Source organism: Argentina silus (genome assembly GCF_951799395.1).
Source record: "Argentina silus genome assembly, chromosome: 2".
Classification (NCBI taxonomy): Eukaryota; Metazoa; Chordata; class Actinopteri; order Argentiniformes; family Argentinidae; genus Argentina; species Argentina silus.
In genome coordinates this window covers 19,546,298-19,618,386 of record NC_139656.1, presented here as the reverse complement: position 1 = coordinate 19,618,386, position 72,089 = coordinate 19,546,298, and the positions used below count along the sequence as shown (strand labels likewise).

Here is a 72,089-nt window from a genome sequence, read left to right as displayed (position 1 = left end):
CCAGTAGAGTGCCCCAACTAACACACTAAGTAACACATCTGTTTTCTGTTTGTGCTTATCGTTTAACTCTCCAGTTTCCTGTGTGATACTGTATACGCTGATGACCCCATGAAGCCAAGAGATGGTAATAGAGTAGGAGAGTGTGTGGGGCTCCTGACAAGAAAATACCAACATGTTGTCTTCACTTGTGTGCTCCTGTGATGTTAGAAAACTGTGTCTATACAATTTGTCTTGGCCTGGGTGAGGGCTTGTGCTTTTTACTCAGTTCAAATGATGTGTGTCTTCCCATGTCTAAGAAACGTAATAAGTCACACACATTTGTAAACTGTGCGTCTTTGAACTTGCTTGAGAGGTTGATATCCATTTAATGTATTAAATTGTACAACCTGACGATATATTCCCACTTAAATTCAAATCCAAATCCAAACGTATTAATATTCAGGCACAATGAACATCTATTGTACAAAAATATGTATTTATTATTTTTAAACAAACAAAATTCATACAAATATGTATACAGCTATACATATCCTTGCAAGGCAACCAAATAATTAATGTACAACGTTGCTTTAAAAATTCAAGTATTCTTCGCAGCATCCAATAGCTATGACTTTTCCTTTTTTTCTTATTGTCAAACAACTACTTCATATATCAAATATATGATGTAAGAAGGAAGTAATTGGATACAGTGTCTATTGTGGTTATCTGTGAGCCTGAAATGTCAGAGACCTAAAAAAAAATACATTAGTGTTGTACTGATTTCACAGTTCAGTGTCACAAGAGGTGGTCCCCCTCCAGTGCTTTTTTAATGAATAGCAGTCTGATATGAATTTAACCAGACCAGGACAAGGTACAGAGTAGGTTGGAGAGGGAGAGGCTGAACAGATGCAGGCTGGGCAGGGAGAGGCTTGATAGGTGCAGGCTGGGCAGGGAGAGGCTTGATAGGTGCAGGCTGGGCATGGAGAGGCTGGAGATGCAGGCTGGACAGTGAAAGGCTGGATAGATGCAGGCTGGGCAAAGAGAGGCTGGATAGAGGCAGGCTTGTTTGGGAGAGGCTGGATAGGGATGCTGGATACAGGCATTCTACCAGGCCAGCCAGAAAAAGGATGGGCTCCCTCTCAGAGCCTGGATCCTCTCAAGGTTTCTTCCTTGCCATTTCTATACTTGCCCTTTGGGTGTTTAGGCTAGGGTCAATGTTAAGCACTTTGGCAACGTTTTTTTGACGAAAAGCCCTATACAAATAAAGATTGACTGACTGCTTGATGGCAGGCAGGACAGGGTGGGGCCGGCAGGAATCAGGACAGCGGGCAGCAGCCAGCCTCCTCATGCTTTGACAGCAGGGATATCCTGGAGAAGGTTTTGGAGCAGCTCCTGCACTGGTACTTCTTGATGTCTGAGTGGGTCTGCAGGTGCGCTCGCAGGTTGGAGCGGTCAGCAAACGCTCGGCTGCAGTGCGGGCAGGAGAAGGGTTTCTCACCTGCAAACAAGGCTCATTAGTACACAGAGGGAAATATGGTCTCAACAGAGAGGAATTCCTCTATTCTGTTCTGTTCTATTCTATGAGAATCTCTGAGCCTGAATAGTTGACTAAATATGTATTTTAAGGTTATTAAACAAAGTGTGTTTCAAGAAAAAATAAGTGTGCCCAGCTATGCAGCACATGTGCAGGGTGTGTGCCTACCGGTATGCGCAAATGCATGCCTGTACTCTATGTGACTGCATACCTGTATGTGTGCGAATGTGCCCCTGGAGCAGCCATGGCCTGGAGAAGGCCTTCCCGCAGAGCTTGCAGACGCAGGGCAGCGTGTGTGTGCGGATGTGCATCTTCAGGGCACCCAGGCTCACATACTCCTTGTCGCAGTACTTGCAGCTGAAGTACTTGTGATACTGCCACTCGCAGTGCAGCTGCCTGTGCTTTGCCAGGCCCGAGAAGGTGAAGTAGGCCTTGTGGCAGTCAAAACATTCAAAGCGCTCCTGGCTGAAACCAGGGACAAAGCCCAGTAGGTTGTTGTTGCCTCTTTCCCCCAGGTGGTGGAAGTCCTGTGAGGGCAGGAAGGGCTGGGGTTGTGTGGCACCCAGAGGCTCAGGGCCAGAGTGAGAGTTGATTAGGGAATGGTGAGACACTGGCAGGGGGAAAATGTTGTCCGGGACTGGGCTATCCAGGCCCAGGAGTATGTTGGTGTGCCTTGGAATCTGCCGGTCAATTGGCGAGTGGATGGAAGGTGATGAGGTGACGAGACTGGGTCCCGGCAACCAGCCATCAGAGGGCTGGAGAGGGAAGGGGATTGGACAGGGTAACTCCTCATGGTGGGTTAGGCTTGTGTGGATCTCTGCAATGACAGGTGCAATGCAATGATTTACACCACCATATTATGTTGAAACTGTCATAAGTACCAATCAAGCCCTCATTGTTTGTCTCAAACAGTATTCCCTTGTTTCTTTAGCTGTGTTCTTATTTTGTCCAGCTCATGTACCACATTTGGATATGTGCGTAAATACTATTTTTTCATTAATATCCTCACTCACAGGTATTAGTCACAGACTGGGGTTAAATAGGGATAAAGCAAGGGACTTAACATCAGATAGATATAAAATATACAACAAGCCTATTGACCATGACATTACCGTTGGTAGTTGAATGGGGTAACCCCATAATGTAAAGTGCTCCCCTTTACGCAATTAGAAAAGCAATATACACAGTGAATCCTATTGATTAGTATCATTAAACATTTACAGTAATCTACATAATGTAGATTATTGTGGCATATTGATTTGCATTAACACAAATCACAATGGTCTTCTCAGCCTAAATCTGGGCCTATTCTATCCAAGTTCCAATGCACTCAATTCTTTTTATTCCTTAAAAAAACGAATCTGATTTTAGTCACATACATTTTCTTTTTCACCTTTATAATGGTAATCTTGACAGTTCATCAATACAGGAGGGGTGGGAGGCTGGCTAAAGGGTTGAATTGGAACAAAAACACAGATTGAAGGCGGATTTCGGGGTAAAAGGGACCTCGGAGGGCACTACATTAGCCTCTTGAACGCGCTTAATAGGACCCTTCACATCCCAGAAGGAGGGACTAACAATAAATTCCTCTTTTGTGCGAGAGATTTTACACCTGCTAAACTCGAACCGCGTTTGGTGTATGCATAGCAAAGTATCATTGCACTTCATAATTATTTTATTTAATGCAACCAAGACAGCAAATATGGTATGGTTTGCTACGGTTTTTAGACGTAATCACCTAAGGGAAAAATACTTTTAGTTTACTGAAATAGGCTACTGGAGGAAAAATATAAAAAAAATACTCACTTCACTGAAATTCTACACTGCCAAGATAGTATATGTATGAACTTGAAAAACTTTTTTTAACACGATTATTACAAATAGTTGTACTTGAAACAGCAATCATGTGGTTATGGAACCACATGACCGAATATCAATATGTATGAATTATGAATAAGGTGAGATAAAAAGTACCAACCTTCTGCTTTAGAATCCAGTATACCATAGTTTGGCTTCTTGTTACTGAGATGTTTCTTAACCAAAAAGGACCGTGGCATCTTATATATCTATAAATGATTGATGAGTCCGCAAATCAGAATTGTTGCGACGCAATACTGTCGCAGTGAGTGCTCGTTGAGTATGATGACCTATTGAATAAATAGCTGTTACTTGGAGGCTGTCTTATGGCTCCCATTCTTCTGTGGACTGGAGAGAGTCAGGTGCAGGGGGTCGCTGAAAATTAGCATACACACCCTGTTGGACCAATTAGAATGAAAGGACAAGTGCACGGGGCGGAACCTGAGCGTCGATCAACATACCCCAACAAAACAGGTGCATTGTGATATACTGTATAGACAGTACAAGTACAGTAGGCTTTACTTCTTGTCCTATGGTGTCTATTTCTTTTACACAAAAAAGGCTTTCAAAATAAGTTGTTTGGCTTGATTGAAATGCCGTTTAGCTATAATGCAAATCATTATTTCGAAATACTTCAAAAAAGCTGGTCGCAGTGTTTTTGTATGTAACAACAAATATTTCATGACTTTAATGAAGATTACTTATTGCGTTCAAAAACATTTTATTTGAATTGTATTACAATACAGACTTGATTGTTTCAGGGGACTTTCCACGACCAGTATCCTCCGTCTCTTTAAAACAATATACATTATCAGCCAGTTTCTTCAGAACAGAGGAGGAGCAGATGGAAATGATCTGTAGTGTGTTGGTTTCAATGGGTGGTCTAAGCCAGTTTTTTTTTTAGTTTTTTTTAATCATTTTCATCATGGTCAGTTTTTCATAATTTCAACATTTTATCAAAAACAATAATTATTGTTTTTATATATATATATTATTGCAAATTATTGCAGTTATTATTGCACATACATATATTATACATATATATATATATTTTTTTGTGTTATTATTGCAACTAAATGTCGTGGAGTAATAATAATAAAAAATGTATTGGTTATAGAATATGTATGGTGTAAATACATATATTTGATACAGTTGTGTCTTGATTTCATCTAGCAAGTAGGGACAAAATCGGAAGAGGGGGAGCAGAAGGGGGAGCAGAAGTCAACACTGTCATTTTTTAACCGTAATAAATGTCCTGTGCAATCAGATCATACCAACTTTCAAAGTGGAAAACAATGTTATGTCTGTATTTGTTTCCCCTTTCAAATGAACACACACCAAACATCGAAAATGTCTTTTTTGTAAAATTGCACCCAGGACAGCTTTTCAGATCGAGGGTGTGTTGTATCTTCTAATAAATATGTATACATCGACGTCGTCGGAAACGCGTATTGAGAGCACACACTACCCTCCGTAATGACATCCGCGCTGCTTTTCATTACGCCATGTGCACATAGACTGCGTTTGATGATCGTCTTCCCCCTGCTAGCATGGTACATGAGTGGGAGCTCGAGTTGGGTGGTTTGGGGTGCACTGCACTTCGTCATTCAACAATTGACTGGCTGCATCTATTTTAATAAAAGCTAACATTGTTGTTAGGCTGACAAGTGCTGCTGTGGTGTTGACAGTTAGTTTATAATAAACTAAGTAGTTTTTAAACTGACTTCCGCCTAGTGCCGCAGCGCATTTTAACGCACATTTTTCTACATGTGTGGAATGCGGAACGCAACGCAGACTCTTGCAGCTGCGCACCGCACTATTGCGGAAACCAATGGAATATGCCGGACTTCAACCGCATTGCGCAGTCTATGTGAAAAACCCGCCTTGTAGTGACTCGCGGCGTCAGTTGTGTCAGCTCTAATGTTTGATTGGTTGACAAAATGAACTCTGCTTGTTGATCAACCGTGCGCGGCTTGTAAATCCGCTTGCGTTTTTCCACCCGCTCCCATTGAATGGCTATGAGAACTTTGTGGCTGCTGCTTCCCGTGTGTAAGCAAAAACCAGAGTGGTCTAATATACCACTCTGGCCAAAACACTGTTAAACCGTGCAGAGATTTTCAATGCAGACAGTTTTTGTGGGAGATGTGCGGATCTCCGTGCGGACCCGTCCGCAATATCTTCGGCACGGACCAATGCGGAAGGTATAAATCAGCCTCTAACATACTTACACACGAGTCGCAGTAAGCGACAATTGAACCTCGAGAAAAGTCTGCCTACCGCGTGTATGTCAAATCAGTTTGATTGGTTCACAAAATGAACTCTGCTCATTGGTCAACCATGTGCGGCGGCCGCTCAAGAGTTCAGCAAATGTAATCTTTTGGCGACTCGAGCCACGAGCCAGAGTGGACTGGAAGCAGTGCCGTTCACGGGAGCGAGCACCACGAGTCGTGCAATTTGCCAATCCACCTGTTTTGCCGCCTTACTCCCACTGAGAGTCTATGAGACCTATCACGGCCCGTGTGCATGCACCTTTACGGTTTTCAGTTAACCGGTCAGATGCGTTCACATATCCCATGAAACGAAACAGTACGTGCTTACCCACAGCTGAGCAAACGTGTGTGCTAATGCTTCTAACGTGACTCCAAAACACAGTAACAAACAATTTATACTACATTCGCATGCTTTTGTAGCAGCAGTGCCAGACCATGCCCACTGAAATAGAGATTGAATGCTGAAGCAGCAGAGGGCGTGTAGTGGTGGAGTTATAGTCATTGGTTTTACGTAGGCTACATTTATTAGGTAGGTATGCAATTTGAGTCTAAAATGATATCAAACCCTCCACTAGTGGCCGGTAAGATTATGCATTCAGAACCAAACTGAACATCTAATCTGTAAAAATAGCATTAAATAGTAGTTTGTGTCATTAGTGACTTTGGATATAAATCAATCAGTGTCAATGTTGATTCTGATTGCACAGGTCTTTTAAACACTGGAAAATCTAGCCAATCAAGACCAAATGACAATCCACTGTGTTCTTGGGGTGGGTCCCGATAGTCAGTCTTCCCCACATCCTCTTTCTTCATCTCCTTTCTCAAAATGCATTGGAGAAGACCTAAGGTTCCTCCCCTAAGATATTGTCCTCCACTGCTTTTTGAGGAGGTTTAAGGTGAGAGGATGTGAGAAATAGAGGAAAGAATTAGAACACAACCTTGTTCTTTAACATATTCTTTGGGGCAAGGAACTTATCCTAAACGGTGAGGGTCTTGATGCCTTTCACATTCAATCACGCCATCTAGTGTCTGAGCAGTGGCCTTGAATTATTCACCTCAAATAACAAGGACCTTCCAATAATCATCAAAATTGACAAATAAAAAAATTCAAGTCATTTATTCAATGAAACTATTTACTATGTACCAAATGGACATTCATTATAGGCTATATAAAAACTAAATTAACAGAAGTGTGCTTCTTCAGAAGCAAGACAAAATGCATGTTTCACTGTTTTTAAATGTTGTATTTAAACAAAAGGTAAAAAACTTACAGGTGCTTATCAAACATTAAAAAGCATTTATTGAACTGATGATAAACTTAAGTTGACAGAAATCTTTTGGCTGATTTGGCTTTCAGTAAAAATTTCATGCTCACATCTTTATACAAAAAAAGATCTTTATGATATGCATCAAACATAGAAAAGAAATACAAATCAAAAAAAGGTAGCATCGGGATAACTCGCACGAACGGGAGTGGTTGAGTCCATTAGAAAGCACAGCTTGCAGAACAGTGTGAAATCCATCCTAGTGCTGAACCAGTGTGCTTCCCTCCCCATGCTAAACTGAAGACCAAGCATTGGACATTTTCAAAACCAGTGTCCCATGTTCGCAAAATCACATTTCCAAGCTGTAGATGTGCCTCCTCAAACACATAAGAGGAAATAAAGTTTTCCGTCTAAAAACAGAGTGTGGACAACCAGATGCAAGGTTTAGAGACTGACTCAATCCCAAATCACCCCCCAGCCTCTACCCCATGCCTGTATGGAGATCTGAGAGGAATCGCTAAGTGTCAGTAATATGGTAATAGCTCAATCATGACGACCCTTCTTTCACTTTTCTCATGGCTAATGGTCCTTTATGGTTTTGATTCTTTTAATAATAATACACCATCAAATCTCTCAGATCAAGTGCATAGGGGGGTAGGGGATGAGGGTTGATTTTGGGACTGATTAGTCCTCTCCCCCGCCGTACATGTCTGCAAGCTTCTTGAAGCGCGGGCCCCACTCATTGAAGCAGTCGTAATCCTGGTCGGCTCCTGAGCTGGAGGAGTTGAGGGAGCTGAGGGAGCCCGCCTCCGAGCCACCACCTTCATAGTCAAACACCAGAAGGGAGTCATATGGCGGAGCCGTGGGGTCGTTGTCAGCCGCCTTCAGATTCTAGTCAGCAAAAAAGCAAGTTTAGATATTAACACCCTGTTTTTTTATATTACCCTTAATTTATACAGGCATATATAATTTATACAGGCATATACAATGAAATAGAAATCGATTTCAGGATTTAAAATAAAAAAGTCAAACCTTGAAACCTTTACATTAGCTGTAAATTGTCACTTCAGTTTTCCCCATGAAAAATCAGGTCCATCACATAGTAACTTGTATATAAACTAATATCTGTGCTTACATCATCAATGAAGTTGCCAATATCTGCAGGGTTGGCAGGTCGTGGCTTATACTGCGGCGCGGCCAAGAAGGTTGGAGCAACGTCGTTACGGAAGACTTCAGGGCGGTTGTCTAGGCCTCGGTGCAGAACGCTCAAGTCGTAATCCTGAAGTAGCAGTCGAGAAATATTAGTACCATTTATCATATTGATCATATTAAACTAAAAAAAACAGGTGTAACCCATAGCGACTATAGTTCTTTAGAATAGAGGGAGACAATGTCTGACGCTGTAACACTACTTCCATTCATGCTATTCCAATGTCTTTACAATGAGGATACTACAAGGTGTACACCATTGTACACCACTGCCATCAAGATTTGGCTTCGTGGGCCTCACCTGGTCATCCTCTCCACCTCCCTCCTCATCGTAGTAGTAGATGTTGTCCCTGACATCATCCTCCGGGAGCAGAGGCTCCTTCTTCTCACCACCTCTTCTCCTCAGGAACAAGAGCAGGAGAAGAACTAACACTGTGGAGCACAAACATCACAGTCTGAACACACCAACACCTCAATATCATGCAAGTTTATTGTCCATTGTAAATGGAAAAGGTTGGAGGGTCAGCTGAGTCATGCCCCCAGAAATGTGTCCAAGTGCAATTGTCCATACACAGTTACCACTTGAAAAACAATACAAAACAACTTACATAGGAGGAGTAAGACGGCTCCTAAAATTCCCAGAATCCCAGACAGGCCTACAGCGGCAACAGCTTTATCCTGACAGTTGACATCGCTCCCTTTGCAGTCACACACAGAGGCCTGGATGGTACTATCCTGGGGCAAGCCAAGGTTGTCAGTGACTCTCAGGACCACAGTGTAAACACCACTGTCCAGTGGAGTGTTCAGCATGAGAATAATGCCAGTCTCTGATGACACAGGAAACATTACAAGTCAATAGGAGGGCTGGGGAAACAAATGAAGACTGACTGGGTTCAAACCCAAGTCGTCATGTCACAAGACTGTTAACCTGCTGAGCAACACCAAGCCTTTACGTCTCAGGTAAGGTTACTCATATGAGGATGGTTCAACAAACTCACGTGTGTCATTCATTCTGGCAGTCCAGTTGCTCTTGGACGATCCCTGTAAGGCCACATTGTAGGGAGAGGCAAAGCCGGGCCCATCTTTGTCTGTGACAGAGAGCAGCTGAGGAGAGGACTCCCTGTTGCAGACTGTGATCACCCTCTCGTCGATGGTCGGAGCGTTGTCATTCACATCTTCCAGCTGAATCACCAGGGTCCCAGTGCCTGTCGCTGGGATTTCATCTGCAAAGCCAAAGGAAAGGACTCACTCAAGAGGTCAGGATTACTGTAAGTTCCCCTCTATACTTAGAAGGGATTGTCTGATGACCCAAACCACCCAAAAATCCAAAGGATAATCAGTCATTCATCCAACAGTAGTCATCTTCTTAATTTTCACGTAGCCCTTACACAAGTGTAATCACAGATGAGGAGCCCACTCAGGGTTTCTCACCTCACAATGCCTTGTAGTATTCCATATTGCCTTTTCAAAAACTACTTATTGCGTGCAAATAAATAAGAGAACATAACAGAATAATGTAACTACCATTGTCAATAGCCAGGATGAGAGCTGTGTATTTGCCGTCCATTACAAAATGAGACTCTCTGTCCATGTTGCTCTTGACTTTGATTTGTCCCGTCTCTTTGTTGATATTAAGCCAACCAGCGAGATCTTTCTGGACTTTGTACCTGAGGAGCAAATGCAAATTCAATGCCGAAACATCCATTGGAGAATTCACAGAATTTTCATGAAGGAAAAACATCCCCCTTTTCAAATCAAAACAAATGATTACATCTACTTAAGTTAGTATCTTACGTGATTTTCTGGCTCCTAGCAATGTCTGGATCGGTGGCTGTGTAGAGAACCAGATCACTGCCTACGGCCAGGTCCTCCTTTTTGACGATCATCTTCTCCTTCGGGTCAAAGACGGGAGCTTCATTCACATCTATTACGTTCACTACAACCGTGGCTGTCGAGGTGAGCAGGCCGGGAATGAACGGCTCCTCGTTCTTCACAGCCACCAGCAGAGTGTACTTATTGTTCGCCTCAAAGTCAAGGGCCTGGGGTGGGAATAAGAGTAGCACATACAATTTAGCTACAAATAGTATCTTTTCTTGCAGTTAATTTCAAACTGTTTCATGCATACTAAACATGACGTGCTCAGAAGAAGATAAAGGGATATGTTTTGGAACAGAGGGTACTACCAGAAACGTTAAAAAAACAATACAGATTTTCATTTAGCATTGCAATATTTGGGACGTTGCGCCCTACTGAACACCACCCTGCATTTAACAGTGGCAGTTAATGTACAAGAATGAGGTGTTCCACTAAACCAGGCTGGCCCAGCCCAGTTAGTAGAGCATAAAAGTAGCAACACTTCTCGCTGGGACCATATTTACAAAAACATGTATGAACCAACTGTACTACAAGTCACTTTGGAATAAAAACTGTCAAGGGCATATATTTATATCATATAAGAACATGGCACCATACCTTGGTTGTGGTTATGATTCCTTCCAGCTTGTTGGCGCCTGTGCTCACACTGAACATCCCATCGGGATCTCCATTCACAATCTTGTAGGTGGTGGCCCAGGCAGGGGAGTGAGGCTCGTCTCCATCTGTCACAGACATCTTCACCACCGTGGCACCTATTTTGTTCTCAGGCACAGACGCAGTGTACTACGAAGGAGAGGAGCATTGGCATAAGAAAAAAAGAAAGGATTTTGCTAACACCAAATTTAGCCAACTCGTATGACATCAAGACTTTATGAATGTATGAGGCATCACTGAAAATGGCTGGTAATAACCATCATTATGAGAGGAATACAAAGTCATTATCATGGAGTCAGGGGTGGGGTTCAGGAGAATTTGTTAAGTCCTTTTAAGAAGTTAAGTTCCATCCACCAGCAGCAAGAGGTTGATTAACTCAATCATCTTTTGTTTACTAAGATAAATGAGATGCCTGCAGTGGTATATACCCCCAAACTACACTGCGCCCGTCACGGAAGCGAAGTGGTTCTGTCATCAGGGTTGCGTGTGGCAGACCAGAGAGAAGCTTTGGAAAAATAAAACAAGTTGTGTCTTCCCATCTCGACGGCTCTGATACATGCCGTGGACAGAGGGAAATAGACTTGAATGCTTCAGCCCTGCGAGGCCAGGCTGCTCACGCTGCCTGTGTAGCATGTCATATAGGCAACAGTGGGAGCTATTCAGCCTTGGCTGACGGACGCTTCGAGAACTGAGCCGAGATGGGAGCAGTGTAGTTTGGGGATAAAGATTGAATGACAAGTGAATGAGGTCACAGCTCAGGTGGTCAAGGAATTCTCCTGGCCCTGATAATAATGCATTATGCCTGCTGGCTCCAGGTAAAGTGTTACCAGTGATTTTATATGGTATTTGACCACGAGGCTATGATGTTGGGTATATTGGCTTGTTTATTTCCTTCTTCTGGGGCTTACTTACAGAACTCTGCTCAAACTGTGGTGCGTTGTCATTGCTGTCTGTGACAGTAATGATGACTTTGCCTCGGCTTACGAGGCCATTTCCCACATCATCTGCCGCTTGGATCTCCAATGTGTACTTGGGAAATCTCTGAAACAATAACATTTAAAAAGAGGAAAGATCAGAGACATGAAATGCATCAGGGATGCATTTAAAGGCTTCATGAAAGACTACTTACTTTGAAAACAATAAAAATGGACCTCTGCACTGTCTAGAACTTTATTGATACTGTACAAGATTTTCATAACAGACCTTCACCAATCAATAAATGTTTAATTAGCAAGGGGACACTGTGCATGCATCCCTTCCACTTCTAAACATTTTTTTACAATGATTTATTTTCTTCTATGCATCCGTTACCAAAGACTTTGCTTCAGATAAGCAAAAGCCATTTTATTTAGGACAACTAACCTCTCTATCCAAACCAACGGCGTTGACCCGTATCACCCCCGTCACAGGGTTGATATCAAACATTTTGGGACTGGGTAGAACAGGCTCCTGACTCAGAATGGTGTAACGGATATCAGCATTGGCTGATCCAGCCTCATCGGCATCAGTCGCAACAACAGTCATGAACTCATAACCTTAAAAAAAGAAAAGAAAAAAAAAGGTCCCCAGCTAAAAATGTTAGGATGAAGATTCGGCAAAATTATCATGACCTTTCCTTGTCTAAACAGACACACACCTACTTATTCATTGCCACGTTCAATCTATTCAAAATGTTATGATTAGTTTGAGTGCTAGTTGTGGTTTATGGTCTTATATGGCAAGAAAAACAAACAATGGAGACTAAGTAATAGGTCATATATATAGGATGGAAGTAATTCTCTCAAATACATAAACACACCAACATAAGGGGTATTATTCTTGCAACTACAGCATTGTAAATAGTTGAGTAAATGTGTCAACAAACCTATTGCCGCTGACTCAGCAACATTGCCCGAAAATGGATGACTGGCAAATACGGGCTTGTTGTCATTCATATCAATGACTTTCACAATGATATCCATGGGCTCTTCTGCTATACCAGAGCCAACTGCAACTGCATGGGCTTGGATCTAAAAACAAAATAACCAATCACTGTAGCAAAAATCACATACAAATACACTTTCAGGTTCAGTGAAGAAACACTACATACCATGTAATTGTCTTGTTTCTCCCTGTCCAAGGGCTGGGTAACGTAGAGCCAACCAGAGTTTTTGTCAACAGTAAATAGTCCAGCGGGGGGTTGGTCTGCTCCGTTGCCAGTGATGCTGTACTGGATCTTTACTTCCTTATCACTATCAGACCTTATCTGGTTTTCAAACACACATTCAAATGTCAATCACAGCGACACTTCATGCATAGAGTGTCATGAAGAAGTCAAGCTGTTTCATAATGAAAGTCATGTTATCCAATCCAAGTGAATAACAATGACACACAAAGAAAGGTAGTATAATATAAACACTTCACCACTTTACCTGCACCATCATTTTAGGGAATGGCCCTCGGTCGTTCTCTGGGAAGTTGATGGGAGGAATGACCCACGCCCTCTTCCTTCTCTTCAACCCTCCTGAGGACTTTGGGAACACCAACACCGGTAGGGCTGCTGTTGGAGAAGGCTGTGGAAAAGACAAAATAAACATCTCAAAGCTCAAGTGAATGTAATTGAAGCATGGAATAGTCCACTTGCTGCCGTAACATTTGAGATATCAAAAAATAAAATAATTTTATTTAAAAGCATTTTGTCATCAGTAGACATGCAAATAAGTGTTTAAAACCTCTAAATCCACCAATTTTCTAAACAGGTCCACAGTGAGAGAACTCCAGGAAACAGTTCTTTCCAATTCCTCACCAAGAAAGTTGCAATTGCACCCACTAGAGGGCAGTACAGTTTAATAACTGTAGGTATCACAGTAAGTATCATACCTGTGTCTGGGTGGCTGGATCCACTTCACTGGGATGGTGATTGTGATGGTGGCTGTGTCTGGGCTCATCCAGCACTCGGACCAGGGCCGTGTGCTTATTGCCATTGCTGTCCCAGGTGTGGACAGAGAAATCCTTGTGGCCATTATGGAGACCCACCCCTCGATTCAACCTCAGCATCCCATCAGTGTCCACTTTGAAGCGGCTGTCTTCGGTGAAAAATACAAACCTTGTGTGTCTGGTGCAGTCATCAAATACCACTGCAATGTAAAAACAAAATTAGATATGGGTCTGAGGTTTTACTTTTGAGGAAACATTACTTTTGTAGGCCCAAATTAATCTTCATTAAATAAATGATTTGTGCACAAAGCCAAATGCAACACTTGCCTCATTTTGGTTAAGAGATAACATGCCTAATGTTTCAGAATTATATCTAAGTCAAAGGAAAACATATGTTTGACTTGGTCCAAGATAACTTCATTCTATGCATGCATTACACCAGAATAACTGTCTCTAACAATGTCAAAGCACTATAGGGCCCTATTCCATTAGTGCTTCCGTGAAAGAACTGATGAGCCACCACAGACTAAGTTAATGAATAAATGGACTATTGGAGAATAACAAAGCAGCAAACAGCCATTGAAAAGCTCTGGAACAAGGTAATGAAGAGGCCAGGCATTATGCATACTATAAAAAACAGCCTGCAGAGGGCCAGTGTGAGAGGACATGGAGAATGAGAAACAGTGTTACACTGTTGTTATATTTATATTATTTTAACAGTTATATTTGCTTTTAATAACATTATATAAATAGGCCTTAATAAAGCAATACACATTTTAAACAGGTCTAATATTTGTTCAAGTACCACAGTTCACAAGCTTGAGAATCCAAGCATGACTCGAATTCTGTTGGTGTCTTCACAATTATTTTTTATTTATTGTTACATTATCTTATGTTTCATATAACTGTTCTGTCTACAGCTATTCTGTACTGTCAGGAAGAATGACAGCTGCATGTGAAGCAGATAATAGGGAACCTGATTTACAAATAAACATTGGCTAACCTAATCTACCATACTCATAGCAGAGGATCAGCCCAGTGTAGACAAGACACACCTGAGGGGCCCAGTAATCCTGAAGGACCAAGACTGACCAGCCCTGGGTTAAGACTTGCAAGGCCAGGTGGGCAACAGACTCTGGTATCAAATTACACCTGACATCCTGGAGCATACCTTCACACAGAGGAAGTCTGAACCATTCAGATGAGAGTCTCATTATGCCACTATGATTATGTTTCCAAAATAAGCCCATTCAGTTCAAACTAAGGTTTATTTTTCTATCGATAATTGACTTCATGCTGCTTTGTATACCATGGATTGCTTTTAGACAACCCTAAATCAAATGTAGCCTACACTCAGTGCTCAGTTCTGACTATAAACCCCTTTTGTAGATATTCTGTCCTCCATGCCAATTTCATAAAATCACAATAGTTAACATGACTTTAATGTTATAACTAATAATGTGAACATACAACCTATCGGCATATCATTTCCCAAAAATGACCAGAGACATTTCCTGGAGTGAGAAATGAAACTAGAACAACATGTGAAGGAAAGTACCAAACGTAATATTGAGTCATCCTGGAACATGCTCTTGTGCAATATCAAGCCTATGCAATAGGTTTATGGAAGCATTAAATAAGTGTTTGTCTCATTGGTGTGCATTTAGGCCTACCATTCATGCTAGTTTTAAATGTAACCCTTGTTTTATACCTAGACGATGTGGGTAAACCAGTGTGTCGGTTAATGGCCATTTTCAAGGCAATTTTGAGGTAGTGGTGATACAAATACAGAAATTAGAAAGCAGGCCGACGCTCAAGGGAAGTGTTAACTCTACTAGTCAGATCCCAAGGCTTGCGCCTACACGCCCAGTGAAACTAACATAGAATCAGCATGTCTCATGGATGACATCACTCACATCACTACAAGCATATTCAACTACATATTTATGAAATACTTTTTTATATCCTTCATTCAAGATGTGATCATCCTGATACAAAAGAAAACACTAGTAAGAGACTATTAGATTGTGACAAACATTCTAACTGAAGGTGTGGCAAGAAGACCATGATCCTCCAGTTCTAGAAACAAAACTCTCTTCCCCAAACAAAGACTGAAGGAAAAGGGGGATGGATGGAGCCATGTTTGCCAAGTAGTGCTAAAGGCCTCCTTGCCAGCTGCACTTCAACAAACAGTTACTGAGCTTATCAAAAGGAGTTACTTACTGGAGGTCAGGAGTCAATACTTTACCTGGGAACAATGCAACACTTCAGTGTTACAACAAACCAGCTGTGTGTTTCACTGTCTGTTTTACCATTGGTCAGTTAACAATGAACACACACCAATAAACTGCTGTCAGTAAGCAAGTTCCTTCAACAAAACAATAAATCCCCTAAGTCTAATTAAAAGAAACATAGTTCCACCAGAAGTTAAACAAGGGCACACAATCATGACAGAAGATAAAAGAAGGGCGTAAACTCAATGTTGTGACTTAATCTGCACAAGGAGCACAGTTTGATCAAGAACCATGAAGGCTGTCTGGTGAGACGAGACAAATCTCAAAACACAAAGAACCCCCCATGAAGCAAAATGTATAACAAAACCCCAAATGGTATCAAAGCATTATCAAATTGCAGGATGAAATCCAAGGCAGAAGATACATAGCCTGCACATAGTGGGCCTATGTACAAATAAATTAGAACAAATCTAAGGTAAGGATGGCACTTACTTTAAAGTATGTCTAGGATCTTATGCCTTAGCTTAAGACATGGTAATATGTATGACAGAGAGAAGCAGATTACCATCAGTTCTTACCTTTTCCTAGTACTCTGCCCCTGTGTAGATGCATTCTGTTCACTTTGAAAACCAGTAACTCTGAAGCGAAACCTGGTCGGCATGTTGGCGCCTCAGATGACCCTGGAGCAAAAGCCTTATGTGCAGAAAACAAAGATACAACAAAAATTTAATTTTATGTCAGTTGATCGAAATGTTTCAATACGATACTGTTAAGAGTAATATTGGCAAATCATAACATCAATCATTCGTACACCTATTTACGTTGGTTTTCCAGAAATGCCACGGCACCCTATATTGCTTGCCTTGTGTAACATCAATTAATTACATAGTCTAAACAAACAAAACGAATTTGATACCACACCGCCTGGTGTATTGATCTTGCAATTAAGCATATGTTTTCGACGAAAGTTGATTAATATCGATAAAAAGCTAGGTTTCTTAAAATAAATGTTAGCTCCATCTGTTACATTTGACCGTAGTTTCATGCATTCCATCGGCGTAGAGGTATATTCACAGGTAAGCTAAATGGCGTTCGTGGCGCGGTGTACTGAAAGTCATAGAAATCTTACCTGGAGAAAGATTATGAATGCGCCTAACTCCACAAACCAAAAGGCCCCCATCTGATAGAAATCCTCTCTGAATGTTCGTTTAAGTAAAGCTTTTAAATAAAAGTATTCCTTTTGTCTCTGGGAAGTCTTCCTTGTTCAAAAATGTACTTTCGATACTGCGTTCAAATTAACGAAATACGCTTCAGCAGGTAGTTTCTGGCGTGACGTATGCAGCCAGGTGACCTCGCCCATCCGCTGGCTCCAAGTATGGGCATATGGGATCCTTATAACCGCACCTATGAAACAGGTCAATTGTCATACTCAAAGAAACCACCGAGTCCTAATACCAACTCAACTGAATACTTGATGTGAAAGCCTAATTCCCATCGACAGTGAGCCACTGATGAGTAGGTCTAGATAGCTCATGAACAAACAACTGACAAATAATAATAAAATAAAAAATAAAAACATTACAGTAAAACGCATTTACAGTCCTATGGAGGACACAATGCAGCAACACTGAAATTGTAGGCAACATTTTGACAAATTATTATAACTGTCAAGAAGTTAGAAAAACAGAAATTCTTGTTACTCTATGTTATAGGCTACATATTTACCATAGATCCGGTTTAGTTTAAATCCAGCAGATATTCTTCAAAAATACATTTCCTGAGCTTGTAGTGAAATGTAAGAGACCCTGTACTCACACACCACTGCTCTCAAAAGAACTATTCAGTTTGCTCCTGTGGGCTACTATGACCACAGACTGCATGATCCTAAAGCCTATCCAGTTGGAAAAGGAGTCTGTTAACTGGGCCTGACTTTATTAAAAAAAAAAAAGAAAACTGTCTGATTTTATAAAAACACAGTATGTAGGGCTACTTGAACAATATTCATAAAAAAGCCTAGTTTTTTTTAATATATACAGTATCCCATACTGATCTCACTGTTACTCCTGGTCTCATAATTGATATCCCTCCTCTAAAGAGAAATATCCAGTCACTATCATTTATGGTTACTGCCGTAATACAACTTTTTTCCTTTATAGCCTATTTAATATCAGTACTAGTGTGGATGATTGATAACATACATGGTTAAAGTCAGTGGTTTCAGAGGCCCTGGTTGTGGTTAGGCTAAAGATATTAATAATGTAGTAGGAAGAGAGAGAGAGAGAGAGAGAGAGAGAGAGAGTTATCCTTCCTCTTTCGCATTGTCACCCTCAGACATAGTGACATGAAAACCTGCCTCCAATACCAACAACCTTGTGTGAAGCACTGTGAAGCTATTGTGTGGAAGAAGTGCCTCAAGGGTTACAAGACTGATGAAGAAAGTTATGACATCAAACCCAAATTTTCCCCACTGTGAATGCACTGAATATTGTGGATCATGAGATTCAAACGTGGTCAATTCATGACCCACATCCAAACAACACTTCACAGTCCTTGGGCTGCTACTCTGCAACCTTTGTTAGTAGTGTAGCATATTTCATAGAGGGAAAATTAAGTGTTTCCACAAACATCTAGTCAAAAAGTGAAATCCAAATAAGATGACCGTCTGTCTCTAGTCTTTGTTAAAACAGTTTTGGAGCTGTGTCTGGCACATACTCAGGTGAAGGAGACAAGTGGCCATTGGGAGAGAAAAAATAATAATCCTAATCTTTGGCAAGCACACAAATCACTGCTCTGTATACAACATTTTCACTGCTCAGCTCTTCAACAACATTTAATGAGCTAGCCACAGCTACCAACTGGCTAAAAATGCTAGTGTTACTATTAAACCATGATTATTGTATTTAGTCATCCCACTCAAATGGCAACGCTGGAGGTAGGATAGCCCTAGAGATACGCTAGTGACTAAACTAATTTGGAAGAAATTAGTGACAGCTTCCATATTAGTCACTTATGTAGCTATGGTCAGGCTAGGGTAGGATAACTAGCTAACACATTCTTTGACGAACAATAGCTAGCTACCTAATGGCTTAGCACATCTAGGTTGCTAGCTAGCCATCTGAACATGTAAAAATGGGACAACTAAAATGGTGAACATCTTCCGGCACTGGATTTGCTTACCAGTGGCTCTTGAATAACTTGAATTTGCAGGTTTGTTAAGGCTTGGAAAACTGCTAAACTTTCCAGCTAGCTAACCTATCTTTGTAAACAATAATTGAAACTGGCCAAGGAGGATCGGGAGTGGTCTGGCTGAGGGGATGCGCGCGCCCAGAAATACTTCTTGAGTAGTCTACCGCGAGTCTCTGCTGAGAGACAAACCCATGTACACCTATCATTAACATGCGTCCTGTGATCGGATCATGTATGGTCTGACGACGATTAGGCCATCTTGCATTTACAGATTGAATTAAAATCCGCAATGTATCTGACCTCCAAGTCTGCGTGTGATCGGATTTCCCTTCTTGCGGCTCGCGTTAATTGAAACAAATTGAAACAAAGTTGAACAAAATGTGGTTAACGACTTCTCTGTCCGGATTGCATTTACACTTGTCCGCACAATGCGGAGGTGGTTTCACATGTGTGGTGAAAAGGTGTAAATGGAGAAAAAGACACGTGGACACAATCAGGTTGCGGACAGAATCTGGATACAAGATGCATTTTAATGCAATGTCACAAACCGACTTGTTAACTGCTCAACGGAGGTGTTAGAGGTTCAGTAGTTTTCTCAAACTGCCCAACCGACTTGTTAGAAAAATGCTTATTTTCTAACAAGTCGGTTGAGCAGTTTGTGACATGTATAGATAGAACAATTTAAGTGGTAATGATATGAAAAAGAGGAAATGGCACATGAAATATAATCCTCCTCATACAAATTGACAGCTATCAGACCCCACTTCTATTAATCTAATGCATTACAGCTCCACAGGAAATTGTGAGGAAACCAATTTTCAGATTTTATCCTTTCTTTTCCAACCAGCCATCTAGATGTCTCTGATGGGACAGACTGTTTCTGAACTCACAATCTGACTGCACAGCAGCTGCTATTGTATGATTAGTCACATCACATCTCTGTGTTGAGCAGTGTTATATTTATGAACAGTGAAGACCAGTAATGACATGGTATGGCCACATCTAACAACTGACTTAATCACATGCTTATGACCCAGTACATAGACAGCTTATTGTTCTTGGCATACATTAGCACTTTTGTAATGTCAATACAATGTCATTTTATTTATTTATAAAGAATGTATTCATAAACAGGCTATATTTCCCTGTTTTTCTTTGGCTGTTCTAAAATTATATTATACCCTTTTTATAATTTTTTGTAATGTCAATAAAATTTTATTTTATATATTTATTTATAATGAATGGATTCATAAACAGGCTATATTTCCCTGTTTCTCTATCATACCCGTTTTATCCATGTGAGACTCATGTCTCTTCAGATATATCCTTGTAAAATAAATGTTACCATGTTTCAGCCTCCACTGAAGGACAGAGTTTACTTGAGTTTTCCTTATCAGTGCTGGAATGTATAACAAATTCCCAAGCACTACACTCCCAAGATGAACTTGACTCGAAGCTAATTAGGAGAAGGATTCAAACTCTTCAGTCCAAGAGGGAAGGAGGCAAAGTGGATGTTCTTAATAATGTCTTGGTTATGTGCCTATCTTTGCTTGTAGATTTACCCCAACTGACAAACACTAGTGTGTGGTAAAGTAAACTGTGTTGAAGTCATGTGATTATGAGGAAGCACTAGAGACTGAGCCAGTTCTGTATTGCTTGCTGTACTGTGTGTGTGTGTGTGTGTGTGTGTGTGTGTGTGTGTGTCTGTGTGTCTGTGTGTCTGTCTGTCTGTCTGTCTGTCTGTCTGTCTGTCTATCTGTCTGTGTGAGCTCATCATGTCATCATCACCAGCCATCACCGATACAGTACGTTGGATTTCAATGTTCCTCAACATTTTGCCTTCTTGAACTCAAAACGGCAACTCTATCCATAGGTTTTCTCCTTCCAAGAGTAGGTGTGTAAAGTATACACAGTTCTTATGTCAAAATAACCAAAATTAGCCCCAGACAGTACCTCATATTACCAACCAGATAGAATTAGTTGTGCCAATAATTAAGAACTTACTGTATCTTACAGCATTAAACATCCACCAGCTCTTTAATAACAAATCCCCCTTCTCGTCAGGATTTCTTGAATATTTATTTACTTTTCTTGCTCTCTATTTACATAAAAACTGATTCTCTCATGTAGATTGTTACGGGAAATCCTGACTCTTTTTCACTTTGTCTTGACATTATCATTGTCATAGCCTACATGTAAAAACAGTTAGGAGAATTCATATTGATTAAAAGATGGATAGGCAATGATATTTAAAATACCGCTATATTATGTTATATATGTACTGCAGGACTATTGCATTTGATCAGTAGTGTTGCTGAGTGTTCAAGGCCTCTATGAGAACAAAACTGTTCACAACTAGATTGCCGGCCAGCAGATTAAGAGCAGTCTGAAGTTCAGAGAATTCTGTTTCTTTGACTTTATTGTGTATGGCTGAGTGTTCGCATGAAGAGATTGACTGTGCCCTGACTTGTAGATGTGGTCATGCTGTTAACAGGAAATCCCTCTGTAAATTCTACCCAGATAGAGCCAGTGACTAATGGTCTATGAGGCCCAGTGACAAATACCATATAATGGTCTCACAAGCATTGGTGCATCACACTGTAGTTCCTCTGTTTAAACAAAGAGGAACATATCATGTATGACCATTGTGAAGAGGTTGAATTATTTTATTGAAAACAGTTTACTTTTAGAACTCTTTTAGGTTGTGCATTCACTTCCTTATGTCAAAGATTGTCTTTATTGAAGGAAGTTGATTATTGTTTTCCTCTAGGTGCATTGTGTAGAAGAGTAGCTGATTTCCCACCGGGAGCTCTGTCAAGGCCATTGGCTCTAACTGTTTTTATGGAACTCAGTCATTCATTAACCTCTGTCAATGTTTAAAGAATCTTTTTGGTTTTGACTTCCCTGTCCCTACTGACAGTGAAGGTGAAACCAGGGATAGTCTGGTTCTATCTCCTTATTGAAACTAAAGGAACATTTAGTTTTAAAAATATGACAAACTGTCTGTCTCCTATTGTATATCTCCTGAAAAACATGTGTTTGTTTATTGTAGTACACTTAATGAACTAAGTCATTAATAGTCTGTATGCATTGGGTTATGTACATTTACACAAGTGTAATGTCTAAGACCTGTTATTGTATATGCCAACACCAACCTTGACAGATAGAAAGCAAACCATGAACTATTCATGCTGTGTTGTGTTTTGCGTCTTTTGAGAAAGGGAGCTGAACAAGCCTGTTGGGCGACAGTTAACACGGTGAACCTGTGGGGGAAGGGTGGTTATTTGTTCAGAGACAGACCGGTTCTGTATTACACCATAAAAGCATGGTCTCTTTCTGTATTTAGTCCTGACAATAGCAGTGAACTACACTCAGTGTTCCCTGCTCAGTGCTCAAATTCTGACTCAGTCCTCCCACAAAGATGAAGATAGTTTACATCCATGAACTTGGATTGAAGGAAATGCTCTATAGTTCTGAGGCCTTTTCAGTGTATCTTCAGTAATGGTATTGTAGCCTACACGTATGCTTAATGAGCTTAGCTAGCCAACTGAAGTGGATATCAGCTGAAGTGCTGCGATCAGCCAATATCCCTCCATTGTCCCAGTGATTGACTTCCCCTCTCCACCATCAACCCTTAAAAGCCCATCAATGCAGAGTGAGGCTTTTAGACTCTATAAAATGTTTATGCATGCATAACCTTCACTATCTTATTAGGTTATAGCATCATGTTTCCAAATAGCCATCTTTCCCGGATTTACCAGCTAAAAGCTTTACATGCATGCTCAGATTTGTCAGTCACAATCACTGGGGCTTCGGTTAGTTACAGACAAGAATAGACAAGACCTGACTTGTTTCTAGCATTGTGCTGGGGTTTTTGTTTCTCTGGAATGTGTGGCGGACCTCCCGTCTCCTGCAAAGCCACATTAGACAGCTCCCTGGCTTCAGGCATGGAGGTGTGTGTGTCGTCGTCGTCGTCGTCGTCGTTGTCCCCCCCCCCCCCCCCCCCAAAGTCCAAAGTCTCACTAACAGGGCTCCAGGCTGCCAGGGGTGTCAGCAAAACTGTATGGGGCCACCAAGGCACTCTCAACCATTTCTAAAAGCGGTTGTGATGTCACGGTGGAGTGTCATGCCGAAACTGTGATGAAAGTCTCTCTTTACTTCTAAAAAAGGAGGGGTTTCAGTAACAGAAAAAATCCCTCACTCATGCCACCTGACTCCACATTCTTGAGGACTGATGCTGGTGTAGAGGTTGAAATACATCCTGTCTGTGTTTCGTTACCTGTAGCACTCTGACGCTCACTCACTTTGTTGACGGTAAATAGCTCCCCTGACTCCACTCTTAGATGAATGGTGAAATCTTGGGTTTAGGATTGACTTGGTCAGCAAAGACAAGAGCAAGAATATAGCATGCTGATAAGTAGTATCCCTCAGGGAAGGACCGGCACTTAGCCCAGAACAAACCAACCACACCCAAGACTCCTGCTTGCCTTTACCTTAACTGTTATTGTTGACACACAATGTGGGTGTGCCCACTATTGTAAATTACAGTCCTTCAGCTGACTGCCCTACTGAACTAATCCCTCTGACAGCACTGATGAGTGAGCAATTTAGGGTGAAGGATCATATTACATATCTTGATTTAAACACCAAGTTTGTATTGTATGCTTTGTTGTATTTTGACGTTACAAACATTTATTTATTTAGACATAGTTACTAAAATGCCCACATAACCACAGTTGTTGTAATTCAAGTCAAGAGAATGCCATCAAAAGCTTGTTAAGTTTGGAATTATTCTTTCTACTCTAGTCAATTGTATAATCTCTGATTGCCAGGGGATTGAAAAAAGAAATCAACAAGATACCACTGCCTGCTCAGAGCCAAGCTGGGTTTATGCAAATAGAGTAAGGAAGGTGTGTTATCAGGCTCTATCGAAACAGGTATTTCAGGTTGAGACAGGCTTTAGGGTTCAAACTAGCCTCATGGTGTTCAAGCAAAACAAGAGGTTCCTTCAACAGCTGCTGACAAGTTAGACAGAGAGGGTCAGCTTGGAGCTAGGAAGCCCTGGTGATAAATAGCTCAGTCTTTTAAATAATGTGGCAACGTTGTTTCCACAAAAGTAAATTCAACATTTCTTGAAACAGACAAGTGGATTGACAGCTAAAACTGAGTATTTTTGTCATGACTTTATCACGACAAAGCTCAGTGAGAATGATTTTTAATTTTATTATTTTATTGTTTATGTCTGTAACTAATCAAATGCATTTTAGGGTATTTCAATGATATTATTATTGCTCCAAAGTGAAAGTACAACTGGACTTTAACGTTTTTTCATAGATCTTGTAGTTCACTTGTAGCTTACAATGCCAACAGGGCTAGGCTTTGTGGGCCAGTGCACTGGATATGTTACATTCTGAGTTACAAATTATCAGGAGTCTGTATCTGCGTATGTGTTTGGTACAGTATTTCAGTCATCATCATTTGGGGATTTTCCATATGAACTAATACCTAAATATTTTGAATCCATCTATGTGTCCCAAGATAGTTATTTTAAATCAGAGTTTATGTCATCTAATTTATGAGTAAAGAGCAGTAAACAACATATTCAGAGCAGTAAACAACATTTTTGACAGCAATGTCATGCCATACTCTGCTGATAAAAAGTATTTAATAGAGATGGTTTTCTGCCACCTGCTGGATAAACCTGGAAGCCAACATGTGTGCTGCGCATGATCTGATATCTACAGACCGGAAGTTGTTCGTCGAAGTCCAGTTTACAAAACAAAAACACATACTACGCATGTTCCGACATCTACAGTTTTAGGGAAGAGAAGTTGTTCGTCGAAGTCCAGCTTACAAAACAAAAACACATACTACGCATGTTCCGACATCTACAGTTTTAGGGAAGAGAAGTTGTTCGTCGAAGTCCAGCTTACAAAACAAAAACACATACTACGCATGTTCCGACATCTACAGTTTTCGGGAAGGGAAGTTGTTCGTCGAAGTCCAGCTTACAAAGCAGTCGAGGCTGTTTTCTGCTACAGATTTTTAAATTTGTAGTGTTTCCAGTATTAACATTTGAAATGGGGGAGCCCCTTTTCGAGAACGCAAATCCTTTGATATTTCAACGGTCAGGAGAGAGAATTCTGACTGCACACGATGAGGACGAAGATGTTGCTGATCCCATCGACGACAGAGAAATATTTGATATCCTTTACCTAAAGATGCTTACGCTTCCTTTCTGAAGGAAATAATCATCTTATGTGCATGTTATGGCTTACGTTTGTTGAAAAATACTTGATTATGTTTTATGTAAAAAAAAAACATTATGTAAAAAAAAAAAAAATGTTTTTAGGGCATTTCTGCTTTTTTTAAATTTATTATTGGGACAGAGACAGTAGAGATTGACAGGAAGGATGGGAGAGAGAGAGAGGAGGGAACCTTGCGATTACATGGTAAACGCATTAGTGTGCTACGCCACTAAGCGCCCAATACTTGATTATGTTGTAAGCTTGCGAACTATTGTTTATAAACCCTTTCCCCACATGTGCACCTCTACCCGTATTTAAGAGCTCATGCGTACACCAATCCTGCTTTCAATTAATGTGTGACAGTGTACAACTGCAAGGAAAGGTAAAAAGGGGAAGAAGTGGGATTTGTGAGTGGGACTCACACTTTGTCATAAAATGTCACCTTAACTGAGCTACATCTAATTAGATCCATCAACGACCCAGAACACCCTCTCTCCCTCGAGGAGTTGAATGTCGTGGAACAAGTGCGAGTGAACGTACGTTTCACACCCATTCATTAACTCACATCACTTTGTGTAGAAGCTTCAGATGTGTTGTATTTTTCTGAAATGAATGAATACATTGTCCATCAGAGCTGTTTTGTCTTCACAGGTAAATGACCAAGATAGCACAGTGGGTATAGAGTTCACCCCCACCATACCCCACTGCAGCATGGCTACCCTCATTGGCCTGTCCATCAAAGTCAAGCTGCTGCGCTCACTACCTGATAGGTTTAAGGTGGGTGAGAGAGATAATAAGCCTTTTATAAAGGAATTACACTAGAGTTGAACCAAGCAGAGCTTGTGAGACAGGACACTGTTGTGAAAGGAAAATATCAGAGCAAGCACAGTAGGTTAGGGTCGGCCCTGTCATGTGTAACTTTACTTGAGGTAAAGCCCCGCTCTGTGAGATGTGAAAGCAATGTCAAAGTATGTGAAGATTTTGAATGTATTTGTTTCTTGTCTGATTATGTGTATTTATTCACACCTTTTCAGATCGATGTGCACATTACTCCTGGGTCGCACGCCTCAGAGGAAGCAGGTAATATGCGTCAGTGTAACTCAGCTCTGTGTTGAGTCTGGGCTCATCAAACACATCCACAATAGGACTACATTGTATTCTGGCTTTTGCTATAGCTTCTGCAGTATTCGTTGACAAGATCAATTGTATTAAGCTTTTAGTTTTTTGTGCAAATGTAAATATTTTGAAGTTAACAAATAAGGCATTAGATGATACTATTTTAGCTAACATATAGTCCACAAGGTGTTTGGCCCTTTTGACTCGTGTAACCGTTTTTTTTGCTTTGATCTAGTCAACAAACAGCTGGGAGACAAAGAGAGAGTGGCGGCGGCACTGGAGAACTCTCAGCTTCTGGAGGCGGTCAACCAATGCCTGTCCACAAAGCCGGTCTGAGCCCCCGGTCTGAGCCCCCGGTCTGAGCCCCCACTGAGGAGTAACTTCTGCCCATGAAGATTGTACCCTCTGGTCTTGGCTAATGGAATGTGTCTCCTTGGAGCTCTTACGTTTTTGCCTCTTACATACTAGTAGTGCAGTGTGTTGAGGTTTGCGAAACGTGCTTTGAAATGGCTAATATTCCACCTCTGCTGTCATTAGTTTCTTGCAGGTGGTTGATTGTCCTTTTCCTGCGTCACATTATGAGTCCATGACGTTGGCAAGAATACTAAACACACACTATGCGTATCATACTATATCTTCACTAGATCTGCTACATCTGACATTCTGTAATATTACTTCAATATTGTATTCAATTTTCACATAACTGCATTGTTCCCTGATATAAGTACACCCAAAAGCAATGGTATTTATAAAAGTATAGTAAAGTTTTCCATTACCAGTATATGCACAATATGAACAGCTTTAGCAAGGGACCTCAGAGAGAAAGATGATGTGTGTGCCCAGAGACTGGGGGTCAAATTCAACCACGTCATACACTGTCAAACTGTCCCAGACAATGAAAATATACATTATGATAATAATGTGTTGTTACTCCTTCCTTCCTCCTTTAACATATAAATCAAATTAAACATTGTTTATTAAGCACATTTTGTTGTAATAGAAAGTGCTTTACAATAAAAACAAAGAAACAAAAATGGCACATACTGTATAATGAAAGCAGAATTAACACAATAAAATCACAAACTAAAGATAACAAAAACGGGGAAAAACAACAAGGACTCCTGCAATGAAAAATAATTTAATAAAAAGAGTAAATGCACTTTAAGTGAAAACAAGGCTTTTGATAAGCATTTGTCATTGTTGAAGGAATATCGGAACTTTGTCATATTTGCAAATGATTGTGAAATGCTTCTTGAATTGCTACATGATATAAAGACATTCACTCAGTTCGGAATATGTTTCCTTTATACAGTTTTGATAAGCAATATTCCTTTGAACTATACATGTCTATGGGTTGTAAATGAATATGCTTAATTCATTTTAGGCCATTAGATATGTCCACTGTAAAAACTAAAGGTTTGACTATGGCAGTGAAAGGGGTATCTCCACCTTTCCACAAGAAGGCTAATGTGAAATTATGTTTACGATATGGACCTCTCACTCAGACTTAACACCCCCAATGTCTTCTATTCACCAACACAGCAGAGTGGCGCAGCGGAAGCGTGCTGGGCCCATAACCCAGAGGTCGATGGATCGAAACCATCCTCTGCTAGGCATTTTCTCTCACACATGGAAGATAAAATGTCGTTGTAAATTATGTTTTAATATGTGATTTGTGCAATAGAAATACAATGACATTATCTAGCAACAAACTGTATTTACAATGATACATGAATATCACCTTTGACCATCGCCCACGGCACATTTTATGTGTTCTCTACCACCCTGTCATGGACAATGGATGGAAATGCAGGCAAGTTATTTCGACGACAACAGGCTTTTGTGTATCTGACACTGGTTTCTCTGTTGCCATCGAGGCGCGCCACATCGAAACGGGGGGGGGGGGGGGGTTAGAAAATGTTGCATATCACCTGTTAAATAACCAATTCTGGTGACTTTTGATGGATGAATAACGTAGTTAGTGCAAGTGAAAAGCATGAAATGATCGGGTCTCAGATAAATGACATGAGTGCACCCGTCCAGACAGGATAAACAGCTCTGATCACGAGAGCGTTGCATAAATGTGTCAGTATATCAATCCCAACTCATCCAAACATGCGCAACAATCTAGCAGGCGCCTATGTCAACGCGAGGTTTTGTCCCGATTCCGAGAATGACACAAGAGGTCCCCTCCTTTATGTACCCAGCGAAAATGTTGCCTATCACCTCTTAAACGAGCAATTCTGGTGACTTTTGACGGGAGAAAAACATAGTGGTTAGTGCGAGTGAAAAGCGTAGAATCCAACAGCAGTCACACCAGTAGCCTAGATGACGCACATATACTTCCACATATTGTCACACATTGTGTTCGTTAGCTTGAATGATCTCACGCGTGACGTCGTCGGCTTCCGGTACGTACAAATATCAAAAATGTCATGGACACGTGGCTAAAGCTATAGACACGGAATAAGGAGTTTATTAACCGTTAGTCTGCATCCATAGTCTTGGCAAGCTAGTCTGCGTCTATTAAAAAAAAAACTTTATAGAGGAAGGTCCTCTAGGCACCTGTAACAATGAAGAGCATTAGAAAATCCCCCAGGAGTCCAGCAGGTGGTGGTACAGCCTTCCTAACAGCAGACGTATAGTATGCTGAATTCCAAATCAACCCCTACTCCATACTCTCTAGAGGAGACACTTGTTTAGTTATGAATACAATTTGATAGGCATAAGATGGTGACAATTTTACATAGCCTATCATAAGGTAAGGTTGGCTACCATCTTGCTGATAGTGTCTCAGGCACTGTCAGGTCACAGAGCTGAATAAGGTTTTGTCTACCTCATAGAAAGTATATACACTCACCGAGGACTTTATTAGGAACACTATAATAATACAGGGTAGGGCCTCCCTTTGCTCTCATTACAGCCTCAATTCTTTGTGGCATTGATTCCACAAGATGTTGGAAACATTTCTTTGAGATTCTGGTCCATGATGACATGATTGCATCACACAATTCCTGCAGATCTTTCAGGTGCACTTTCAAGCTGTGAATCTCCCGTTCTACCACATCTCAAAGGTGTTTTATTGGATTCAGATCGGGTGACTGGGAAGTCCACTGAAGAACATGAACTCATTGTCATGCTCATGAAACCAGTTTGAGACGACTTTTGCTTTGTGACCTGGTGCATTATCATGCTGGAAGTAGCCATTAGAAGATGGGTAAATTGTGGCCATGAAGGGATGCACATGGTCAGCAACAATACTCAAATAGGCTGTGGCATTCAAGCGATGATTGATTGGTATTATCGGGCCCAAAGTGTGCCAAGAAAACATTCCCCACACCATTACACCACAGCCACCATGAGAAGGTGTATAGGTGTTTCTAATAAAGTGCTCAGTGAGTGTATATTTATTCTGCTATCTACCTCATGTTACTGTTAATACATATATATACTGCTAGACTGCATTACCTATACAGTTCATATGCTGCTACACTGTTCATACTGTAACTTATTTACTCTGCTATAATGCTAATGCTACTCATATACTGCTTACACTGCACTACTTATATTATACTGCACTACTTACTGCTCATATATTGCACTACCTGTAAATACTGTTCATTGCACTTTCTGCTATTTTGCACTTCTGGTTAGACGCTAACTGCATTTCGTTGTCTCTGTACTTGTACTCTGCACAATGACAATAAAGTTGAATCTAATCTAATCTAATCTAATCTATATGGATTTCTAGGGTTTTCTTCACATTTTCACTTAATGAACCCAATGTGTAACACAATGTGTAAAGACAGTCATGGATCATGTGTCATCTTCTGAAAACCATCTGTTACTCTTTAGGGACCTCGAACAAGATGTGTCAACAGTGTTCATCATGTAATTTGTTCATACAGTAACTTTAAACATATTCAATATAGACAGCTGTAGTTTTGCCTACGCATACTGTATGGCCAAACCATCTTTAAACTGTATCCACAACCATAATAAGACTTTCAGCAAGCCCACAACATTTCTTCTGAAATAAAAATGTTCTAGTTATATGTTGTCCTCAGGGGTCAAATCGTACCTGAAATAAAGATCCTCTGACTGGTTAGAACATCACATAATTTGGGTTAAAATATGTTATATACTAACCTAGAGGCAATCTCCATCTATGAATCAATCCTTTGGGATACATTGACAAGGGAAATAATTAAACCTCTAAAAGACCAAATCCCTTAGTATAGAGAGATATTTCTATAGAATAGAAGGCAATGATAACGTATCTTATTGGGTTCCTCACTCCAGCTCACACAGTTCAGCACTGCCCCCAAAACCATCAATCTCAATCCTAGGGTAGAGGGTCTGGACTCTGTGGAGGTGCAATAACACACACAAGGGTGTGCTATATCGTTGATATAGGAACGGCTGTGATGCGGTCATAGGCACAAGGCGCAGCCGAGTACAAATATACAAACAAACAGAGGGATCATCATATAAACAGACAGAGGGACGGAACTGATATCAGCATATTTACTGTATATGCCTGTAATAGTAACCCAGGGTTCTATTCTTTAGAAATAGAACGTCCACCAGCACAGCTATACCCAGGATTTTCCCACTGGTAATAATTGAATTTCAGTTACTGTGAGGATAAAATCATTAAATCATTGAACAAGTTTGAAAGAAAAGTGAAAGGGTATAAAATACTAACTAGGTTGCAGAAATATTCTGCTTCCACTGGGACTTTTCTCAGTTACCACTCCAAACTGCTGCCATTGCCCCATATTAAAAATGGATGAGTTATACGCTTTCCTCCCACTGTAACAGAATGCTTTTCCAATGTTGTTCCTTTTTGGTCCTTTAAAAACCATCTCCAATTCCTAGAGAGATGTCTCTTCAGTACCTTTCACCGAAATAGCAAGCTGTTCCAAACTTACACTGTAACTGATCCTTACAGCCAGGATGAAGTCATCTACCCATGTAATACTTCATTATTTTTGTGTTCTCCTGGAGGGTTGCTTAGAATGTGTTAAGGGTCGTCAAAGTCAGGATAGCCCTGAAAAGGTCAAGAGGTATCATCTGACCCCCCGCCGTCAGCAGTTACATCATCAATTAAGGCAAGTTAGACAGTTCTAGTGTCAGCTATACATGCCAAAACCACAACACCCCCTCAAGCATGTTTCACAGATGAGGAGGTATTCTGCAAATAATTTTTTCTCCAAACTTTCTTCTTGCAATCACTCTGGTACATGATAATATTCATCTTATCCGTCCACAAGATCTTTTTCCAGACCTCTGCAGGCTTCTATAGGTGATTTTCAGCCAACTGTAACCTGACCATCATTTTTGAGGATAACTAGTGATTTGAACCTTGCAGTGAAGCCTCTATAGTTCGGCTGGTGACGTATTCTGCGGATGGTAGTCTCTCACACATTCATGCCTACCTCCTGGAGAGTGTTCCTGATCTGTGGGATATTTATTTTTTCTTAATGATGCTGAGCATTCTTCAGTCATCCACTGTAGATTGCGATTGCTGAGCTCACCAGTGCTTTCTGTCTTTTTAATGATGAACTGTTGTTTTTGGTAAGTCTAAGGTTTTGGCTATGTTTCTGATTTATTTTTCTGATATATCAGCCTCATAATTGCTTCCTTGACTTTTATTGATGTCTCTCTGGTCCTCCTCTCTGGTTGACAGACACCAATAGCCGACTCCAAAGGCAAACGCGAAGCCTAGAATCAATACTAGACAGTGAAACCAATATGTACACAAATACTATCAAATAAAAGCTGATCATCTATACATTTACCTCATAGTAACTGTTTGATTTAAAATCATTGTACATTATCAGCATCCTAAGCTTGAGTGACAGTTGACAGGGTCCCAATGCCTCCTACCCCTGTAGCAACCAATAACTTCCATGAGCTATGCTTAAGATGGCTGTATCATGTTAATAGAATCAAATAATAAAAGTAACCTGTAATGGCCTCTGATGGCAACTTGGTTTTGCAGCACAACACATTAAAATGCATAAACTTAAAAGAAAACACCCAAACGCACATACACACACACACACACGCACACGCACACGCACACGCACACACACAAACAACATACAGGGGGATCAGATGTACACCCCATAAAAATAAAATGTAGGCATGACCTCTCTATGAATCATATTTCTATGTCACACACCCACTCCAAGGCGTGTACCTGTATTGTGCTCCTATCCCATTTTTCCTCAATGTCTGACGGCATTATAAGAATTACTACCACTCAGACCACTCAGCAAGCTCCACTAGATAAACAGAGCATTAGCCAAACTATTATTCAATTTAATCAATATTGTGTTAATGAATCAACAGGACAGAGAGCTCCAATAGCCCCAGTAGTGAGTCACAAAGGACAAAGCACTGAGCAGTGCATGGCCTAATGTGCACTTTTCTTATTAGAATGGAGATAAACATCTCCACCTCCACCTCCAGACTGTTCTGTGTACGTACGAGAGGAATACACACACACACGTGGGGTTTTCATTAAAGATCTCTACAGGGTCGTTTTCTTACAGGAAATTACAGGCTAGGTCATTCAGCCATGCTGATCCACCCACTGTTGGAGAACCATAGAAAGCAGATCCAAACCCGGGGGAGGAGGGGCTTTTATTCTTCTGACTCAAAATAACATCTGACTGTTTCAGTAGTGTAAATATGACACTCTCTAACCCTGTCAAAAGGAGAGGGTACAGCTGAGTCAGAACCCAGTGAATCAAACTTGTTTCATAGAGCTTCAGCTGAGACCAAAGCAGGCCCTAGAAACAAAGGAAGGTTGGACTAGGTTGGCCTGATCACTAACAATGACAAGACAGCCTAAAGGGATGAGGTAAGGGTCCTGGCAGACTGGTGCCAGGATAATAATCTCTCCCTCAACATCAGCAAAACGAAGGAGCTGATCGTGGACTTCAGGAGGAAGCCGGGGGTGGGTGGCACCACATCGGTGGGGCTGCAGTGGAGAGAGTCAGCAGCTTCAACTGTCTCAACTGTCACTACCTCTGCCCCCCCCCCCCCCCCCCCCCCCCCGCTCGTCTGTCACTACCTCAGCGCATTGTTGAGGAGCTAGCTGGCCCTAAGCCTTTCATTGCATCGTCTATGACTGCATTCTATGCATATCATGAATAAACTTTTATTTCATTTAAAACTGGAAACAGGAAACTAACTTTTCCTTTTGTATTGAAAAGTATGTTATATATATACAGTAGATGGGAGACATATGATATCATGACAGCAGGCATAAGCAGACCTCCCTGTCTCCTCTCCCTCTTCTGCACTGAAATGAAAGAACTGGGTATAGGTCAGGGCAAATTCTAGGTCAGGGCATGTTCTTAGTAGGGTACTTGTACTGAGTTTTGAGATCAGTTGATCTCAAAATGAAGCAAGGAGATGGATCTGTTTTAGACTATGGAGATTAACCCATTGATGCTCCGGCATGCTCCCCCTTGGCTCCATGATACCTTTCAGGATAAAGGGTTATTGCTTCAGCCCCCTGGCCCTCAGACCTCTTCTCTGTGCATGGTTGTTTCCTTCAATCTGTCTGTGAGATACACTTGGGGTGCATCTTAATAGTCTAAAGTGGATTTCTCTCCTCTCTTTCCCTTCATCTGCCCTGATTTGAAAACACAGGATAGGTGAAAACAATATGGCCACTGAGGCTTATCAGGGGATTTAAATTCCCCTGTCCGGTTGTGCAGTGCAGATTACTTTACATAAAGACCAACAGGTGGCGGCAACACACTATATACTACTCTCAATTTACATCTTGGAGGTGAGATCATCATCATTCATTGCAATGGATTTCATTTATGGTCTTTCCTGGCTGGCACGTCTATCCCCGTAGCTTGATAAATGGAGGTCCAGTTTAAATAAATTATTTTTCTAATGGCTGTGGTGAATAGCTTGCCTGACTTGGTCTGGCTTCAGCTAGGCTAGTGAATAGCGTATGTGTCACTTAAATATCTGGACTAAAATGCTCGACCAACAACCGTGTCAGTTGAAAATAACCTCAATATACCTGCCCATTTGCTGAAGATAATCTATCACTTCTTAGACTAGAAGCTGCTGTCCGTGTCATAGTAATTTCTCAAAGAGTGGCCTATTCACAAAGGCTTGACTGACGCTGTCTAGACTCTAGAAATATGGAGACATCTGTACTGGACAAATTGAACCTTTATGCGCCATGCAGCAAGCAACCATAGTGGTTCCAAAACCCAATGCCTTTATGCGCAAGAAATACAGGATATCCACTATTTACACAAATATGTGTCGTCTAGGCTAATCAATTGGTCAGTCAACTAAAATAAAGGAAATGGATGCTACCCCTTCAATAGATCTAGAGATCTTGACAAGCGCTTCAGTCAATCAGGCAACATAATTGCCGGGTAAAAGCATATGGCTACATCAGTGTTGGAATTGCGGACAGGGGGAATCCCTCAACTGCCCGCGCAACATTTTGAATCACGTCTCTCACGAGCGAGCGGTCCTCTTCCCTCCCTGTCCTCCCTTCCCAGCATGTTGTCACGAGTTACTATAATAAGAGCAGACGTGATTCTCCGAGGCAAAACCTGCCTCGCGGTGACGTCACTCATCAGGCTGCTAGATAAATATGGGGATCCGCGCCATTCACTGGATCAAACCGAAACTTCCCTTCATTGAATGACAACGGTAACGAAAGGATCTATCAGAAGCGGATTGCCTGGTTCAGGATTTTTGGCATCGGAAGGAATACATAAGACGCACATCAAATGTAGGTTTACTCTTGGAATTCAATCATTTTGCAGTTGTGATGATACACTTCTCATATTCTACTTGTTTTAAGTAGTTTTTTCTCGATGTTTGAAATTAACTTTAGCTTGTTGGAAATGTACATTGCTCATAAGGAAATTATCTGCTTTCTTTAGTGTAGCCCACAGAAATGCGTAGCCTATAGCCTATACGACAAAAAGGTTAATACGTAATTAGCCTACTATTAGCCAATATCAGTGTCATTATTAGGCCTATTATATTGAAAGAATAGTACTACCGATAAAAGTTAAAGAACCGAGACTATTAGAGAAATTCATCTCACAAATAGCCTACTTTTCTGCGTAACAGAATCTTAATAAAGAGCGCATCTCATTCACAGATACCTGAAAGTTATCACCATGACTTTGAACAAAGGAGACAAATTGCGGAACATGGACAAAAGGAGAGGGAGCATGCCGTTTCCCATGCACTTGCAGAACCTGCACAGAAGAAGTATGCCAGTGGACGACCGCGAGCTGCGCGCCACTATGCCCCCGGGGCAAACGGGCGAGCTGTCCACCCTTATGCGCTGTACGTCCTACACCCCCGGCGAGCCACACCGAGACAGCTGCGTGTCTGACTCGTCCGACTCCGTCATCTCCTCCGGCAGCGACTCCGAAGGGCAGGTGCACAAGGTGGTTATCCTGGGCGAGCACGGCGTGGGCAAGTCTAGCCTAGCTCGGATTTTCGGCGGAGTCGAAGACGGTCATGACTGCGAGGAAGCAGGTAAGCGAAGATCATGATTGATGATAACGACGCAGATGATGGTGATGATGATAATGATGATGAGTAGGAGTCATATAAATTAAGAAAGCGATTGCTTTGTTCACTGCACCCCATTAGAGCGAATTCACAAAGGCTCTTAACACATTGGTTTTACTGAGGAAATTTGCACACAACAGAGAATAATTCCTATTTCCATCCAATTGGTAAGGCACTATCCATATCCCAGTATTGTTGACAATACTGCTGACATGCAACCATAGAGATAATGGATGAGGGTTATGAAAAGTCAATGTCTGAGGGAGACAGTAAGAGGGATACACAAACATCATCCCTGGAAAAATGAGTCATGTGGATACATGTTCATTGAGAGTTCATAAACTGAACTAATAAAGGCACAGGGTCAGCTCCTGGACCCAGATTAAGCATAGTCTTGGACTACAATACTCAATGGGGGGTCTCCATTCAATTTTAGGCTTAATCCAAGACACCAGCCCATAATGTGTAGGATAGTATCAGTGGGCCAGTGGCATTGGGTCATATAACATACAGTATTGATCATGGGGTATTTACTAAATAGTATCTATGTCTGATTTTGTTTCAGGAAACACGTACGACAGATCTATCGTAGTGGACGAGGACGAGGCGTCCATCTTGTTGTATGATATTTGGGAACAGGTGAGCACATGGCATCTGATGAAAAGGCGCATTCAGTTACTGTACATTGAATCAGGACTTGGTTACATAGGCCTAATACATTGTAACCTCGCCTGGCTCCAGATCTATATGTGTGCTTTAGCTAACAGCCCTCCGTGAGACTCGCATGATACAGAGTTGATAGACTATATCGTGTTTAATGTTACCTGCTACACCAGCGCTTGCGTAACTCGAAGATATTAAGATTTGACAGGACTCTCAACATAAAACAACAAGTTCAATGTTAGGGATCGATACATTTAAATTCCATGCAGAAACAGACCGACAGGGCTATTATATTCTGCATCCACTCGCGCAACTGTTCGCGTTTCTGGTGTAGCAGGATACATTACTGCACTGGCAGGTACATTAACATTTGTCCGCATCCGCATCTCGGTGTAGCACGTACGCAACTCTTACAGCATGATTAGCTATTGCCGTTGTCTTGCCATAGCTAAGCTGTAAATAAATGTCTTGCTCTCATCCTACAGGACAACAGTCAGTGGCTGAAGGATCAGTGCATGCGTATGGGGGATGCCTACATCATTGTTTACTCCGTGACAGACAAGTCCAGCTTCGAGAAAGCGTCAGAACTGCGGATCCAGCTGCGCCGAGCTCGGCAGTCTGAGAACATTCCCATCATCCTTGTGGGCAACAAGAGTGACCTGGTGCGATCCAGAGAGGTCTCAGTGGATGGTGAGTGTCTAGTATCTCTTCTCTATTCTAGAGGCATCTGCTCACTTACAAGAAAGGCTTAAATGAACCCTTCTGCACAGTGGAACCACATAGGTTCTATCTACGTTGAACCCTCTCTAGCTTGAAAATTGACCCTTTTAGGAACCCTTAATTTTTTAAGTCGGTATCTGTGTAGAACTAATGACTTAAGATGACTGCTTCAGTGAAAGCTTGATTTGAGTGGCTAAGTAAACAAGGCCTTAGCCCTCCCCTCTAGGGCTTTCAGTCACCCAAAGGAATACTAAATGATGATGGTAATTTCCTCTCTTCCCTTACAGAGGGAAGTGCCTGTGCGGTGGTGTTCGACTGCAAATTCATTGAGACTTCGGCCTCACTACACCACAATGTGCAGGAACTGTTCGAGGGCATTGTACGGCAGATACGCCTGCGCAAGGACAGTAAGGAGGAAAATGCCCGCCGCATGGCCAACTGCAAGCGGCGTGAGAGCATTGGAAAGAAGGCTAAGCGATTCCTCGGTCGCATGGTGGCCCGGAAGAACAAGAAGATGGCCTTCAGGCAGAAGTCCAAGTCCTGCCACGACCTCTCTGTCCTCTGAGAAATGATCTGGAGTAGACTTTCGTTTTCTCTTTGGCCTCGAAGACCAAACGCTGTGTGTTTTTGACACTAACCCCAAGGACTGATAGAGTTGTACAGAAATATATTTTATTTTGTAAAAAGATAAAAGAGGATTTTAATAAACACAACAAGTGTTTATTGACAAGTTAATGTTGATGATCTGCATGAGGCTTTGAGAAGTTGGTTTCATAATAATTTGTTTTGCCTTAAATGTATAGCTGTTGATACTTTCTGTGTATGTGTAATTAATCCACAAAGGCTTGTTATTTTTAACAATGAGTTGTAAGATTGCCTTGAGAGCGGGAGACAGTGAGTTTGTTTTTACAGCCTCTTTGGAGGTATGGTTGTATATAGCCCTGATGATGAAACCGAAATATGTTTGACTGTCTTGAGAAGCAATGTTAATGCAAGGACTATGAGTGATTACACTGCAATCTGTCACCTGGAGTCATATTTACTTGAAACTGAGTACGCAGGTTCGTACTTTGGCCAAGACACTGATGAGAGTTAGAGGTAATGTGGGTTAGAGTGTTGAGAAACATGTGCTATTGTATTGTCCTTACCTTCAATCCAGACGTGAATGAATGAGGAAAGCAATAAATTATGTTTGTCTTGTGAATTTAACATTGTTTAAATAGGTTGATTTGCACTTCAATTTAATATTCAATAATTTTGTTATATGTTTACATTTACATTTTTCAATAAAACATGACATCCAACTATCTCTTGGCTTTCCTTACCTGGACCAACATTTTAACACATAAACAATAGAACAAATACATTTCACATTGAAATAGCACTTGACAAATAGCACTTACTGTAGTAATGACAGAACACAAGAGCAGCATTACTTTACTTGTACATGATTTGAAGCTGTACATCATTGGTTTATAAAGTAAAAAAAAAAACAGCCATAAACAATCAAGTGTTATTTTTCTGGATAACTGGAAACCGCTTTAGACTCTCATTGAGTTATTTAGGAGTCATCATCAAGGGGTATATTGCATTACTTTTAACTAAGTAAATATTGAAAAAAAAAACATATTGTTGGCAATGCCTTTAAAAGCAGCTACAGTATCAGTGTTTTTGTCACCAACAAAATGTAAACAATGGGGAAAGTGCATTTTAAAGTTATGGAAGATTTGCCTCTAGGGCTGCTCTTGAGCAAAAAGGGGTACCCTAAATAGCCAGAAATAATGTCTGACCTCATTGGACAAAAAGGGGTACACACCCCTAAGCCCATGACCATACACTTATTATGCCCAAATTTGTAATCCTAAAACGAAGGATTGTGTGGTTTCATGAGGAAAACATTATTATTATTGTATCATATGTTCACCATAATCAACACTCAAACAAAAACATTGAGATATTAGAAAAAATTAGCAAATGAACTTCCATTGTGTAACATGCAAATACTGTAGCACTAGATTTCTATGGCCTATCTCTTGTGCTCAAGGAATTATATTCTATAAGAACAGAATTCTCTTTTCTAATGATTTTAACTGATTTCAAGCTTTACATTATTTGTTTTTGGTTTTGTTAGTTCTCCTAACAAAAACATAAACAATACAGTAGCCTAATGTCTTTGGTTATGTCATACTCCCATAAAGGTATTTAGGAGTCATATTAATCATAATGACAGAGTATATTTAATTTTTTTAAATGACCCCCCAAAATCACTGAAAGTTGCTTTAAAGCATATCCTCTATCTTTGCTATTAATGTCCTCATATATATTCATTCATTAGCCTGTTCAGTGGAATGGAGCCTTGTTGACTAAAATCATTATTGAGAGGAAACAAGTAGTTAACAGATTTGGAAGTCTATTTTGAAGTGTTAAACATTAAGCCGGTGAAGTCGTGCAAGAGCACATAGTTTTTCCACACTTTTCAACAAGTCCCTTCACGTTTCAGAGGCAACAATGAAGGTAAGACAAATAAAAATGCTTCCAGTTTTTGAATGGTAAATGTATTGATAGCATGCATTGAAGAATATGTGGCAAATGGAATCCATTTTATATATATAGATGTTTGACAATAACTGATTCGGTTATTATAACCCTAACCCTAACTGTATTTTTGTGGCATTCATGGTACCTCAGACCATATCTGTGAGCGACCAGAGCCTCAAATACAGAAGATATACAGTATACAGATCTGTAGATATGGCTCTGTCTGCGACATTTACATTTCTTTTTTTAAGTGTTAGTCTTATGAGCATTGCCTGTTCATAGTTGCACCATTGTGCATTTGACAATTTGTTTGGATATTATCATCATTATTAGAGAAGGATGAAAATGAAAGATCTTTAAAATGTGGACAAATACAGATGACAATTGTAAAATAATATTGACCTTTATTAAACATGAATATTAATTAAACATTTTTTATTCAGATAAAGACAGAACACAACTTGATTACAATTCTGTGCCTCAGGCATAGCAATAAATTGTGTGCTGGGCAACAGAGGGTGAGGTGTTGCATTAAACACCTGTGAACGTGATGAGACATTAATGTAGCCGAGAATGTAGCTGCTGTTGCCACTGAGTGTATGTTAACTCAGCAGTCAAACATGCAATATTTGTTAGTTAAAGTAGGCCAATCGCGTGTAGGTTAAGGTAGGCCTAACTCTATCAAAAAATTATGTGTCACAGATCAATCACAGATTTTTTCAATACAAGAAAAATGTCAGTAGAGTAAACCTTTACATTTGGTTTATCTACTCTCTCTCTCTTTCTCTCTCTCTCTCGCTCTCTCTCTGCCAAACAACAAACAATCTAAATCGGTTGCACTAAATCAATCAGTAACAAGAAGGAAATTATAGAAATCATGTCTGTTCTCCAAGGTAAAAGATAACCTCTGTTTGGCTTGAAATGTTGTGTATCCTTACAGATATTAATACCTACGACTGGGAGAGAAGCTATGTCCATCTCCATAATTGCATTGAGTGTAAGAGTACCTCTTTTGAATTACAACTTATCACACAATTCTTGAAAGCTTTAAAACACATTGTTTATGTGAAAACAAAACTGAAGACAATTATTGAAATATCTTTTGTCTGATTGGAATCTTATAGTTGTTGATACTGCTGATCCTTGCGCCATGCTCAGGGGCGAATGTGAAAATAGGCGTCCCTGAAAACTATGATGGCATTTTCCCATGGTACCTGGCAAAGGTAAGGATGATCACCTAATATGACCATAACAGAAGGAAGTATTATCTTTTAACACTTCTGGGGCAAAACAAAGTATGATCTGGCCTCTTGACAAACACAGATGGACTAATCGCACTTTCAATGGAGACTCTCCAATGGAGATTCTTTTTAGTCTAGGATTAGCCTTAGTATATTCCCAAAGGTTGCACAAGTAAAATTGATATCCTAGAAAACCAGATAGCACTAGTACCCTACACACTAGTTGTTATTTTGTTGGGGAGTAACAAACATTGTAAACCATATTTCCCATTAGAATTTTTTCATTTGTTGGACGTTTTTATTCAACTTCATTTCTTTCACTAAACTCTATGATCTCATACCCTGATTTAACTACTATTCTGCCAACCCATGCTAAAAACTCAAACTAATAAAGCGGTAGAAACAATTAATCAACTCATTATTTTAATTGACTGACAGCCCTTCTGTATGAAATACCAATGTTTCTGAAGGTTCAGAGTATCCACATTGGTGCCAGTCTTTGTGTGTTGTACTGAGTGAGAAATTAGATTTTATTTTTAAGGAAGTGAAGGTAAAAGAGTGGAGCTCTTCTACTGCACTCTAGGCTGAAGATGTAATTACGAACGCGCAGCTCTTGCGACATGAAACTAAAATTGGAGTGCTTACACAATGTTCAACCATCAGCCCTGCGTCCATGGCAGCAGGCGGCTTTCAAAATGCCTCTTAGAAACCATCAGGTTTTCTCTGCCACGCATGTGATTGACATTGTAATTGGAGGCATTTCGAAGCTGTGAAATGCGTTTTGCAGTCACAGCTCTCTCTCCTCTGCATTTTATGATGGTCTATCAAAACACACTCAGATTAACTTTAATGGTGTTAATGGGAGAGGGTGGATAATTGCCACTACTTTGACTAAGGTTGGAAAAGGACAACATAGTTGCTATGCTATCTTGAATAAAAACAGCACAGGTCTATGAGTCACAGTCATTGGACTGTTCCCCGTACTTAAAAAACGTGTCTGATATTCCCATACCATGTGAAGAATGCACTCGATAGCTGCTATTTATATCATGAATTGAATGGAAGAAAAACAAAGATAACTTTTTTCATGAAAGCATTGCATTGCATGTCAACACATAAAAGCAAGGGGAGGAGAGGGATGTTTTGTCCCCGTGTGAAGAATTAGCTACCGTCCACCACTGCAAAACTTTAAATATAGATTTAAACCAGCCTTTTGGTTTAAATGTAGGTTGTGGGGCAGTCAGAAAAAAAACAATCCGGACCAAATCAAAGTGTTTGGTTCTCAGGAGGGTTGGTTGGACATGAGCTGAGAACATTGGCATGGTGGTGGCAGCTGAGAGTTGTTTGCTATGTGGTATGTGAGGTCGTAAACACATCATACTGAGTGGCAACAGGAGATCACCAGTCTCCTGTTTCACAGGCTCATCTAGCAATGCCACATGGTCAGTCCCATGCCAGGCCACACACGGTGGTGGCGTGTAGCATGTCTTTACTGTGTCATAGTCACAAAGCGCTTTGGCTGCTATCATTAGCAGAAGGCCCATTAGCTACAGGAGCAGCATTCAGACTTATTGCATTCAGAGACATTCACTCACCACATGCATACACATGACCAATATATACTGCATGTGCACACCTGATCATCACATGCATAAACCTGACCATTGTATGCATACACCGGACCACCGCATGTATAAACCTGGCCATTGCATGCACACACCTGACCACTGCATGCACACACCTGACCACTGCATGCATATCCCTGATGACCGCATGCACACACCTGAATACTGCATGCATATCCCTGATGACCTCATGCGCACACCTGACCATCTCATGCACACACCTGACCATCTCATGCACACACCTGACCACCGCATTTGTAATGGAGATGGTTCACAGAACCACACTCTCATTATGACCTGTCCTGTCCAGATGATCCAGGTTTTAACCCAGGTCTGTCACATACAGTATGATGCACATGCCTTACCACCCAATGCACAGGACCCCAGCAAACAGATCCTCTGCCTACTTCTTTTAAGACTCTTGAGAGCAAACTGTCACCAATTTGCCAGTGGGGAATGTAGTCAATGGTCAAATAAAAAGACACACAACTGCTCACTGTACTCTAGGTCAAATGGAGTTACCCATACAAGATCTCCAAATATCCCATCATTACTTTATAAAATAACTTTATTTGAGCAGAGCAAAACACATTAGCACAATCTTCAAAGATCTATTTGCAGTCAATGTTGTCCCCTCCACTTCTCAGGTCAACATTTGTCCACACACAGTAACTAGAAGTTTCATTTTAACAGAATTTCTGACTATGCAGTGAGAATACTAAAGTGAAGGTCAAAGTGTATTGAAAAAATTATCCTTCCCAGTCACTTAAACAATGCATGACATGGTTTTTCAATGACATTAACACTGATGGTTTGGATCTTTTTATATTGTATGCATTGTATTTTGTGTTGTATTTTTACATAGTATTTGGCTTTGATCCAAATAGCTCCCTAACCTCCCAGCGACCTACAGCGGCTTAGTGGTGACCGGGGATGATGAGGGGATTTTTGGAGTTGAGGCAGGATTTCTCTACGCTCTCAAACCACTGGACAGAGAGAAGCAGCCATCCTACTTTTTACAGGTGGGCAGTGGTGAACATATCACAATGCAATTAGGACTGTGTATGATGTAGTTATTATATATTATATTTTTTGTATGAATTTGCTTTAGTGGTAATTCTATTGTGATAATGATAATGATGTTATTGTTATTTATTGTATGAATATAGTGAATGAATGAATGAATAGAATGCTGCGTTATTTTTTGGCTTCTCCTCAAACAATGTCTTGTGTTACCAACAATGAACCTCCTGCAAGTAGATTCCATCAATTAAAATGTAACAATATTAGTTAGAGATTGTATGTGAGGAATATCTGAAAAAGTTAGAAAAAGTGAGACAAGAAACTGTATGCTCTGCATAGCATTGAAAATCATCTTAGAGGTCCCACTTTAAACTAATTACGACTGGTAAGGCTTCATGAATGCTTTATATGGCATACATACTGTAGATGCTTTACAAATAATTGATAAACAATGTCATATAAAGTGTGGAGTAATGTCACATTCAGTATGTGTCAAAACACCCGATTTTAGGATTTTAGGAAGTTTATGTCAATGCGTAATTGTAAGTATTTGCTTACAAATGGGGTTCATAAACAAAGGAGTTGTGAAGCCTTTATAAAGCCTTATAAGTGGTAAGTAGTTTAAAGTTGGACCAGAATAGATATGTTAGGAGCTTGAAACCCAGTGTGCTTGTTGCAGGTGTCCTTCACTGCATCAGTGCAGCCTCAGACCTTCAACGTGGAGGTGTGCGTCATCGACAAGAACGACAATGTGCCTGTGTTCATAGAGGAGAGCATGAGAGGCAGCGTGCAACTGGGGCTACTGAAAGGTACAGGTCACAGGTCACAGAACCCAACCACCACTCAGGAAACAAATCACGTACAGAGGTGAAAAAAGCAAAACATTCTGAGACACTCATGGATCACTCTAAAATCCTCTAATATACTGGCATCATTAAACCTTTTCAATTAAAAGGTTAAAAGCGACAGCCGTAACTTGTTTTAAAGATATTTGTAGCTGTGACACATTGAAGACACTGATGCTGATTTATGGCATTTTATTGTTGTCAGAAATATAACAAACTGTCATTGTGTCTTGTTAGAAGAGCAGATGTACATGCATGGTTTTTACAATAGTCCCTAGAAGAAACAAGATGCTTCATCATCCCCTCAGACTGGGAAACCTACAGTCTGACCTTGCTGGGTATTATTTTGAGTTTTTGCGTCAGAGATGACTCAAGCCAGTGGATTTATGTGACTGAATGAGATTGTGGTTACGTGGAGAAATAGAGGAGACGTGTGTGTGCGTGTGCAATGTGTGTGTATGTGTGTGTGCTGTCGTATCTGCGAGCATGCGTGTGTGAGCATCACTCTACCAGATCAGAATAAGCTACCATTGATAACATTGTGGTCTGACCTTCAGGAAATTTCCCATAGAACAGACTTCTCAGTGGAGAGATCTATCTGTCTGCTCAATAGAACGATACAGACGGAAGGATTTGTGTGTCTGCGTTTTTACATGAACTAGACTAGAGTATATATTCACAACATACCTTCAGCAATAAGACCTAATGTAAATGATGTAATGTATGTAGATGATTTATGAAGCATCTACTGTATAAAGGGTTTATGAAGGCCTCATTAAGCATTTGTATTGTTTAAAGTGTGACCGAAGCCTCCATGTTAAAGTCTCTGTGTGTGTTTGTTAGGGATCCCATTCATGCAGGTGGGGGCCTCCGACCGTGACGACCGCAACACGGCCCACGCTGACCTGCGCTTCAGCCTGATGGACCAAACTCCCAGAATCCCCTCCAGTCACATGTTCTTCATAGACTCAGTGTCTGGAGAGGTGTCGCTCACTGAGGACGGTGAGTTTATTAGCCTTGAAACCTGGTAACCATGTTTGAACAAATTTGGACACACACGCACGTATGCACGAACGGACGAACGCACGCATGCACTCACACACACACACACACACACACACACACACACACACACACACACACACACACACACACACACACACACACACACACACACACACACACACACACACACAGTGCTGTGTCTGGACCTTTGGTTGCCCTGGTGTCCTTTGTTGTAGCTTGGCTTGAGCTAGACTAGAGTACATAACGCTCACAACCCCAACCCACCCCATTGGCTGCCTCTATCCAGGCCCAGGTCCAGGATCCTGCGTTCCTTGGATCATAGCAGTGAGTCGTTAGATTAGACTAGAGTGACTCATAATGGCTAACGAGTAGGTTTTAGATTTTGCAGGTCAGCTGTGTGTCTCTGCAGGGACACTGCAATCAGAGCAGACTGACAAACACTTGAAGAAAAACACCTTAGGGCCACTCCAGTGAAATGTCAGCTTTTCAAGCTGAAAAATTATAGCTTGTGCCTATGATCACCATGATGTTCTGCAATGAGTTTAGTTGGAAAATAACCGTTTAAATGGAAATATGTTTAATTCTGGCTCCAAATGTCATGTAGTATATGACTGAACTTTGAATTGAGCATAACTGTTACGGCTGTAGTGTGTTGTGTGTGTGTTTTTGTTGTTCCCTGTGCCTCTTCCCAGGTTACCGCCCTTTCCCTTTCCATTGCCATGGTGACGGCATGAGTGCGCACACCTGTTCTCACCTGGTCATCAAGGGTGGACTATAAAAGGCTGGGAGGAACTCATAGATGGTGCCAGTGGGCCAGTCAGCAACCTATTGTGTTGTGTGTTTTGCCATAGTGCTCTCTTACTACTGTGGTAGTGTGTACCGGTGTCGGTAATTCTGACTCTCTTTGAGAGTGTGTGGTTAATTACTGTGTTAACCTTATTTTACCATAATTGCTACCCTTTATTAAATCAGTCCTCGCTTTCTCCCCTTTTCGAGAAAGTAGTTTTCAGTTTGCGTTTCCAAGTTCTTGAACTTTACTATTATTTTGAATTATCAATACGTTTTTGGTTTATCTGTATTCTCCTGTCTGCCTCCGCTTCTTTGTCCCCTGGTCCACTTTATTGTTACTCCCCTCATCCCCTAGATCTTACTTGGGGACGTAACGGCAACAATTACCTCATCTACTTTGGGCTCCAAATCTCTGACTGTCTTTTAAAGTGAAATGTCTACCAAAATGTCCACAACCATTCAACTACTCTGTCTCTATCCTACCTCAGTTTACCTCATAATGCTCCTCAGAGTAAAGTCACTGATAACCACTTGTGATGGTTCTAGTGTTTGTTTGCGTTCGTGTATGTGCCTGTGTGTGTATGCATTTGTGCAATTGTGTGGGTGAATGTTTGTGCGTACGTACTTCTGGACGTGTTTGTGTGTATTTGTTTAATATATATATTTATAATAATGCTACATATATTTCACTGTTCCACACAGGGGCTTCCACTCTGGACCCAGAGATGTGTGGCCGCTACAAGCTGTCAGTGATGGTGAAGGACATGGGGGGTAAACTCAATGCTTTCTTCTCCACGGGCATTGTGACGGTGGAGGTGACAGGAAACACTTGGGCATCGCCAGACCCTGCCCGTCTACAGGAGAACCTCCCAGGCCCTTACCCCATCCCCATTTCCCAGGTGAGAACCATGCTCTGGCTCCAAGCCTGCAGCCCTGCATGGGAATCACCAATATTAACTTGTGGGTGAGAGTCCAGAAAGCTTTGCTGCACCAAAATGATCATCCGTCCAGACTTCAGATGATCTTAGTGCTAATATGATTCATTCCTGCATGAACTGCATGGGGTCCCCTGAGAAAAGGTCAGGGTTGGTTAGGTCACGGAATACATGTATTTATAATACATACTGTATTCAGAATATAGTTATTTCTGTATTGTATATTTGAAATCACAAATCACTATGACTATAATGTACTGTACATCAGAGATGTGACTTACTGTTTGATAGATGAATGCCATGGAATGGAAGGAATGGGGGAAGCACTATTTTTGTGTTTTTAGTATCCCCTGGGTTACTAAGCGGCCAAAGTGTACAGTTTGTGTGTGTGTGTGTGTGTGTGTGTGTGTGTGTGTGTGTGTGTGTGTGTGTGTGTGAGTGCGTACGTGCGTGTGTGTCCAAATTCGTTCAAACATGGTTACCAGGTTTCAAGGCTAATTAAAAAATCCATATTCTCATCCAAAGAATTTTTGTCTACATTGTGAAACAAAAACAAACTGAAATGCACATTGATTAAATCCCAGGCACACTCAGTGACTTCACACCGGCTCACTAAATGGAAACAATGGAGCAACCACATTTTCACAATCAAATAGCACTTAATTTTTATGACATATCTCAAGGAATGTCATTCCATGAAAGCAGCATTAAACTAAAACATGAGCAACTGAGTAATAGGTCCTAGTTGTTCTGGATATGATAAGGTAAGACAGTGTCTTTAAAGGAGCAGGGAATACGTTTGTTGGAAATCTTCCACTTCTGGCCACATCTGCGAAATTCAGTTTCAAGTTCCACACAACATCCTTCCTAATAATGATATAACTACCAGAAATGTACTTTCAGTGTCAGACATTAGCTGTTCTGTTTCTGCATGCACACATGATTCAAAGAGGCAGCCACCAGAGACAGAAAGGCGAACATCAGTGAGTCCACTCCCCTAGAACACACCTGGCACTAACAACATGATTGTATGCAAACCGAGTGTCGGGTAGGACACTCCATTTTAGAAAGCGCTTTCTCTGGACCAAAACAGCATTCACAAATGAAATATTTAAGGGATCTCATTCCCTGATCGCTACTGATTAAACATAGTTATTATAACTAGTCATTACATTATTAGGAAGCTTTTAGAAAACTTGGATGTTACATACTGGACCTTTAATGCAAACCTGCTCTCTTGCTTCATAGGAATATCCAGGAACCTGGCTACAGTTTTGATTGAACAGGGCAGTCAGTCTGTACCCTCTCTAAGGGGCCAGTGTCTCTGTGTTGACACCTGTCTCAATTCAACATTTATAGTATTAGCACTTGCATCAGCCTAAGTCACCAAAGGTGTATAAATAACCTGAAACCTATGACACACTCAGAAAGAGGAAAATGAGACTCTGAAACTGTTTGGTACCGTCGTGTTGCTGGGTCAATGTAATTTTCTAGAAAATTAGCAATCAAAAAGCATGATTTTTTTAAATTGTTGCCTTTGATGATAGAATGAAAGGACAACCTGAATTGTTGAGAAGAAATTCAAGAGCAAACTGAAGATCAAATTGGTAATGTGCATAAAATATTGATTTACTGATTCATGTGCGTATGTGTATTTCTGCGAGTCAGAGTGGTCGGTGCCTACACAGTCTCCCGCACCTCCTACTCTCCTCCTCCTCCTCCTCCTCCTCCTCCTCCTACTGCTCTGCTCTTATCCCTCATCCCTCTCTCACTCATGCCAGCTCCATCCGCCCACTGAAAACGTGTGGATACAAAATGTGGGTAGATTTGATCTCTTTTTCACATTCATCTGAATCCCATAACAGCCTAAATCTCCAATAATATATATTAGAATTTGTACAGGCTGCTAAATCTCAAACAAATCCACCAAACCTATGCCAGCACAGAAATCCTAAAGGGAATCCAGAGAGTTATGATCACTCTGCTTTTTGTGATGAGAATCCTACATATGTGTGTGTGTGTGTGTGTGTGTGTGTGAGTGAGTGAGTGTATGCATGCAGCATGTGTGTGCCTGCAGCATGTGTGTACATGCATGCGGGTTATGGTTGTGTATGTGGGTGTGTGTGTGAACATGTGTTAGAGCTGTGGGGATGTCTCTGCTCAGAGGGTTGCAGGGTTAGGGAGTTTGGATGCCGACAGAAAAGCATGGCCCTGGGTATTTATGCACAGTGATTCTGCTCTTGAACCCTTGATATCATTTTAGGAATCTAATTGTAAAGTCATGACAAAGCAAGCTTAAGGACTACAGTATGATGTATACACTTTATTTGTATTAGTAATTTTGTAAATTGTAATGGCTTATTAATTGAGTTAAGCTGTTTTTGTTATGTGTGTGTCGGTGCAGCCTCTTGACAATATTAATATTGAAAATACTACAAATAGGATATACACTATAAAGTTAACACTATATGGCTCCTGCTGTAGTAGAAACTCTCTGCTTTCTGTGCCCATATGGGAAAAGCCTTGTTCAGCCCACTCTGTCATGATTGATGTGCCTTTGTAGGTGGTAGTGGATGTGTAGTCACATTCAAGGACTCAAAGCATGGGTCTCATCCTTTTTCTCTCAGCAGCACAGACAAAGAATGCCTCTGTTAGGTATAATGCCATCAAGAAGTAACCTCAATGTACTTCAGCGTTCTCAAGAAAATAATGAAACATTGTACTTTATAAATGTTAACCCATGTAGTTCCTGTATTTCCCCCTCAAATCATAACACCATAGATCAGTTTCCATAGATAGAGGCAGCTTTATTCTAATGACCAACTCCTGTTACTCCTGTTGCTACCATAGTGGACTTTTTTTATATTCAATACATGTGAGCAATTAAAAAGAATAGAAAAATTGGCTCTGCAATTTCTTGAAAGCAAAACATGTGACATCATTCTAAGCATCCATTTTTAGAACAACCAACGATCATTAATCAGTTCTCTTGTATACATCTCTTCAAAATCCTGAGCCCCTGAAACAACATAAGGGAGTAAAGCGGTCGTGTGAAAAAGCCTTGTGTTTATACACAGCCTTCTGCCTTTGTGGGGAGCCATCTCCAAAACAACAGTCCAGTGTGTGTGACAGTGTGTTGAGGAGACACACATGCCCCTGTGTGTAACAGCTGTGCTGGGGACCTCTCCTTGTTGGGTGCTATTTCATCCAGGCTTGCTCAGGGCCAGTCAGCTCTCTCTCTCTCTCTCGCTCTCTCTCTCTCTATGTATGTGTGTGTGTTTGTGTGTGTGTGTGTGTGTGTGTATGTGTATGTGTGTATGTGTATGTGTATGTGTGTGTGTGTGTGTGTGTGTGTGTGTGTGTGTGTGTGTGTGTGTGTGTGTGTGTGTGTGTGCACGCTCTGTGTTAAAGCAGTCAACCAGCTGTGGAAAATCCCTCCATCCAGCATGCATGAGGGATGTTTTGGCAGAGGTCTCTGTTCCAAACCTTCTCCAGTACATTAGCTCATCCCTTTATCCTATAAACACCTCATATGGTTTTATTTAACATCAGAGTTTCCCTGCTGTGTCCATCCTCCCTCATTTAGCAAAGAGAAACTCACTCTATGGATGCTAGTTTCATATGTTGAACTCAATATGTGAATGTTAAGGAGGTGGTTTAGTAAGTCATGCTCATGTGTTAAGTAGACATGCCTGCGATCGAAGACTTGCGTTTGCTCCCCTTAGTCATTGCCTAGATTAGCTCAGCAGGGTATGTACAGCTTTGTGGCGTGCAGATGACCTGAGTTCGGACCCAGTAGGTCACATGCAGTTACCAATGTGCTATGTGTCCCCCCATGCGTCCGTGTCCCTAGGTGAAGTGGAGTGGGAGTCTGGTGGAGTACAGTCTGGAGGGGGAGTTCCCAGAGATGCTCTTCACCATCAGTCGAGATGGAGTGATCTTTCTCAATGCCCCTCTGGACAGAGAAACCCAGGACCAGGTGAGTTGGCACACTATTTAATTAGTTTTGAATATCCCTGTCTTTCATGTAAATATGGTTCCCAATTTAACAAATGACCTCTTTTAAGGCATGAAGTATTCATAAACCCTTAATAAGGCCCATGTAGATGCCATGTCATTTAAAAGCAGGGTAAACATTTACAAGGGTGTTATAACAGGTATTTACTGTACATCTGTATCATATATCCATCCTTTTTATAGCATTGCAGTTGCTTATAAGATGATTTATGAAGCATCTATGTAGGTTTATGAAGGCTTTAAAAAGAGTGGCATTTTCTCAGCCATGTAAGAAGTGATGTATTTATGAATTATTGAATTTAAACTCAAGCACAGAGGAGATCATGGTAGACAAGAATATTAAGATCATGAATCTTATGTTGTGTTTTTTTCCTTCTCTGGGGTTTGCCAAGAAGCTAAGCCTCTGAACTGTACAGGATTAGATAAACAATACATCACTTTTTGGCAGAGAGGCTACATGGTTGACCATTCTGCAGCATAGCAACATATCTGGCCAGAAAACATGCTCACTGAGCCGCCACAGGTCAATGTTTGAACTACACCCAAAGGAAGAGTAACTACACAGTAACAGCCCTATACAGTATATCTAGATACACCCCTCTCCCCTTACTCCCTCTCCCTCTCTCCACCACCTTGCCACTAGAAATGTCAGTCACAGTAACAGACTTACTACACCCAGATACACCCCCTTCTTTCCTCCCAACCTCCCCCTTTCTCCCCCCCAACCCTCCCTCTCTCCCCCATGACTGTAACTTATACAGTAATATAGCCGTCATCATGGCCCCAGCATGCATCACTCTGAGTCAGAGCCTATCGATCCACCTCCTCACACTCAGCACGAGTGCAGTGGGCAGGCCCCCCTGGTTGGGGTCGCTTCCATGCTGACGGAGAGGTCGGTGTGTTCAACACACGTGACTCTACCAGAGCTGATGGGGGGAAGAGGGAGAGGATGGACAACTATATCGGTAGATAAATAGATAGATAGATAGATAGATAGATAGATAGACAAATAGATAGATAGATAGATAGATAGATAGACAAATAGATAGATAGATAGATAGATAGATTCACACCTACTGTATCTTTTCCAGTGTTGACAGTTAGAGAGTTGCATGCCCCTTAGAGACTGCAGAAATTATTAACATTGGCACATGGCAGATGCCACAGTGGCTGTAGTCTGAATACCAGTCCATAAATCAATAGTAATGTTGAGTGGTTAGCACTGAATGTCACTCACTAGCTCCTATCCTTGTTGGCTTAATGGCTTCATCTCCTACAGGCAGGCAGGTCGAGGTGAAAGCGGAGGGAAAAGTGGTGGTCATTTGTCACACCTAAAAGCAAGGGGCTCGTTTCACAGTCAATATTTTCGCGGTCAAAACACATAATACACAGATCGTAAAATCAATGTAACATTTTAAATAGAAGGGAATACATTCAAAACAAGTTTGGAGAAGTTAGAAGAAGTTTCAAGTTATCACGGTAGAACCTTTTTGGTTAAAACTGTGTGTTTTGCTGCCTGCATGTACATTTGTTTAGATGAGGAAAATGTCTCCCTATGTGTCATCCTACACTTCATAGGCTATGACTGAAAAATCACCCACTGTTTGGCTGTGTCAGTTTCAGATCAGCATCGTGGTAGAGCGCCCGGATGGCAGGGAGATAGCCAAGCCTGTGGAGCTGAGGGTGATGGTGGGAGATGCCAACGATAACAGGCCCACGTTCCCTCAGGGCCAGTACCACACCGTGGTCAAGGAGCTGGCTGCCCGGGGTGAGGGAGGGCAGGTTACTAACAGTAACTTACCACAGGCTGTAACATACTTGACCAGCCACGATATCCTTACCCTTACCCTTACCCTAACCCTAAATGCAAACCTAAACCCAACCCTAGCAAGTTGTTGCATGTCAACAGAGCTGCACTTGATAGTTTGTTAATAGTTTGAGCTTCTGTTGGTCATCTATGGGGCACTGTCCAAATACAGTGGTGGCAAGCATTTTGTTTTGGCTTAAAAATGTGAGATTCTCAGAAATTAAATACAATGCGAAATACAATTCTCAAAAAGAGAATCGAAAGAAAATGATGTTTGTTTGAGTTTGTGCGTCCACACTAATCTGTGGGGAATTTGCTCTTTTTTCTCCTAGGGACAGAAATCCTCACTGTCCAGGCAGCGGACAACGATGATCCCAAAACAGATAATGTGAGGATTTTCTACCGGCTGGTTGGCCAGATCCCAGAGAGCCCCCGGGCTCTGTTTAGAGTGGACCGGGACTCTGGGGTCATCTCAGTACAGGCAGACAGCATGGAGGGGGCTGCCCCACAGTACACTCTGACCATCACTGCCGAGGACGCTAAAGGTGACTGACTGACTGGCTCTATGGCAGTGGGAGTCAAAATCATTCATAATCCATAATCATTCAATATCCATATTGATTGAGGCTAGTATTATCATGGCTCGGGATGGTAGTGCTGCCCCAGATAAGTGAGTCTAAATCAGACCTGGGTTGAGTGTTTTGACCGTTTGCTTGAGCCTGCATGGAGTGCCAGGGTTTGCAGTTTTGGGACTATTCCATTGGTTCCATTGTGCAAGGCAAACTCAATCAATTTGAGTATTTAAAAACAATTTGCAAATACTATTTGAACCCAGGTCTGGTGTACAGTAAATGACACAACAGTGGGATGAAGGAGCTACAGTATTGTGATGTCTAGGAACAGTTGTTTAGTGGAAGTGTAAATGACTACAGCAGGATGTGATGGTAAAGATGCTTCCCTGATTTGTTACAGTACACTTAAGAAAATAGCCTTTGAATGATGCTAATGACTAAGACCAAGGACACCAATGTGACAGACATACTGTTTGAGATATTCCTCTCTAACAGAGAGACCGTCAGACTTAACCCTAACCTATATGAGATATTCCTCTCTAACAGAGACTGTTAGATTTAACCCTAACCTATATGAGATATTCCAATGTGACTCACTGAAGGAGGCTGTGATGATGTCATCTGCAGGTTTAAACAGCTCATGTACTATTGTTGTGACGGTGCAGGACGAGAACAACAACCCACCAGTCTTCACTCAACACGAGGTAATGCTCATACAGATAGACTCCTGACCTAGTAAGTGCAAACTTTGGATAAACAGTTCTGTTTAACTGCAACAGAGACTGTTCAGTCCCAATTCAATTGGATTCATTGCCGCTGCTCAGATAACACCATCATGCTTCTGTATAGTGCACAGTCAGCATGGTTCAAAGCCATTACATTTATCAAAGACGACTGTACAATTCTGAGCTTCAAAATGTTATGCTGCACCACAGCGCTATCAAAACATTTGCTGCTGTACTGTAAAAACATTTGTTGCATAGGGGATGTACAGTAACTTCACTGTCAAGTGCATATTTCAGACATCCATTACACAGGTTCTTGGTATAGGATTTCTAATGAACATGAAGCTTGGTGAGATCTGGCACGGTTATGTAGCATTAATCAAATAGAATTTGTCACTATTACCTCACCATAGCAGGTCATGTCACTGTGCACGTGTTCATACTAAATGTTTCTGGTTATGTTACACAGGGGACAAGGGCCTGTCTCTGTGTTTGTTGTGTTCTGGGTTGAAAGTGATGTGGGGCCCTTTGGGCCGAGGCTCTTTTGTGGTGGTGGTGGTGGTGGGGGGGGGGGGGGGGGGGGGTTAATCTCAGGCTTATAGAGATGGAACCATGTTATTGGACAGGTTTGTTTTTTCATTGTGTTCCAAATGGACAGTGTTTTCTGACTTAATCGGATAAAGCTTTAAATGAGGTCTGTGAGAACTATCTATTTATAGGCAAATATAATCCAGGCGGCCACCACAGGACACTATCCCCTGCACTTAGAAAACACTCTAACATTTCAGTTTTTTTTTATAGATAAATGCTGTTGACAAACCTACAGACCAAAATGTACGAAACTATTTAGCCTGGGCTACATTTGACAAAGCAGTTTGACTTTTGACAACGCAGTTTCAGATGAAATATTAAGTACAGTACTGTGGTATGTGTCTATGCATCACTTATAAGACTGGAATGACCTGCTTTGTTGTGGAAATTCTAGATAAAAACAAGTTCTGGCATAACACTTATTTTTGATGTATGAGAGCATCTTTTGGGACATGCAGAAGCAGCTACTTCCAGCTATTCGGATGTCAGTGTTCCTGGAGTATTCTTCTCCATGGAGGGTCCTAATGTGGAACGATGTCACCTCTGAAAACGTATGAGTTCAACAGAGGGTTAGCTCTGGGTATGAAGAATGCTGGCCAAAGATAGAAAGTTTTCTCAGACACTCTGCTCCAGAAAACATCCCAAAACCAACACCTCTTGAATAATGTAAGAGAAAGAATATTCATAGGTACGTTGGAGCAGAACATCGTTGTAAGCTGGGTGGACGTGACAATAGAGTACACAGCCCTCTGTCCTCACTGACAACGTATCCCATGGTAGGGCTTGGTATATTAAAATGTACTCTGAGCAAGAGGGAAGGTACTGTTAAGAGACAGTACCTTTCTGGAATGTTGTCTTTACAGACAACATTCCAGAATCATCCACAGAGTGTTTCTTACCACCCGCCCTCCACGATGGTGCTGATTATATCTTGAGTTGATGCCAATGAGTTGATGCCAATGCACACATGCACACAGGCACCCACTCCAACCCACCAACCCATCCGCACCCACGCACACCCACACTGAGGTGGAAAAAGCTCTTGAGTGGGTCACGCCAGATTGCCCCAGCTTTTTCCAGCAACATGTGAACGGGTTTGTAGTGAGCTGTCAGGTGAGTGGTGACAGTGGTGGTAGCAGTGACCCTGTGGCCCGGCAGCCAGATCAGAGACACGGCCGCTCCAGTGGAGGAGCACTGTGAGTGGCAGATTAAAGGGCTCCCAAGCACAGAGATAGGAGGTGTGTGAATGAAGGTCAGCAACAATGCAGGACCACAGGAGACATGCATCAAGATTCTCAAATTTTCTCTCTCTCTCACACACACGGAGACACACACACACACACACACACACACACACACACACACACACACACACACACACACACACACACACACACACACACACAGAAGACCCATAATTTCAGAAGACCCATAATAAATTCATAAAAGAACCAAACTTCATGAATGTTTTTTGTGACAAAGAAGTATGTGCTCCAATCAATCCATCACAGAAAAATAAGAGTTGTAGAAATGATTGGAAACTCAAGACTGCCATGACATACATGTTCTTTACAAGTGTATGTAAACTTCTGACCACAAATGTATATGCATGTGAGCTGACACATTGGAGAAAAACAATTTACACAGACCAAACAGATGACACCGTTACAGCTCTATAGAGGTACTATTTTTGAATGACTTTTTGAATCTTGATTGTTAGAGGGAATCTGCCCAGTTGCCCTTCAAAGATTATTTGCTACCTTTAGTTGTACATTTAATATATTTATCCCCCCCTCCTCTCTCCCTGCCTCTCTTTCTCTCTCTCTCTCTCTCTCTCTCTCTCTCTCTCTCTCTCTCTCTCTCTCTCTCCCCCCCTCTCTCAGTATGGCCCCTTCCACCTGTCTGAGGATGCCCCTTTGGGTGCCACGGTAACAGCGGTGTTGGCGCGGGATGCAGACGAGAGGGGCGGAGACAGCTGGCAGGTCGACTATAGGCTGGAGTCTGGCAACGAGGAGGACGTTTTTACCCTGGTGACAGACAAGCAGACCAATGAGGTGTCCCTAATCCTGTCCAAGGTAGCACATCTCATTCAGTCACCATTCCCTGTTGTGTTAATTGACAGATGACACAGAGCCCCAGATGTCAATATATAGGATGTATTTCAATATGTTCTCACCAATGTTATTTGCACACTAATTGTGACTCATGTAACATAATAGAACAGATGCATGCTGTTTGCTGTCTCTTGCTTTCTCTCTCTCTCTCACACACACACACACACACACACACACACACACACACACACACACACACACACACACACACACACACACACACATACACACACACACACACACAGTCCCAAGGACAGGAGTTTTTGAGAATGCGTTTTCCCTGTTGTCTCTGTAAGTGGGGCAGCTCCGGTGCCAAGCTACTTCCTCTCTCTCTGTGGAGTTATGGAATGGCACTGAGCTGCATTATCCCCATATTTCATTTTTCATCGGTAGAGCAAGAGATGCTTGGGTCATTGTCTTATTTCGTGTGTGTGTGTGTATTTGTGTGTGTAGGAAACAGATTTTTATTGTTTCTGATTTACCGTACACTGTAGCCCTAATTTACATCAGAACATACATCAGAACATACATGTATACTGAAGCTAGTCTCTTTCCACAGTTGCTGTTGTTATGACACATGTTTAACTGTAGGAATAATGCCCTACAAGTCTGACACATACACTCACTTAACACTTTATTAGGAACACCTGTACACCTTCTCATAGTGGAAGTGGTGTAATGGTGTGGGGAATATTTTCTTGGCACACTTTGGGCCCATTAATACCAATCAATCATTGCTTGAATGCCACAGCCTATTTGAGTATTGTTGCTGACCATGTTCATCCCTTCATGGCCACAATTTACCCATTTTCTAATGGCTACTTCCAGCATGATAATGCACCATGTCACAAAGGAAAAGTAATCTCAAACTGGTTTCATGAACATGACAATGAGTTCAGTGTTCTTCAGTGGCCTTCCCAGTCACCGGATCTGAATCCAATAGAACACCTTTGGGATGTGGTAGAACAGGAGATTCACAGCTTCAAAGTGCACCTGAAAAATCATGCAGGAATTGTGTGATGCAATCATGTCATCATGGACCAGAATCTCAAAGGAATGTTTCCAACATATTGTGGAATCAATGCCACGAAGAATTGAGGCTGTTTTGAGAGCAAAGGGAGGCCCTACCCAGTATTAGTATAGTGTTCCTAATCAAGTGTTCGGTGAGTGTATATGTCTATAGTCAACTGTAGATAATTTTGAGGATCAACAGGATTTTTAAGTGTAACAAAACTGTAAGTTAAAAGACAAAGACAGAGACCTTGACTAGATGTGAATATAAGAGTGTTATCAGAGCGTGTGCACTAACATGTGGTCTTTCACTGAGATACACCCCAGATGGTAGTCCCATTGTTTCAATAACAGCAGACTGCTCACAGTCTAACAGAATGATTATGTGCCCTTAGTGCCGCAGAAACAAATTGTCGTTTATTCACCAAAATTACCATAAGCAAAATACTTTTTCTGGACTGGTAGAAAGATATGATATAAGGTCTGATGTTATTGCATAGTTAACCATGAGTAGTCCATGAGTAATGAATGATGACCCATTATTATCAGTCATTTGCTGTTATGTAATATTATGTTCGATATGCCGAGGACTTATATAATACTGAAGGTGATGAGTATACACAGGTAGCAGGTGTACTTAACAGACTTATAATCTTTCGAGAGAGGTATGAAGATTACACACACACACACACACACACACACACACACACACACACACACACACACACACACACACACACACACACACACAGAGAAACACGCACACAGAAACACGCACACAGAAACACGCACACCCTGAGAGAGGATCACATTTAGTCTCTTCCTTTTTATACCCATTGAGCTGGGGACTCATGCTTCAAATGTCAGCATTTAACCAAGTAGGCTTCCAAACTAGCTAGGAGCCAAGAATAGAAATGAGTGTATCAAAAATAGCATGCAGAGGATATTGATAGGTCTGTAGATAGAGGTTATAAGGTTATGGAAAAGGGAGGAAAATGCAAATGAGTCAAGGGATGGTTGTGATGTGGTTATTCAGTGGTTGTGTGGTTATTTGTGGGGTAAGTGCATTATTTGTGAAGTGGTTGTGGGGTGATTATTGCATTATTGTGAGATGCTTGTATGGTGGTTGTTGAGTGTTTGTTGGGTGGTTGTTGCACTAAAGTGAGGTGGTTGTGGGGTGGTTGGGTTCTTCTGGTTGCTTGATATAAACCTGCAGTCACTTCAAGTCAGTGGCATTAGTCACCATTTGTACTCACCAAGGTCTGTGTTTTTCTCGCTAGCAACACAAGCGCTTATATGAGCTAGACAATAGATTTTTTTTTCCAGCAATCACTTAGCATATATTACTGAAGGCAGCTCAGTGGATGTGGATGCAATCCTGGTGTAACACACCAGGATTGTGTGTGTGACCTCATATGGTAAGCATAGCAACAGTCCTACGCTAACTGGATCCTTCGTCATAGGAACAATTCTTGTCAGACGACAACGGAATCAAATAGCTATTGCTGCCAGGTTTGGTTTACAATGGAAATAAGACTCTACTCTGCCAGTAAATCAACTCCTCTCACAGGTGCAGGTATCATAGAGGATTATTACTTCAGAGCCACAGTGTAACAATCCACAGAAATTCGTAGCAGGGACTTGCTCATCGAGTGTGTACCAACTGTCTTTTTTACCCTTTTGATTCAAGCTCCAAAGTAAGATTTCTGGGAATGCTAACCCCTCCCATGAGCTTTTAGTGTTTCCCTGCTCAGCTCTCCTATTGGAGTTAGAACAAAAACAATTGTCGTTGTCTGTGAACATTATGTCTGTGCCTCTGTATATGGTATGACTAGCATCTCCATGACTACCTGTGTGCAGGTGCTTGACTTTGAGCGAGAGAGCGAGTACATCCTGGTCCTCAGTGCTCAGAACCCCGTGGCGCTCGTCCGGGGGAGGTACGGGCCGGCATCCACGGCCACGGTCTCTATCTACGTGGATGATGTGAATGAGGGCCCCATCTTGTCCCAGAGCCACTACGAGGTGACAGTCCGAGAGGGGGAGGAGCCAGGGCGGGTTATCGCCACTATCCGTGGATACGACCCTGACTCTCATCCAATCAGGTGAACTCACATTCAGTTTTAAATTATTAAAAATAACCTCTCATCACTCATTACGAGTAATGCTGCTCTCATAGAGTTCCTTGAACACAACAGATATGCCATTGAAATCAAGTGCTACTTTATTTGCGTGTTACAATGTATTTGATAGACAGTACCTTTAACTCTAATTATTTAAGCATAAAAGACTGATGTGGCTAAATGTTAGGGTTTCCTGTTTATCCAGATACTCCCTCCGAGGAGACACTAAGAGGTATTTCTCTATTGGGAAGTACTCAGGTGAGCTGAAGACTGTCCAGGCCTTGGACAGAGAGGAAAACAGCACCTACACCATGGAGGTCATTGCTGAAGATGGAAGTAAGATGGTTTCTGCAAATATATTATTTTGTTCCCACTTCAAACAAATTATAACATTTAAGGCTTTATGAAACCTTCATAAACCCTTTATTAGGCCTACATACAGTAAATGCTTTATAGATCAGTTAATTGTCATCAAATGTCATGTTACAGTAAATAAAGGGTGGCAAAGAATAATGCCACAATGACCTGTTATAGCACACTTATAAATGATCTGTAAAGCATGTGTAGGCCTTATAAAGGGTTTATTAGTTGTAATTAGAGGCTTCTGTCTAGCTTAGACACTGGCCTTTCTGTAAGTCTCTGTGTCAGATTTTCCAAGCGAAGGCTGTGGTAATTCTTACATTGAGAATTCAAGACCACACAGTGTTCACTGACAGAGATGTCAGACAACGTAATAAGCTGGTAGTGAGTCATGCACAGTGACTGCCAGTCTGTGGGTCTAGCTTGACTAGAGGGGGTGTACTGAATGTGGTACATAGAACGCCTCCCCAACACTAGATAAGAAGCCCACACATCAGAAGACAAACCTGCAGGGTCTGAACACTATGTCAGACGTATGTCATCCTCAAATCCCCAGGAGCCCTCTCCACCACCAATGAAAAATCGATTCCAATTTACAGCAGTCCATTGCCTACAGAATGGGGTCATGTCTGTGGTGCACACCTGTTGAGGCTGTAGGGGACAGAGTATGTTTGAATAGAGAGAGAACAGAGAGGAAAGAGAAATTGTGCTCAGAGGGGGGTTGAAAAGAGAATTGGTGGAGGGGAGACTGTATTTGGTTGAATAGAGGTTTACAGAGTGAATGCATGAATGACTGGATAAATTAATTAATCAAGGAATTAATGAACTAATGATAGAGATAGATAGATAGAAACTTTATTTATCCCTAGGGGAAATTCAGGTTCCAAGTAGCTTAAAGACATAGAGACATCACACATAACATACACATACAACATACAACATAAGCACGATTGTAAACAGGAAGTCTATATGAATGCTATAGACAGATAAGAATAAAGATGCTGAGAAAAATATACTAAATACTAGGTAACAAACAAGTCCACGACTTACTATGAATTAATTACAATTTGTGTCATGCCGGTGCCCCATCATGCAACCCATAGCCCTTAGAGGATTATAAATAAAGAGACATTTTACAATCTGCCTTGTAGATCAGAGAGGTTGTGTTTTTTTTGTCATCTTCCCAATGTTTGTCAAAGCTAGCCTAGCAACACCTAGGCTAACACAGAACAACACAGACAGCACAGCACAACACAGACAAGCCCTAATGCATCCCCTGGCTTATACTTAACTTGGGGCTAATGTGATGGTACATGCATTAAAAACCAGGCATAATTGAGAGGAGAGAGTCTATAAAAAGAGCAGAATGTTTATCTTTTCAGCTTCTCTCTCACGGATTAGAATTGTGTATTTAAGTTGTACTTTCAACCAAAATGATATTTTATCAGTTTTTAAAAGACACGCTATAAATGATGACGTTTGTTTTAACCAGTGAATTAATGGGTGAGGAATGTTGGGAGCATTTATTTTATGATTTTATGGTACTGTCTCAGCTGTTACTTTCTAGGAAATTATGTGATAGCAGGGTACTCTTTGGTGCTAATTTCAAAGAAGAAATTGGCTTAGTTATATTGAAACAAACTAATTCTACATGTTGTTGTTATTCTATTCATAAACTACCATGAAATAATACATATAATAAAGACCAAGCAAATAGTCAGTTGTGCTCTGTAGAATAAATAGTACAAATAGTCGTACAAATGAGCTAGAGTGTAGCACAGTGTGTTAATGCTGCAGTGCCCACACTCATATCGCTGGGTGAGTTCAAATCCACCCATGGCCAATTTCCTTTCTATCTCCCCTCTATATCTATAAAGCTATCTCTCATTCCCCTTGAGAATATGGAAGAGGAGTGAAATTTCACTCAAAGAATGAAGTGCAGTCAATAACTGTAGCCCTTCATTTGATTGTTCATCTTGTTGCCACCCAGGGAACTCCTCCCTGTCTGCCTCTACCCTGGTGACGGTGCACATCCTGGACGTGAATGACAACAGCCCTGTGTTGGTGGGGGACTACTCCTGGAAGTACCTCTGTACCCCCCGGTGGGAGGACCAGGCACTGGTGCTGGCGTCCCGGGACAGCGACGGCCCCCAACACGGCGGCAGGCTCAATTTCTCCCTGCGCAGCGACGCCACAGTGCGCCGCAACTGGAAACTCACGCCCATCAACGGTGAATCTGCTACATTGTCTACCAGCTAGACAGAGGCCAATTTATGTACAGTATGTCTGACATACATTCAACTAGTTCAGCAATTGATATATCATTTTCTAGAGTTCACCTGGTCCAGAAATAATTAATGCACTTATCGTACTCTGAAATCCAGTAGCCCTTGCTCAATCAGAATTGCCATGACAATACTTAATGTGTGGTGACCCTAATTCAATAAATAGCAGATGGCAGGTTTTCAGAATAACACAACAAATACTAACTTTTTACGGTATGGTGAATCATGTCTTCAACAACACAATGCATTTAACTGAAACAATGTATGAAACTGCATTTCAAATTGAACATTAATACTTGTTATCCTGGAAACTGGTTGTCTGCAACTGAATTGTGGCACACTGTAGAACCATGTCAACCAGGAACGTTTGTCAGGAAACAATGATGTATCAGTAAGATTCATTGAAATCGAGTTGGTGATGGTGGTGGTGGTGGATTGGTTGTGTCATGTCCGTTTATGTAAGAATCAGCAGACGAATTACGATGACATCATCAAATTAGACGATGACTCATTCTATTTGAGAGGACATGGCGATGACATTAGTTCTGACAGTTCTAACACGGTGGCCCCTGTAAACACTGACGCCATCCACAGACAAATGGATTCCAAAATAGAAATAATTGAGTTTCTTCAGAAAGAGGAAAGAACCAGTGTGTTAGCTATAGTGTGTTCGCTTCGACAGTGTGTCTGATGAATAGGATGTTATCTAGGCCACCTGTGGATACACACGTGTACAGAGGATTAGAGTACATAACTCTGAGACTGGCAGAGGGAGTAAATTGCCCTCCCCCTCATCTTCCTTTCTTTGGAACTGTCTGGGCAGGCAGTATTAAGCCTAATGGCCCACTTCCTGTAGCTCTAACTGTGGTAATGTGACAGGCTTCAGACTTGACTTTGGTGGTGACGAAGTTTTCATTCACTCAGCCCCAACCGGTTGTCCTCCTCCCCTGTTATATTGTTATTTCTCTGCCCTTTTTCTTTGCGTGTTATCAATGGATGCTGCAGCGGCCGGGTGTAATTATATTTTCACCTTTCATTTGTGTGATGTCAGAGCTGGGGCTTGACGGAGCGAAAGGCTAAAAGTACAATTCTCGCTGAAAGACCGGCTGTCTAATAACCTGTTGCACAATGTCCCACGGTGCACCTCCTTAGTTGACTGCACTCCATAACCTCTCACTTGTTCGCCCACGTCCCAAAACATAAGCAAGAAAATGCTCTCCAGCCAAGTCACCTGAACCATTGAGGATGCAGCAGACCAAGGACTTCTCCTCTATTCATACCACTGGCATCCTCAGATGTACCTCAGACAGGAGCAACATACTGATGGTAGAAACGTCTTGTGCAGTACATACAGTACTACAGTATATGAACTGTCTAACTGCTACAGGAGGAGAACATCAATTGCATGTGTAGAGTTGTGTCACACCAGTGAGACTGCCATGATGATATAAAGGAGGATAAGGATGTTCTCTTTGTTCCCTTCTGGGGTGCGTCACAGTCGCTCCATCTCCTTCAAGAACAGAGGAACATGAAGGGGTAACAGTGTCATAGGGCAGTTAGAGGCTTTGGGACCCCTGAGATAAGAGCTTAAAGGGCCTGATAAACCCCCCTGTTTATGGGACGGGGCTCCTTGTGTTAACGTCATACAGAACCAGAGGCATATTTTGGAATCGTTCACAGATAAGATAAAGTATCAGTGCCCCCCCCCCCCCAAACCCACCCCCACCCCTCCATTGCCCCCTTGTTTTGTGTGTTTTGTAGCAGTTACACAGTTTGGTCTTCTAAACAGGAGTGACAGGGTTGCACATAATATGATAATAAACAGACCTAGGTTTTCCACTGTACATGACGTTGATGAGGTTGTTGGTGATTACGCCAGTTGTCTGGTCACACAAGCCAAAGGCTAGTTAATCAATCTGTCACAGTTCTTTATACTGTGCTACTGTGAATGACCTTTCCACCAAATTGGCCCTTGTCCTAGAGTCTTTATTGTGCATGTGCAGATGTTTAAAAATATATTTCAAGTATTGTTATCTTCTGTCTTTCAAGAGCTTGGGAGCTTTTAGAATTACCCTTACCTTGATATACAGAGAAAGTAAATGTTACTTTTGTCTCCGGTCAATCATATTGATGTGTGTGTCAGAGGTGTTTTTTTATACAACCATCAATGTTATGTGTTGATTTCCACAGACACCCACACCAACTTGTCTCTGAACATCCCTTACCTGGCTCCTGAGGTCTACACTGTCCCCTTCACCATCTCTGATAGCAGCTCCCCTCCCAGGAGCACCTTCATCAACCTGCCTGGTGAGACACACACACACATGTACACACGCACTGGTTGTGTTCAAAATAGGCAAATGTCCAGGTTCTTGGATTTAAGAATTTAAGGTTCTTGGATTTACAGGTTTCCCTGTATTCGTTACATGTGGTGCAGTGTATTGATATTCTGTACAGGTCATTCTGAGACATTCTGTACATATTGGCTCCAGTCTCAGTGTCATGGCAGGATGGGCCGCAGGTGCAACCCCCACCACCCCCCCCCCCCCCTAAACCCCCCCGCCCCACAGACACGCACAACCCCGTCCGCCCTGTCTAAGCTACCCCTTGTCTCCCTGGTGATTCTGGTCGTCAGTGCTTTAATGTGTTTACCAGAACTGGATCCTTTCCGAAGGGAGTGTGTGTCTGTCTTAAAAAATGCTATCTATCTATCTATCTATCTATCTATCTATCTATCTATCTATCTATCTATCTATCTATCTACTACTTATTTGCTTATAGGGAAGCTGTATTTTATGTCTGGAAGGTGTTGTAGAAAGATAAACTTATTATTGATCTATTATCGTATCACAGTGACAGTGTGCCCGTGCAATGTGAGAGGGAACTGCAAGATGGCTGCCAAGCAGCTGCAGGGCATGCCAACAGTACAATCCACTGTGGGCATCCTACTGGGCACCCTGGGGGTCATAGGTAAGACAAGTTGGGATTGAGTAGGAGATCTGACGTGAACCATTAATTGACAATTCGTTTTACCATGAAGATTTTGAATTAGCCATAGTATAACATTCAAGTATTCTGGACCTAATTGCATTCATTTTGTTTCGTATTACAGGAATCATCCTAATTGTTGTTTTTGTGAGGCTGTCCTACCAGAATCCCAAACCGCCAAGCAAAACCAACCAGGAGAGAGTTCCTTTGAGGATTTCACTGTAAGGGTTAACTGTTGTCTACTGCTGGCCATGTCCCCTAAAGGTCAGGGCCATGATAGACTGTTTGAATAGTGGGGGCATGTTTTAGGTGTGCCTGGGAGTGATCTAGTTTTAGACATGGTTCCCATGATGAAATCTGATGCGTGGAGAACTTTGGACATTACTTACATACATCATATAGGGTACCAAGCATAGATGGAAACAGTAGCAAGCTGAGTTCATGTTATGTCATATTTTGTGATATGATGTCATATTATGTGACACATACATTAGAATGTATTTCTTGTTAGTTTTTTAGACGCTTTTGCATCATGTTGTCATTTCTGCATGTATGGATGGAGCTTTTACTTGTTATTTATTTCTTTTAGCACACAAAAATGCTATTTAAAAAATGTATACTGTATGACGATATTCAAGAATCTAAATAATCAAATACAGTAGAATCAGAATCACATTATTTAAGATTATTTCACTTCTAATGCTGATTTGAAACCTTGTAATTATAATGCACAGTAATCCAGTCTAGAATTTGCACTTCATCATTCCTATCATTCCATTTCACATTGTAATAAACCCATTTGAAAAGAGAAGCCTGTTGTTGACAAATTCACATATGCTTTTCAGAAAGAGGGCTTGACCGTGTTCCCGTCATCCTATTGTTGAAGCAATCACCATTTTAATGCCATTTATGGAAATGAATCATCCACTGTAGCTAATAATCACCTCATACTGAAATGCTTTTACATCCAATAAGACAGCAAGGATTATCCAGAGCTGCCATAATCACATTTAGCGCTGCACCTGCAGTTCATGGGATGATGACAATAACCAACATGACCTGGATGACCTGTCAAGCAGGCAGAGGTTATATTTAACTATGCATTCCCATAAATAGACTTGCACTGAAGGTCCTCTGAATGATTCCCGACGGCAGTGACCAAGCTGTTATTATTTTCAAAAGAGATGTTTGCCTAAGTTGATGCATTATGGTATTCTATTGGCGCTCCCCCAAACCCCCCCAGCAGTTAGCCTAGTTTTTACAACAATGGCACATAGCTACATGGCCTCCTGTCATGCATCTGTTTTATCTGGACGCTGAGACAATACTGTAGTTGGGGGAAAAGCTATTCAGGAATAGCCTCCATGTGCAGGTTAGCAGATGGGCAATGCCATCTCTCCTAGAGTTGAGTTAATCGGGCATGGTGTATAAAAGCAGCAAACAGTCATATCCACAGGCACTCAACCGTTCAAATGTTCCTGCAGGCGTTTAAAAAAAAAAAAAAAAAAAAACTGACAAAAACAACAATCGCCCCCAAAAAAAAACAAAAACAAACAAACAGTGAAGCATTAGAATATCGAAAAATAACATAGGCCTGCGGTTTAAATGCGGTGTTCTAAATATGGAAAAGGCAAGATGCTCGCTCATCCTGTCTTTAAATATACAGTACACAATGTGCATTGAATCACAAACAAGTAAACACTGCTGCTATTGGATCCAAATTCACACACATGACCCTGCTAAAAACAGCATATTCCAACTAAAGCAGAACTTTAGTCAGAATAAGGGGAATAGCCCTGTAGGATAGGCCCAGAGGGGCCCTGCTTTGGACGTGGGATCAAGTGATAGCACGGCTGTGAGGGATTGAGGCTCTATATTTAGTGCCCATATTGTGTCTCGGTGGAGCAGAGTGGTTCAGCTGGCTGGATGGGAGTACAGACATAGATGAGATAGAGATTTTTTGGCCCTGCCAACCGGCTCGAGGGAAATAAGAGGTAATCCAGCACATACGGATGCTCTGTGAGCAGGGATTGAGTTCTCTGAACTGTTTCCCATTGAAGGGTCACTGACATTGTGCCTCACCATTTGAAGTCTAGTTTAAGCTCTGACAGTGACTTTGGCCAAACATGATCATTTTCTCATTTGTTATGGGGGTTATTAACTTGTTACAGTTATGGGACCTAATCAGCCCTGAGTTCAATCATTTCAAATACTTAGTTGTGCTTGATTGAGTTTGCCAGGCACAATGGAACCAATGGAGCAATCACAAAAACACAAACCCCGCCCATCTGGCACTCAAGGCAGATTCAAGCCTTTTCACGTTCAAAGTATTTTACTATACTATTTTTCAACCCAGGTCTGCACATGATGTCCTGTGCAGTTTACAAGCTACAGTACATATTTAGTTTAATCAAGGAATCCCTGGGGTTGATTAATCTAGATGCCACCATTACTGGGGAACATGCTACATCTGCTGCTGTTTCCAGTTGGTCAGGGGTCAGAGATAGCATCACCTTAAAGTGATGCCAGCCAGTGCTTGGCATTGGCAGAATGTGAAAAGTAACTGCTCTCACCCACCGCCTGGCTTGCCAATTTTAACAACACTCCCACTCCGATAGAATAGAAACTTACACACTTGGAAGGAATTCACCATCACCGCCACCACCTATTTATAAACCCATGTAATCTCTCCAAAAGTGAGAGCCGTTGGCTGCCTTGATTAATTTAATAGGGCTACGGCCACTTAGCCCTTCTCCACCCCCTCCTCCCCTCCTCCGTTGTGGCCTGTTTACAGCAGGGCATGATTGCAGGAGTCGTGTGAAGGTTAGGCAACAACATAGGAAAAGACTCCCTCTACCAGGAAAACCTGTCATTGCCTTAATCTGCATATTTAATCGCATCGAGCATTTCCATCTCCAGAGGGCTTGGGAAGAGGGACAAGCATGAAATCCAATTCGGGATGTTGTTGTGATTTTGGAATGTGCTCAGAGACACACTGGAAAGGTTTGCAGAGAATGTTTCCTTCAAGTGTACCCTGTCCTGTCTCTATAGTACATTACATTATACTGGTCTGAAATTAGGCCTCAGAAGCTCATATGGGTCGTGTTTACAAAACAGAAAGTCAAGAACGAAACGTGTTTATTTGCATGTCACATTACACCTCGATCGGACGGAACAAATGCCTTGTTGTCATTTCATCTTGTTCCTATAGGAGTGTCCATTCTATAGTTAACCCTCACATTATCTACCACACCTTCAGTACAGGAGCTCCACAAGCTCAGGTACACAGTACCAACCTGTTGTATCCATGTCAAATATGCTTTCTGTCACTCCCACAAGATCTGTGTCAAGATGCAGGTCAATGTTCCTCCACCTATCAAAAACATACAGTGAGTTTCCTGGAGGCTTTGTAGCACAGATCTTAGTACTACTACAAAGCTTTGAGAAAACTCACCACATAGTTTGAGACACACAGAGGATCAAGCTACTGTCTACAGTATGTAATAGCAAGCTTGTAACTCTTTTTGCTCTCGCTCTTGATACAAGTACGCTGACCTAGTGTAGAAGTTCTATTAGAACATATATTTTACAGCAATGCCTTGGCAAGAGTTGAGAGGGGTGGGTTTCCCATAGTTACCTGCACCCATGCATGCATTTTGAGTAAATGATGTCCGACCAATAAGATTGGCTGTTATTACTAGCATTTAAAAGGCATGGGCTATTCAAGGTCTCTCCATATGAACTGGAAATGGACTTAGTGACAGGGAAACGTTCCACTGAGAAAGTTACTAAGGCATTAAATTACATTACTCTAAGCCCCCTATTCCCCAGCTGTTTACCTCACTAACTGTTAACTGTAACTGATGTCATAGCCTTCCCAGAAAGCCTCAGTTTGGCTCCAGTCAGCTTGTTATGGAAAATACATTCATAGAACTATTTTCAGGTTATACACTTTCATATGACTGATACAACTTGTGTAACTACTGTGATTACATTTTCTCTTGCCACACCTCTAAAGTTCTATAGCCATTGTTCTGAGAAGCACTGTATGATTTACGATGGACATCACCAAATGCTGGGTTTCCTCCTTTGTGATGCTTTGCCAGGCCTTTACCGCAGCTGTCTTCAGTTGTTGTTTGTTCATGGGTCTTTCTGCCTTTAGTTTTGTCTTCAACAAGTGAAATGCATGCTCGATCAGGTTGAGATCAGGTGATTGACTCATCCATTGCAGAATATCCCACTTCTTTGCCTTAAAAAACTCCTGGGTTGCTTTCGCAGTATGTTTTGGGTCATTGTCCATCTGTACTGTGAAGCGCCGTCCAATCAACTTTGCTAAATTTGGCTGAATCTGAGCAAACTATATATCCCTAAACAGTTCAGAATTCATCCGGCTGCTTCTGTCTTCTGTCACATCATCAATAAACACTAGTGACCCAGTGCCATTGGAAGCCAGGCATGCCCATGCCGTCACACTGCCTCCATCGTGTTTTATAGATGACGTGGTATGCTTCGAACCATGAGCAGTTCCAAGCCTTCTCCATACTTTTTTCTTCCCATCATGCTGGTACAGGTTGATCTTAGTTTCATCTGTCCAAAGAATGCTGTTCCAGAACTGGGCTGGCTTTTTTAGATGTTTTTTGGCTAATCTGGTCTAATCTGGCCTTCCTATTCTTGAGGCTTGAATGGTTTGCACCTTGTGATGAACCCTCTGTATTTGCTCTCGTGAAGTCTTCTCTTTATGGTAGACTTGGATAATGATATGCCTCCCTCCTGGAGAGTGTTCTTCACTTGGCTGGATGTTGTGATGGGGTTTTTCTTTACCATGTGAAGGATCCTGCGATCATCCACCACTGTTGTCTTCCGTGGACATTCAGGCCTTTTTGTGTTGCCGAGCTCACCAGTACGTTCTTTTTCTCTCAGAATGTATCAAACTGTTGATTTGGCCACTCCTAATGTTGCTGCTATCTCTCTGATGGATTTTTTTGGTTTTTGCTGCGTAAGGATGCCATGTTTCACTTGCATTGTGAGCTTCTTTGACCGCATGTTGTGTGTTCACAGCAACAGCTTCCAAATGCAAATGCCACACTTGGAATCAACTCAGACCTATTACCTGCTTAATTGATAAAGAAATAACAAAGGAATAACCCACACCTGTCCATGAAACTGCTTTTGAGTCAATTGTCCAATTACTTTTGGACCCTTGAAAAAGAGGGGGCTACATATTGAAGAGCTGTAATTTCTAAACCCTTCCTCCAATTTGGATGTGAAATTAAAGCTGAGAGTCTGCACTTTAAGCCCATATTCATTATATAACTGTAACTTGAATATGTTTTGGTAAACAGCTAAAATAACAAAAATTGTGTCAGAGTCCAAATATATATGGACCTAACTGTACAGCACTTCTATTATTGGCTAAGCACCAAAGGCCCATCTCTTGATAGTAGAGGAAGGTATCTACATTCTCACCTGTAAGTGCTGAAGAACACTTACAATACACCCAAGGCTGTAATTGTGGATTATTTTTCTTTCTTTTTAACGTTGGTTGTTATATCTATCAATGGTGCTCTGAGCAACACACAAGTAGCTCTGCTTGTTCCAGTAAATGAATGTGTTTGACCAGGTCTGTGCGTCACTCGTGTGGTATTTGTGGCACTGTAGCAAATGGGCTCTTCCACTTGCATTCAGTTATTCAAGGTGGTCTATGGATTTGTGACATACAGTGTAATTCACACACGTTTCAATACATGTGCCAGTTAATGGCCCCCCATTCCCTCTATTTAAGTCTAGGCGTGGGCTAATAGAATAGACCTTTATGTTATTGAATTAAGCCATTCAGTATTGGCTGTCCTTAGAGAAGGCTGCTCGGTCCTGCTAATATAATTAGCCAAGCTTTTAAATCTGAGCAGTCCCACTACTCCTCAAGGTATTATACAGTCACACACACACACACACACACACACACACACACACACACACACACACACACACACACACACACACACACACACACACACACACTGCATTGCAGGGAAGTGAGTGGTGCGTAATTCAGACACAGTTAGGTGGAGAGGTGAGCTATGGAGGCAAGGTTGTTCAGACACAATGGATTAATGAAATCACATGACTCACAGTAGGGTGAGGACACTTCGTGACACACAGT

The 72,089-nt window shown here is 41.5% G+C and overlaps 5 protein-coding genes across 5 annotated transcripts; 3 read left to right on the top strand and 2 right to left on the bottom strand.

Annotated features, from left to right (window-relative positions):
- Positions 1-1,295: 1,295 nt before the first annotated feature.
- On the bottom strand, positions 1,296-3,570 carry snai3 (snail family zinc finger 3; the record flags this gene model as incomplete). Its single annotated transcript, XM_083665189.1, has 3 exons — positions 1,296-1,477; positions 1,725-2,330; positions 3,492-3,570. The coding sequence occupies 3 exons, from the start codon at positions 3,568-3,570 to the stop codon at positions 1,296-1,298; spliced, it is 867 nt and encodes a 288-aa protein (XP_083521315.1).
- Positions 3,571-6,742: 3,172 nt separating this feature from the next.
- cdh31 (cadherin 31) lies at positions 6,743-17,099 on the bottom strand. The gene is made up of 16 exons (XM_083695986.1): positions 16,923-17,099; positions 16,372-16,486; positions 13,503-13,759; positions 13,055-13,195; positions 12,733-12,888; positions 12,508-12,652; positions 12,006-12,178; positions 11,556-11,684; positions 10,587-10,772; positions 9,909-10,153; positions 9,639-9,781; positions 9,113-9,337; positions 8,723-8,941; positions 8,416-8,546; positions 8,041-8,184; positions 6,743-7,796 (listed from the first exon to the last, which is right to left on the bottom strand). The coding sequence occupies exons 1-16, from the start codon at positions 16,971-16,973 to the stop codon at positions 7,590-7,592; spliced, it is 2,667 nt and encodes an 888-aa protein (XP_083552112.1). The 5' UTR covers positions 16,974-17,099; the 3' UTR covers positions 6,743-7,589.
- A 7,626-nt stretch (positions 17,100-24,725) lies between these two features.
- Positions 24,726-27,650, top strand: ciao2b (cytosolic iron-sulfur assembly component 2B). Its single transcript, XM_083665542.1, has 5 exons — positions 24,726-25,185; positions 25,686-25,763; positions 25,879-26,004; positions 26,262-26,307; positions 26,579-27,650. Exons 1-5 carry the CDS (start codon positions 25,060-25,062, stop codon positions 26,677-26,679), a joined length of 477 nt encoding a protein of 158 aa, XP_083521668.1. The 5' UTR covers positions 24,726-25,059; the 3' UTR covers positions 26,680-27,650.
- Positions 27,651-35,034: 7,384 nt separating this feature from the next.
- On the top strand, positions 35,035-38,615 carry rrad (Ras-related associated with diabetes). The gene is made up of 5 exons (XM_083695219.1): positions 35,035-35,134; positions 35,513-35,898; positions 36,500-36,573; positions 37,083-37,287; positions 37,605-38,615. Exons 2-5 carry the CDS (start codon positions 35,532-35,534, stop codon positions 37,880-37,882), a joined length of 924 nt encoding a protein of 307 aa, XP_083551345.1. The 5' UTR covers positions 35,035-35,134; positions 35,513-35,531; the 3' UTR covers positions 37,883-38,615.
- Positions 38,616-39,825: 1,210 nt separating this feature from the next.
- On the top strand, positions 39,826-66,154 carry cdh16 (cadherin 16, KSP-cadherin; the record flags this gene model as incomplete). The annotated part of the gene is made up of 17 exons (XM_083665188.1): positions 39,826-39,831; positions 40,980-41,078; positions 43,609-43,743; positions 44,424-44,553; positions 45,433-45,591; positions 47,107-47,303; positions 51,193-51,318; positions 52,974-53,124; positions 53,496-53,708; positions 54,363-54,439; positions 56,935-57,126; positions 60,037-60,278; positions 60,502-60,632; positions 62,647-62,886; positions 65,132-65,248; positions 65,795-65,911; positions 66,054-66,154. The coding sequence occupies 17 exons, from the start codon at positions 39,826-39,828 to the stop codon at positions 66,152-66,154; spliced, it is 2,433 nt and encodes an 810-aa protein (XP_083521314.1).
- Positions 66,155-72,089: the final 5,935 nt, after the last annotated feature.

Coding starts and splice junctions, on each gene's coding strand:
- rrad (XM_083695219.1), top strand. CDS start 35,532: ATGACTTTGAACAAAGGAGACAAATTGCGGAACATGGACAAAAGGAGA. Junction 36,574..37,082: donor TGTATGATATTTGGGAACAG/GTGAGCACATGG, acceptor CTCATCCTACAG/GACAACAGTCAGTGGCTGAA. Junction 37,288..37,604: donor CAGAGAGGTCTCAGTGGATG/GTGAGTGTCTAG, acceptor CTTCCCTTACAG/AGGGAAGTGCCTGTGCGGTG.
- cdh31 (XM_083695986.1), bottom strand. CDS start 16,973: ATGGGGGCCTTTTGGTTTGTGGAGTTAGGCGCATTCATAATCTTTCTC. Junction 10,773..11,555: donor CACAGTTTGAGCAGAGTTCT/GTAAGTAAGCCC, acceptor TCTCCTTCGTAG/TACACTGCGTCTGTGCCTGA. Junction 8,185..8,415: donor GAGGTGGAGAGGATGACCAG/GTGAGGCCCACG, acceptor CTGCTACTTCAG/GATTACGACTTGAGCGTTCT.
- ciao2b (XM_083665542.1), top strand. CDS start 25,060: ATGGGGGAGCCCCTTTTCGAGAACGCAAATCCTTTGATATTTCAACGG. Junction 25,764..25,878: donor TGGAACAAGTGCGAGTGAAC/GTACGTTTCACA, acceptor TTGTCTTCACAG/GTAAATGACCAAGATAGCAC. Junction 26,308..26,578: donor GCACGCCTCAGAGGAAGCAG/GTAATATGCGTC, acceptor GCTTTGATCTAG/TCAACAAACAGCTGGGAGAC.